At 49.7% G+C, this 60,948-nt stretch overlaps 2 protein-coding genes across 2 annotated transcripts; one reads left to right on the forward strand and one right to left on the reverse strand.

Moving 5' to 3' along the window:
• Positions 1–31,184: 31,184 nt before the first annotated feature.
• Positions 31,185–41,396, reverse strand: CMPK2 (cytidine/uridine monophosphate kinase 2). The gene is made up of 5 exons (XM_066236514.1): positions 40,449–41,396; positions 38,974–39,088; positions 37,861–38,062; positions 34,874–35,107; positions 31,185–32,856 (listed from the first exon to the last, which is right to left on the reverse strand). Exons 1-5 carry the CDS (start codon positions 41,118–41,120, stop codon positions 32,730–32,732), a joined length of 1,350 nt encoding a protein of 449 aa, XP_066092611.1. The 5' UTR covers positions 41,121–41,396; the 3' UTR covers positions 31,185–32,729.
• A 3,876-nt stretch (positions 41,397–45,272) lies between these two features.
• RSAD2 (radical S-adenosyl methionine domain containing 2) lies at positions 45,273–60,563 on the forward strand. Its single transcript, XM_066236805.1, has 6 exons — positions 45,273–45,697; positions 50,568–50,729; positions 52,225–52,454; positions 55,541–55,690; positions 56,252–56,284; positions 57,962–60,563. The coding sequence occupies exons 1-6, from the start codon at positions 45,331–45,333 to the stop codon at positions 58,124–58,126; spliced, it is 1,107 nt and encodes a 368-aa protein (XP_066092902.1). The 5' UTR covers positions 45,273–45,330; the 3' UTR covers positions 58,127–60,563.
• Positions 60,564–60,948: the final 385 nt, after the last annotated feature.

A 60,948-nucleotide genomic window follows, 5' to 3' on the forward strand; every position in this document is an offset into this window, starting at 1 on the left:
CCTGGTCTGTGGTCTCAGCGCTGTTCTCCATGTCCTGCCCATCCTTGGACCTGCTCCTCTGTCCCCTTCACAGAGAGAGAGCACGACATCAGTCCTGTCCACCGAGCCTCTGCCCAGCCCCTCGTGGTCCACGACTCACCATCGTTTGTTGAGAGGTGTGCATCCTACTGTGCGTTTTCCCTGTTTCCTATCTGCTTGGTTCCTTGGCCACACAGTAGGTGCTTACAAACCCTTATTCCTGAACGAGCTGGTTCTCCAATCAGAAAATTGTGCCTGTATACGGGGCAGAAAGCACCCTGGCAGAACCTTTGCATCCAGAAGTGGACGCCATCTCTGGCCTTTCCTGTTCGTGTCAGCGTGAGCAATCTCAGCTTCTGTGCTTGTCCTTTTCATCCATACAGTAAAACATAATGTTGGAGAAAATACAACATTTTTTTAAAAAAATGAAGAAGTTTTCAACTAATTACTTGTGAGTATTTAGTGAGTGCTGAAAAATTTTTTTATTAAATTTATTGGATTGACGTTGATTAATAGGATCCTATAGGTTTCAAGTGTCCATTTCTATGATACCTGATCTGTATACTGTATTGCAGGGGTCCCCAAACTGCGGCCCCCTGAGGCCATTTATCTGGCCCCCGACGCACTTCCGGGAGGGGCACCTCTTTCATTGGTGGTCAGTGAGAGGAGCATAGTTCCCATTGAAATACTGGTCAGTCTGTTGATTTAAATTTACTTGTTCTTTATTTTAAATATTGTATTTGTTCCAGTTTTGTTTTTTTACTTTAAAATAAGATATGTGCAGTGTGCATAGGGATTTGTTCATAGTTTTTTTTTATAGTCCGGCCCTCCAACAGTCTGAGGGACAGTGAACTGGCCCTCTGTGTAAAAAGTTTGGGGACCCCTGATGTATTGTGTGCCCACCACCCAAAGTCAAGCTGTCTCCGTCACTGTCTAGCTGTCTATTTGGTCCCTTTTACAGTCTACCACTCTTCCTTCTAACCCAGAAATTTTTTTAATAAATAAATTTTTATTAATTTTAATGGGGTAACATCAATAAATCAGGGTACATATATTCAAAGAAACATGTCCAGGTTATCTTGTCATTCAATTATGTTGCATACCCATCACCCAAAGAGAGATCGTTCTCTGTCACTTTCTATCTAGTTTTCTTTGTGCCCCTCCCCTCTCCCTCCCCCTCCCCTTCTCCCTCCTTCCCTCCCCCTGCTCCCCGTAACCACCACACTCTTGTCCATGTCTCTTAGTCTCATTTTTATGTCCCACCAATGTGTGAAATCCTGCAGTTCTTGTTTTTTTTCTGATTTACTTATTTCACTCTGTATAATGTTATCAAGATCCCACCATTTTGTTGTAAATGATCCGATGTCATCATTTCTTATGGTTAAATAGTATACCATGGTGTATATGTGCCACATCTTCTTTATCCAGTCTTCTGTGTGTTTTTTTACAGTGATTAAAGCCTTTAAGCAAACTCTTGGCCAATACAGCAAGAATCCATAAAAGAGTAATGTCCTTAACAAGTTCACCAAGTCCAAGTTGGCCCCAACACCATGCCAAGTCCCTGATAAATGCAACTCAACCCCAGTTCAGTCTGTTAGGAGCTGTCCCAAGAAGCAGGAGTCCAGGGAAAGTTCACATCCAGGAAAAGTCCACATGGCACTGGAATTGTTGTCACAATTCTATACTTTGCAGCTCACGTCCAAGTCCCAATGACTGCTGCTTCTAGCTGGTACTGCTTCAGGTAGACTGGAAAAGCCATCTGCAGCATGTGTGGAGATGGAGCTTCTGTTCTCCTCTGTCTGGAGAAATGAGACCAAGTTGCTTTTCCCTGGAGCTCTGCGATTGTGGCTTGGTAAAGAGAACCTTGGGATACACTAAGCTGGGTGGCAAAGGGAGATTCATAATAGAAGTTGGCAAAAGGGGGAAAGAGAGTTCTAATTTAGAAGTAGGTCCCAGCCTGAAATATGAGTGGGCATTGAGGTAGGAGGAATGAAGGAAACACTACATATTAAACAAAGCAGCCGAAAATAGGACTATCAACACCCACAACCTATGTTGTATGTTCTTCGAGGGAAGAATAAAAAACCTGACTATTCAGGCAAGACATAGTTAAATGGCCCTTGTGCAAATGAGATTAGTTTACCTGCTTCTTGGAAGAAATACCCTAGGCTCATCCACAGTGTCGTAGATGGGGCCGATGGCCCTGGGCACCTCCAGCCTTCAGTGGCAAACCCCAGCATTCTGGGCAAGGTTAGGTCATAGGTGGCTGGAGCAGGGCTGGAAGAGACTGAACCCTCCCTTAGAGGAGCGAGGGGGAAGCATACCTTCCAGTGTCCCTGTTTCCTCACAGCAGAGGCATGTAAGTCTGGCAGGCTTTAGCTCAATGACCTTCCTTTCCACTATTGAAGCAGTACCCAGATGGCATTCTACGAGACCCCTTTGGGGCATTGGAGCCTTTAAGGGTGTATCCTAAAAGCTGGTAGTTCCCCTGATCTCTATTGGGCTTTTTCTGCCTCTTGGTATCTTAAAAGCCATGCTCAGAAGATCTCGCTGAGGGGTTTGAGGATCCCCATCCACCTATATAAATCTTTTCCATATATCTGGGGCTATTTGGAAAAAGACAAAACAGTGTTATTAGCTAGATCAAATAAAGAAGGTAGTAGTTTGCAGGAGAAAAAGATTTGGTGTCTCCTGTTCATTAGCATTCAAAAGAAATTTAAAATTTTTTAAGTAAAAGGCATGGTATGGTAGACCAGTAGGAGTTACAGGATATGACTCCCCCCTTTTAAATGTTTTTTAAATTGACCTTAAAATATTTTCTGGGTACACTTTAATAATACCTTGACTTTAAAGATTGTAAGAAATACACATAATTCAAAAGGTTTGACAAAATACAGTAAATGCTTTTGCTCCTTATGCATAAGCATTGTCAGTTTAACCAGTTTAGGAAATCCAATAATAGAAAAATGCATACAGACAATGAGCTATAACCTTCTTAGCAGCCTCTCCTGTTCTGGCAGAGGTTACTGTAAATCCAGAATAGATATCCACTGTAACGTGGAAATAGGACTGTTGACCAAATGAAGGTATATGAGTAACATCCATTTGCCAAAGTTGTCCTGGTAGGGGTCCTTGAGGGTTAACTATAAATTAAGGGACAGATTGTAGTATAGGACTCCTTGGACAGGATTTCCCAATCTGCCGTGCTGCTTCCCGAGAAAGTTGAAACTGTTTACACAGGACTGCAGCATTCTGGTGATGAATAGTATGAGACTGAATTGCTCAATCTGTCATGGTTGCTCCAAAATAATTTTCTTTTGGGTAGCTTGATCAACAAGGGCATTCCCTTGTGCTAAAGCTCCAGGGAGCATGGAGTGAGCTCGAGTATGTCCTATAAAACATGGAGCTCTATGTTGACATACAAGTCTTTGAAGAAGGAGGAAGTGCTGAAATAGTTCATCAGCAGTTGTCCCTAAAACAGCAGTCTTTATAGTGGAAACACCATAAGTAAATATTTGCTGTCTGTATATAGATTAAAGGGGGAATATGGCAAATGCTGAAAAGCCATGATAATGGCATATAATTCTAGTCTTTGAGCTGATTTTAAGTTGACAGTTTCAGTATAAAGTTGTCCATTGATTTGCAAGAGCGATTTGCCATTTAGTGGAAGTTTCCCAGAGCCATTGTTGTTGATCCTTTGAAAAAAGGAAGAACATTAATTTTGAGGCTCAAAACCTATAAACTGTAAGGGTCGCCTATGCCCCTTGATAATCCAGGAGGCAACAAGATCAAAATATGGAAGTGTATTCCAAGGGCTATTAGATGGTTCAATGTACCCAAGCTGTAGTTGCTCTTGTCTACCCATACAGGATTATCTGGTTTCCAAGTAATTGAGTCTGCACAATGCATTATTGGGGTAGCAGGAGCTACCAAGGCCCCTATGCTAAATTTTCATATCCTAATCCACACCTTCTGGTATTGGGTGCCACTTCTATGGGGGTGAGAATTCCTCGCTGTTCTTTCCCTAGTCCTTTGGTGGGCAAAAATCCCCGATCAAGCATCTGAGTACTGACTAAACCATTAGGACTGACAAGCAATGCTCCCATATTTTTCAAAACATTTCTACCCCACAAATTAACTGGGCATCCAGGGAGCATGTAAGGCTTAAAAAATCCAGAATGACCTTCTTAATCTTCCCAATTTAGAAAACTAGAACTTTGTTGAGGGGATTTACTCTGCCCTATACCTTGTAATTCTGTGGCTGCTGCATGAGTGGGCCAGGAAGGAGGCCAATGTAGCTTAGCAATAACAGATACATTAGCTTCAGTATCTAAAAGTCCTTTAAATTTATGCTCATGTATTGTTAATTCTATTTCAGGGTGTCCCTAACCTATTTTTTTTAAAATCCAATTGGCAAAATCAGAGGAGCTAAATCACCAATTTGCTTGGGGCCCCTTTAGCAGGATGTGGCCTGAAAAGCAGAATTAGCATCCTTATACTATTCTTCTAACTGCCTGAATTAGCCGTGAGACAAATTCTTTTTTTTATTATTATTAATTTTAATGGGGTGACATTGATAAAATTGTCTTCTGTCACCTTCTAACTGGTTTTCTTTGTGCCCCTCCCCTCCCTCAACCCCCTCCCTCTCCTTCCCCCCCACCCTGTAACCCCAACACTGTTGTCCATGTCTCTGAGTCTCATTTTTATGTCCCACCTACGTATGGAATCATATAGTTCTTAGTTTTTTCTGATTTACTTATTTCGCTCAGTATAATGTTATCAAGGTCCATCCATGTTGTTGTAAAAGATCCGATGTCTTATTTCTTATGGCTGAGTAGTGTTCCATAGTATATATGTACCAAAGCTTTTTAATCCACTCGTCCTCTGACAGACACTTGGGCTGTTTCCAGATCTTTGCTATTGTGAACAATGCTGCCATAAACATGGGGGTGCATTTCTTCTTTTCAAACAGTGCTATGGTGTTCTTGGGGTATATTCCTAACAGTGGGATAGCTGGGTCAAAAGGCAGTTCGATTTTTAATTTCTTGAGGAATCTCCATACTGTTTTCCACAGTGGCTGCACCAGTCTGCATTCCCACCAGCAGTGCAGGAGGGTTCCCTTTTTTCCACATCCTCACCAGCACTTATTCTATGTTGTTTTATTGATGAGCGCCATTCTGACTAGTGTGAGGTGATATCTCATTGTGGTTTTAATTTGCATTTCTCTAATGATTAGTGATGTTGAGCATTTTTTTCATATGCCTATTAGCCATCTGTATGTCCTCTTTGGAGAAGTGTTTATTCATTTCTTTTGCCCATTTTTGGATTGGATTGTTTGTCTTCCTGGTATTAAGTTTTACAAGTTCTTTATAAATTTTGGTTTTTAACCCCTTATCAGACGCATTGTCAAATATATTTTCCCATTGTGTAGTTTGTCCTTTTATTCTGTTCTTATTGTCTTTAGCTGTGCAGAAGGTTTTTAGTTTGATAAAGTCCCATTTGTTTATCCTGTCTTTTGTCTCACTTGCCTGTGGAGACAAATCAGCAAATATATTGCTGCAAGAAATGTCAGAGAGCTTACTGTCTATGTTTTCTTTTAAGATGCTTATGGTTTTATGGCTTACATTTAAGTCTTTTATCCATTTTGAGTTTATTTTTGTGAATGGTGTAAGTTGGTGGTCTAGTTTCATTTTTTTGCAGGTAGCTGTCCAATTTTCCCAACATCATTTGTTGAAGAGACTGTCTTTACTCCAATGTATGCTCTTACCTCCTTTGTCAAATATCAGTTGTCCATAAAAGTGTGGGTTTATTTCTGGGTTCTCAGTTCTGTTCCATTGATCTATATGCCTGTTCTTATGCCAGTACCAGGCTGTTTTTAGTACAATGGCCTTGTAGTATAACTTGATATCCAGAAGTGTGATATCTCCCACTTTATTCTTTCTTTTCAAGATTGCTGAGGCTATTCGTGTTCTCTTTTGGTTCCATATAAATTTTTGGAATATGTGTTCTATATCTTTGAAGTAAGTCATTGGTATTTTAATTGGTATTGCATTGAATTTATAAATTGCTTTGAGTAATATAGACATTTTAATGATGTTTATTCTTCCTAACAAGGAGCACAGTATATGCCTCCACTTCTTTGTATCTTCCCTGATTTATCAATGTTTTATAATTTTCTGAGTACAAGTCTTTAATCTCCCTGGTTAAATTTATTCCTAGGTACTTTATTTTTTGGTTGCAATGGTAAAGGGGATTGATTCCTAATTTCTCTTTCTGACAGTTCATTGTTAGTGTATAAAAATGCCTCTGATTTCTGATTATTGATTTTATATCCTGCCACCTTGCTGAATTTATCAGGTCTAATTGTTTTTTGACTGCGACTTTAGGATTCTCTATATACAATATCATATCATCTGCAAATAATGATAGTTTTACTTCTTCTTTTCCAATTTGGATGCCTTTTATTTCTTCTTCTTGTCTGATTGCTGTGGCTAGGACTTCCAGAACTATGTTGAATAAGAGTGGTGAAAGGGGGCACCCCTGCCTTGTTCCTGATGTTAAGAGGGATGCTTTTTATTTTGCCCATTGAGTATGATGATGTTGGCTGTGGGTTTGTCATAGATGGCCTTTATCATGTTGAGGTATGTTTCCTGTATTCCCACTTTGCTGACAGTTTTGATCATGAATGGGTGCTGGATTTTATCAAATGCTTTTTCTGCATCTATTGAAATTATCATGCGGTTTTTCTCCTTCCTTTTGTTTATGTAATGAATCACATTAAATTTCTTGATTAAACCATGCAAAGTTGCTATTTTTATGGGCTGAAAAATGATCAAGTATGAGAAATATTATAAGCAATAACCCAAAATATCTCTCCTCAGAGAATTAGGTTATACTCACTGAATGCCCATTCTGTCAGGCATGTGAGGAGAGAGGTGACCAGTGTGAATGGCACTGTCATAGTCTCCGGGGTCTTCGATAATCAGGGTCTGTGACAGTTGAAAACTGTCACCTTACCTGGATGTGAAGTACACGCAGCACTGTTTTAACTCTAAAACATATTTATGATAAAAAGATAAGAATGATAAGGAACATTGTAAAGAATGCCAGAGTTCAACATTGGCACCATGCAGAGATTTTTCTCTTTTAATGCACGTAAAACTGACAGCTGACGTGTCACTCTCGTCACAGAGGTGTTCATATATTCTGACAATCAGGTTCATTAGGAGTAAGCATCTGATGTCCCTGAGGGATTTCCCTCCTCACTGGCTTTCGGCTGTCCATGCACCCCCACCCCTGATGTGGTTAGAGATTAGAGGTTTAAATGGCCATGTGCTCATACAGAATGATGATCTCCTGGTCTGTGTTCTCTGCTTGAGTGTCCAATCCAACAATCTCAGAACATTCAAAAAATATCGTGGTCCTGGTCGGTTGACTCAGCAGTAGAACATCGGCCCAGCATATGCAAGTGCCAGGTTCGATTCCCAGCCAGGGCACACAGAAGAAGTGCCCATCTGCTTCTCCACCCTTCCCCCTCTCCTTTCTCTCTATCTCTCTCTTCTCCTCCCACCGCCAAGGCTCCATTGGAGCAAAGTTGCCCCGGGCGCTGAGGATGGCTCCATGGCTTCTGCCTCAGGCACTAGAATGGCTCCAGTTGCAACAGAGCAACACCCTAGATGGGCAGAGCATAACCCCCTGGTGGGCGTGCAGGTGGATCCTAGTCGGGCACATGCGGGAGTCTGTCTCTTTGCCTCCCTGCTTCTCACTTTAGAAAAATACCCCACCCCAAAAAATTGTATGCATAGTTAGTACTCATCCATTATATACATTATTGCCAAAGACGTGTACATTATCAAACAAAGGAAAAATGAAACACCTTCAAGTATGAGATATGAGAAAATGGATCATGTTTTCAATAAAACTTATTTTTATTGACAAATGAAATACTTCCGTGCCATCATAAGCATTGTATTGCTATTTTAGTGAAAGGGATATGTTTAAGTAGATGTGTTATTCCTTTGCAGGGGTTCTATAGTATGTGATACAACACGTTGACGTTCTAGGTTGCGGTTTTATTTTTGGTGTTACTTGTCAGAGTTGAAAAATACATTTCATAAAAATAGATGAATTCAAACAGGAGTGAGTCATCGGCAGTGCTGTCTACATTTGGGTACCACCGTCTCCTCCAGCAACTGTATAAAGACTTGTATCATTATGTTAAAAAACCCAGCTTCTAAATGTCCTTTGTGCTCCATATCCATCAATTGTTCGTCAAGCTCATTAAAAATTGGGGGCACTTTTATCATTTTATCCAACAGGTTGTAAAACACTATACACCTCTTTTTAGGAAATTTTAAATAAAAACTATCTTTTTTTTAAAAGGTCCTATTGTGTATGGATTTGAGAGTGTTGTTGTTGTCTACTCACAGCAAACGCCTCAGCACCCACACCTGAGGGCAAACCTCAGGCCTTTCTCCAGGTTGGGTTACTATTGACGGCTGCCTCAGTCATTTAGCATGTTGATAACCATCTGACTGTGTTCATGAGGTCCTTTTTTATGTCATTGACAAAGGTTTCCAGGGTTAGGCCCTGGCCGCTTGGCTCAGCGGTAGAGCGTCGGCCTGGCGTGCGGGGCACTAGGGTTCGATTCCCGGCCAGGGCACATAGGAGAAGCACCCATTTGCTTCTCCACCCCCCCTCCTTCCTCTCTGTCTCTCTCTTCCCCACCTGCAGCCAAGGCTCCATTGGAGCAGGGATGGCCCAGGCGCTGGGGATGGCTCCTTGGCCTCTGCCCCAGGCGCTAGAGTGGCTCTGGTCGTGGCAGAACGACGCCCCGGAGGGGCAGAGCATCGCCCCCTGGTGGGCAGAGCATCGCCCCCTGGTGGGCAGAGCGTCGCCCCTGGTGGGCGTGCCAGGTGGATCCCAGTCGGGCGCATGTGGGAGTCTGTCTCTCCCCGTTTCCAGCTTCAGAAAAATACAAAAAAAAAAAAAAAGGTTTCCAGGGTTGTACCCCTGGACACATTTTCCCCACAACTGATTAGTTGACTGCTTCATTCTGCACCATGCGGTGATGTCTAGAAACACTGCTCGCATGCTGCTATAGCAGAAAAAAGCACCCCTCTCTTACATCTGCAAATGCCTACACAGGACACAAGCAGTAGAGGGGTCCGTCAGGGACAGTGGCATCCAAGCTGAAGGCAAGGGGCTAGGAGGGAAGAGGGCTCAGGCCAAGGACACAAAAACCCCATCCTCGCCAGCTCAGGTGCGGTACCTGCAGGATTTCAGTGAATCCCCACGGCAGTCCCGAGGGCAAGACACCAACCCTCTCCTTTGGACCCCGAAGGCAGAGGCTCTGCGTGACCCTGGCCCTTTGGAAGCTCACACAGCTTTGCAGCTACCAGCTGTCTATGCCCACCGTCTTTCCATCAAGGGTGGCTGGCACAGTCCTTCGAGCAGGGCCCTGGCCCTAACCCTGACCTCCTGGGTAACCAAGAGGAATCCAAGTTCTCGTCAGACACCCTGAAAAAGTGCAAATGCCATGGGAGGAAGGGCATCTTTGCAGAGAGCTCGGCAGGGCACTGCAGGTAGCAAGAGGCAGAAGGCCCCTCAGGGCCCCACGTCTCACCAGCCTCAGCGCCATCTTCCGGACCCCACAGAGCAGGGTCGCACCCTGGGGGCCGCAGCTCACACGCCACGTAGGCACACCCGTCCAACCGCCCTACATGTTAACTGGAGCCTGGAACTCCATGCTGAATTTCTCATGACATTAGCGGGGCACTCGGGCGCATCTCCGTGGAATTACAACCCCATTATGTACCATTGGGTGTACATAGCTCCTTATTTTCATGCCATTAGCTCGGGTGAGGCTATTCCTAAAGCACTGAAGTATGCAGGAGTTACCAGTACTTAAGGGCAGAAACAGCTCCACCCGGGAAGCAAAAGGCAAAGTTATGAGCACATCACTGCTGGATTTCTTTTTTAGCAATACATTTAAATGTCTGCTGGGTTAATTAAACAAAGATAAAAATTAGTGTGTTGTTTTATTTGTTGGCGTTCTCATTGCTGTCTAGTCAAGTTTGGACCAGACCCCACCAGCACAGACGCACCACAGTGACCCCATCATGGAGCCAGTGGAAATCCGCTTCTCCCTCCCACAGGAAGTTGTCACTTCGGTCCTTGGAAACTGTGCCTTTAAGCAAAAACAGTGTACAATGAAACCAATGTTTCCCCAGGCTAATTGAGAGAAGAGTTAAGTCCCTATGGTGTATTTCTGTCCAAGGAAATGTGACCAAACTTCTAAATAAAGACCCAAACACTTCTAGCATTAAACATAGAAATAAACATGAGATCTACATGCACAGTGAAGAAAGGTGGATAAAAATAAGAGGCATCTTTTCTAAAACACCAATTCCAGGTCATGGTCTCGGTGTCCGGAGCTTCAGGGCACCAGGCAGGACCGCGCTGGGACAGGGTGCCCTACCATCACTGGGCCACCCACAGGCACCCCACAGTCACTCAAGACACACCATACTCCACATGTGCACATCTTTGTGACGTGGGAGGAACCCAGAGTCCCAGGAGCTCTTACCAACTCCACACGACCAGTGTCCTTAGCCAGAATTCTTTTTTTTTTTCAGGACCTGCTGTATAACACAAAATTACAGAGATTTCTGAAAAATAAAGAACAAACCTTGCAGACAGGTGAAGAAGAAGATGGAGATTATCCCAACATGTATAATGCAATTTTTTTCAATGACCATAGCGGCCACTTACTGAACTATTTCAGCCTAATGCTTAAGAAAAAATTAAAGTATGATGCCACACAGGCAACCAAACTGTCGTCATTGAGTTTGAAATCTTGGCTCTGCCACCGTATGTTCCAGTCATCCCTTCTCCCTTGGCCTCGGTTTCCTCATCTGTGAAATGGGGCTAAAAGCTCTATCACTGGGGTGTTTTAGGCATTCAGTGAGATCATGTATATTAAGAATTAGCTCAATGTGTTTTTTATCCACAAATGGGTACGCTGATAACACCAATGTCACAGTGTCAGCACAAGGACAGAGAAGGGTATCGGTGGTCATTGCTATTGTTAAGCTCCGTCCGCTGAGATCTCGCGTCCGTTCTCAGAGTCTGTTTTCCTGGGGGAGGGAGGAGTCAGGCCTCGTCTTAAGGAACAGGCAGGATGATAACAGTTCCTCAGCAGGAGAGCAGAGAAGCACGAAGGACAATTTGACCTCATCCAACCACGACGCCATCACCTAGGAGCGGAGGGCGTGGAGGACCAAGGTCCCAACATGGGTGAGATCCGTGCTGGTCACCAGAGCCGCCTGGCAGGAGCCAGGGAATGGAGCTGGTTACTGAGAGCTTGACCCAAGCGGACCCCCAGGAAATAGCTAAGGTGGGCCCCTGGGCGGAAGGGGAGGGAAGGTCGTGTGCTGAAGGTCAAGTTGATGGAGAAGGAAGGCGTTGTAAGGAGTGAAGTCGGTCCATCAGCGACACTCGAAGTTTCCCCGCACAGAAGAGCAGGATGAGGTGGAGGGGGCGACTGCTCTTGTGAGAGTCACAGGTCCTCTACTGCCATGTCATTCTGCTGTTTCTCATGGTGGCACGGGGATGGTGCTTGCCCGTGGCACCACTGACCCAGGGGTGATCCACACACCTGCGTCCTTCAGGCTGGATAACAGCTCAAACCAAGGAGCTGCGTGGAACTGCCGCGGAGGCCCCCACAGCCTGAGGTCACCACTCTGGGCCCCGGCGGGGCCAGGTGTGCGGTGGGGGAGGAGCCAGTGCCAGCAGGGCCAGGCGTGCGGTGGGGGAGGAGCCAGCCCCCGAGGGGCCAGGCCTGCGGTTGGTCCAGGAGCACTGCCTGAGGTTCAGGTGGGCCAGGAAGGGAGGAGGGGTTCCTACGGTTTTCAGGGTGGAGGAGAGTGTGGTGCTTTTGCTTTCCAAGGTTCTGAAATCAACTCTTGAGTCTCCAGGCAGAATTTCTCAGGTACAGCCCAAAATAAAAGGTAAGGAATAAAGTTATCAAGGGTTTCCACCCTGGGTCAGAACTTCTGGAAGGTTAGCTACCAAACTGGACAGCTGCACATGGGACTGGTGACCTCTCTGGGGCCCCAGGGCACTGTGCCTCTTCTAGCTGGACAAACATTCGCCACTCTGAGTTCGGGCTGCCTGCAGACCGGCCGCTTTGAAAAGACAGAAGGGGAAAAAAGATGAAAAGAGAGATTCTGTTATAGTGACACAAGTTCCCACCAACCTTACCTGGTCATGTACCCTGGCAGTTAAAGAAACGCATCTGTTTCTGACTGGCCTATCAAAACGCCCCCCGAGATTTGTCAGTGTGATTTTCGGGACGTGAAAACAAGCATGTCCAGAGGCAGCCCCGTCGACTGTGGGTTCTGGGCTCACCTCACCTACTCTCATATCTCGTAATTAAGCCCGCGAGCCCTGCAGACGGGCTGTTTCCCAATGACACGGCATGAGCAGCGTCCCCTAGCAGTGCGCCCACATCCTCTGCGCTGTCACGGTCAGACTTGAGAAATGGTGAAATAAAAAGAAATCGAGTCCGTCTGGGAATTTCATTCAACCAAGGAACGGCAGCCGAGGTGGGCTGTGGGGAGCAATAAACAAGTTTTATACGCGGGCCCCCTTTCTGGTTGCCTGCCTCAGTGCGGACGAAGGCAGAAGGAGAGAGGATTTAGGGTCGGCCCTCGGAGCTCGCGTTGCTAAAGAACAGAGCCCTGCTTCATTTTCTGTGTGGCAGACATGTCATCCTCGGTAACAGACCAGGGCATTTGCATGAATTATTGAGCTTCCGGGCCAGAAAAGCCTACATAATGGCTTCAGTTTATCAATAGAGATGCAACGTGTGACAAGACCAAGGAAAAAACAAAAAAATCAAAGGAAAAGGGGAAGGCCATTGCTTAGTTCTAAATAATGACTCCATCCCCTGGTCCAAATGCGAAGGCTACCCCCAATGGATTCTGTCACCGTTAGCACACCACGTGACTGTGTCCTGGGGTGTGCCAGTCCCTTATCTGCAAAGTAGCATCACTGTAATCAGCGGGAGTGTGTGAACCCTCCCCTGTGAGAGCCCTCAGGGCCACGGTAGACCCAGTGCATGTGCACGGAAAGAACTCAGTATCTCATTATCTGTGATTAAAACCCAGTCACGTATTCTGTAGAATTGTGGGAAGGCTTTGGTTGGTGAGGAAGACCGTGCAGGATGTAAATGCCATTTATCCCACGTGGCCTTGGACATGCAGACGCTTCTGAGTCTAATGCTGGGGATAAAACCAGCCTCTAAGGAAGAGGTGTCGCAAGTAACCAGGCTGGGCACAACTCCCATGAGCGCCTGTGACGAGTGTCTTCCGCCCTTTTTTCTTCAGCAGGTTACATGGGGAGGAGCGAAAGCAGGTCGAAGGCTCTCAGTGGGGGAAGAAGAGAAGTTTAGGCGGGAACAGTTTGTTCATCACTCTTGAATGTCAATGAAGACGCAACAACCAGGCAGAACGGTGCCTGTCACAGGACACTTCCCAGTGTCAGCCACCCTCCTTTCCCTAGCAGCCAGCAGCCCGACCGGGCCGCTGCCGCCTAGCCTCTCGCAGGAGGGCCACACCACGTGTCTGTCCTCTCCTGCATGGATCGGAGGTCACACAGTACTCGGTGGACCAACCACGGTGGTCATGGACGCTCCACGAAGTTCCACAGGGGAGAAGAAACACGTGGTTAATCTGAACAACCTTTCTGGCAGCCATCCGCTTCCGAGTCATGTTCTGTTTGACTCTAACAGAGAGAGAGCTGCCCTTGAGCCCTGGGAGGTGATCCTGTCTGGTTCGTGTCACTCTGCCCAGGAAGGACCCCCGGTCTGGGACATAACAGGCTCATCGTAACTGTATATTTGGTTCCATAACTCTGCTATGGTCAATCATTTCTCTCCCTGGAGTAGCACACCATCTCTGGGATGGTGGGAAAGAAAGAACACCTCTTTCCTCCAAAACCAGCTGAGGCTTAATCCCATGTCTAAGGGCATCCGAAGGCCATCCCCTCTGAGCCAGGCTGGACCAGTGCTGGCCCTGCAGACCAGCGGGCCAGGCACAGGGGAAGATGTTTCTCTAGCAGGCTGGAAGAACACATTCATTCAAAGGTTATGGCAACACTGTGGATGACCTACAGCCCCCCACCCCACCCCGGGCTGACCTCCACTGACCTCAGGGGCCCGGAATGCTGCATTAAATGTCTGATAGCTTCACGATGAGGACAATGGACAGAGAACACTGACTTCTTCCTCTTCCCAGCTTTTGTCTAACAATGAATTGTGATCTTCCCAAAATGGCTTGCACACTGTAGAGAGGTTGATCAGCTGTCTGATGTCATACTAGGGAGAAAGAGACCCCATGACCCCATGCACAGGTGTATCCACCCTTGCTTCCCAGTGGAAGAAGAAAGAGGAGGACCTAATTGGGTTCCTGCAAAGCTACTGAGACAGGGAATCTGAGTGGGCACTCACAGCAGGGACATCTAGCATCACCTGTTACTTAGTGACATCAGGACACTTTATTAGAACAACCAAGTAGAGGCCCTGGCTGGTTGGCTCAGTGGTAGAGCACTGGCCTGGCCTGTGGATGTCCTGGGTGGGCTCAATTCCAAGTTGGGGTACACAGGAGAAGTGACCATCTGCTTCCTTACCCTGCTCTCTCTCTTTCATTCTCTCTCTCTCTCTCTCACCCCTTCCTTCCCACAGCGATGGCTCGAATGGTTTGAGCAATGGCTCTGGGTGCTGAGGACGGCTCCATGGCCTCTGCCTTAGGTACTGAAATAGCTGTTGCCGAGTAACAGAGCAGCTTCCCCAGATGGGCAGTGTCGCCCCACAGGAGGCTTGCTGGGTGGATCCCAGCTGGGGCACATGTAGGAGTCTGTCTCTCTGCCTCCCCGCCTCTCACTTAATTAAAAAAAAAAAAAAGAACAAAGTAGAATCTTTAATGAATCTCGGCATTTGTCAAACTTTAGCTTATTAATGCCAAAAGCTAGTTTTCTATTAAGAAGCCTTTAGACTTGTATAAGAACCTCTGTACAGTGGAGGGACACAAAATTTCCCATTAGGTGACATTTTCTAGTCCCTTAGTTTCTAATTATATTCTGGAATTTTTTTTCCTTTTTATTAACAAGGGACACAGAGACAGAGACAGAGACAGAAAGAGGGACAGGTAGGGACAGACAGGAAGGGAGAGAGATGAGAAGCATCAGTTTTTTGTTGTGGCACATTTGTTATTTATTGACTGCTTTTTCATATGTGCCTTGACCCAGAGGGCCTTAGTTGAGCCACTGACCCCTTGCTCAAGCCAGTGACCTTGGGCTCAAGCCAGAGACCTTGGGTGTCAAGCTAGCGACCTTGGGCTCAAGCCAATGCTTTGGTTTCAAGCCAGCAACTTTTGGGCTCAAGCCAGCAACTATGGGGTCATGTCTAGGCCAATGCTCTAACCACTGTGTCACTGCCTGGTCAAGCAGATTCTGAGATTTTAATTTCTCTCCTACAAGCACCTGTGAATCAATGCAACAAACTTCGCTCACACCCAGAAGTGATAGGCCAATGGATAGACATTCTGGTGAACGCAACATGGAACCAAAGAGCCGTAGCATCCTCCCAGCCAGTGTGGCTTGGGTTTCTCTTGTTCTTTCCACAAATCTACCATCGGCGTGCACGTGTGTTCATGCAACATGCAGAGGCACGCAATCATGCTTCCCAAGGTGGTTATGGGACACGCAGTCTTGTCTTGACCACAACACTGATCTCATCCCTGTCTCTGACACTGTGCTTTACACCCCGCCATCTGCAGGACGGTTCCCCACTGGTAAACATTTTGTGTGTTCCTTTCCTAAAGCCACTCCCCAGTGGACGCTTGTCAAGCTGGGATCAAGAGACCAAGTGGAAGATACAAAAAGGGGATGGATGCCTCACCAGGCAGTGGTGCAGTGGACACAGCATCTGACTGAGAAGCAGAGGACCCAGGCTCAAAACCCCAAGATCGCCAGCTTGAGTGCAGGCTCATCCGGCTTGAGTGTGGGGTGCCTGGCTTGAGCGTGGGATTATAGACATGACCTATGGTTGCTGGCTTGAATCCAAAGGTCGCTGGCTTGAAGCCCTTTGTCGCTGGCTTGAGCTCAAGGTTGCTGGCTTGAGCAAAGAGTCACTGCTGTAGCCCCCTGGGTCAAGGCACATATGAGAAAGCAATCAATGAACAACTAAGGCACCGCAACGAAGAATTCATGTTTTTCATCTCTCTCCCTTCCTGCCTGTCTGTCCCTATCTGTCTCTCTCTCTCTATCTCTCTGTCACACTTGTTAAAAGAAACAGAAAAAAAAAAGTAAGGGGGATGTTCTGTGATGTGGAAGCCAAGCCCACAGCCTCAGGACAAATGGACCCCATTGGAGGGTGCCACGCCTCAGCATGACGGTGGGCATCTCATTCTCCAAAGGGCACGATGTTGAGTTCAAATGCAATGAGTCCATAGACTATACCTGAACAAATAACAAATAAAAGCATACTGTGGATGTTAAGAATCATGGAAAATTACACACATTGAATTATCGCAAGATCGAGTCAAGAATCTTTGTGAAAGATAAAAACAACCACGTAGGAAGATTGGGAGATAAAATGCGACTTTCAACTCACAGGAAGGACAGGGAGTTCCTGTTGCCCCCTCTCTCTGTCTCTGAGACGTGCGTTGTTAAACTTCTGTTGTTTAGTAACCAGCAGGACAATGACGTATGTATTTCTGTGAGAACACTTAGAAGGTGGTGACAGTATGTGTCCCTCTGGTCTTTCTCTCTTCCACAAGAACTGGTTTTGCACCCGTGTAGCACCCTAAGAGGTGCGGAGTAGCCCAGGGCAGGATCACACACAACCTGAGCCCTCAAAAACAGTTCCTTTCAGGGACGCCAGGGGTCAAGGTGTGTGTGTGTGTGTGTGTGTGTGTGTAGGGGGTCTCATATGAGCCACTAAAAATATTTCTTTTCTAGATGCAATGGTGCTGAAGCAATTAGGGACCATAGACACTTTTGAGAAATGAATCAACACGCCAATCTTTGTCCTATAAAAAATAGCGTGCAGATACTCTTGCCAAAATTTATATATATATAATTTCAAGTGGTTTACCATCTCAGGCTTAACTGTGGCATCTCAGTTTATGAAAAAGCTCAGTAGACAACATAAGGCCAAAAAAATTTGCTTTTGATCAAGTGATATTTCTATAGATAAACAGATGTATGCACAACTCTGAGGGGACAATTTCATTATTGATAGGCATTTACTAATACCTGTTATCATTGATGTTAATATCACAGTGAGAAAAAGGATTGCTTTTAGTTATAATCTTCTGAAGACAAGCTCAAAAATCTTGACTTTTACTAAACTTTTTATATGTCATGATTACAACTGCAAAACAAAAACAAACCCACATACCCCGAAAAGTACGAGTTTTCTGTGAATAAAGGAAGGAAGATAGTTGTTATGTGAGCACGATGAGATCGGGAGTGATTTTTAAATTTCAGGTAGGATGTAAACATTAAATGTATAGTTTAAAATTGCTCAGAGTGGTCCTGCTTTCCAGATAAAAACTGTGAGAGGACAAAACAGAACCCACCTGCCGATACCTTGCCTTTCTTTCCTCCTCCCTTCTGCGGAATGTGCCTGAACAGCAACGATGCTATCTCAGCATTCCAAGTGTCCCTTGAAGTCAACTTAGGCAAACACAACAGCCCACAGTATATCACAAGGACATCTGACTTAGATGTCGCAGGGACAGGTTGTCCTCATCGCAACACAGAGCCCTCCCTGTGCTGAACAGAGCAGAGTGAGCTGGAATCTGTGCCGGAACGGTGCTGAACAGAGCAGAGTGAGCTGGAGTCTGTGCCGGAACGGTGCTGAACAGAGCAGAGTGAGCTGGAGTCTGTGCCGGAACGGCTCACAGACAGAACGTCGTTCTCCTCTTGGGGCCACAGAGAACACTGGCGTTGCCTGGATTGTTTGTAAAATAATGATCTGTTGCCCACTTACAAACACTTATCAACAGACTTCACTGTCTGGTCATCCAAGAGCCTTGGTTCCCACACACATGCTAAGGTTAATTCAAAGGGTGAGCCACCCACCCCTCATTGGTCAGCCCCTCAGTTTCCACCATATCATTTTGCCACACTGATGACCCAGGTGGGTCTATGGAGGCAGGTCTTCCCCGGGCAAAAAGGCCAATCTTACTTACAACTCAGTCTTCCAGGAGGATACTTCCAAGCACATTGCACAACCTGCGCGCTGTGCTGATATAAATCAGAACAGGCAGTGATTCCTTCCCCCCACGGGCAAGGTTACTGGCACTTTCTGAAATAGCTGCTTTTCTCTGCTCCTACTGGACAAATTACAGAGACTGGGAGTCAGCCGTTAAGAGGTCGGATTTGACGCAAGCCATTCATAACATCGCAGGCTCAGCCTGGCGGGGAACCCACGGGGCAGGAATATCACACAGCCTCTGACTGGGGCAGGGTGGCCACTTGTGATACACATGGGTCAAGCTGCCAACAAAGACAGGATGGCAGCCGGGATGCCTGAGGCTCCTCTCAGTAAGTGTGGCCCTGTCCTCACAGACAGCGCCCTTTCTGATGCGTCCGGGTGGACTGTGTGGCAGACCTCCCCGCCTCTCGCTCATGGTCAGGTGTGTCAGCTCGGTGCCTCCGAGTGTGGCTCTGGCTGCTTCGTGTCCATTTTCGTCCTCTTCTAGTCTAGGGGTTTCTTGGAGAATCCCACCTCCCACCCATCTACCTCTGGAGACAACAGGACCCTCTGTGGGAGATGATGGCACAGGAGGAGCTGGAGGTCAAGATGTCCGGGCACCAGCTAAGTCCCAGGACCCAGAGCTGGGTCAGCGGGAGCCGGTGATTAGAAAGCTTCAGATCAGAGAAGGCTACTTGTCTTCAGTGCGAGGGGACCAAGCACAAACCCAAAGCTGGGAAAATCTGGAACTCCAACATGAACCAGTGCTTCTTCTATCAACAGTCCTTTGATAACTTTTGCTGAAATATCTGAATCTCATTCTAATTGGGCGGCAAGCCACCTGGTCCCTGGAGGGGATGGGATGACCTGGACCAGGAGAGGGACTGAAATGAACTGGATACATCCCCAGCACGCGGCAGTGTGACAAGAGCCCGGTCTTCATTATCTATCTGCCCAAACCGGGTTAGAATGATGTCAGCCCCCCTCCCATGTGAGGTTCAGCGAATTACCTCACAGAATAATGGTGTTACTGGCTCCATGTAAAGAGGTCAAGTCTCCACTGAGGCTGTGACGACCAGTATCCACACACAGAAAGCCCCTCCTGCCGTGTCTCACATGTGTGCTCTGTGTCCCTGGTACGGTTGGGAGCTTGCATGCTCGTGCTTAGCCTATTCGCTAAGTATCCCTTAAGCTTCATCAACTAATACCTAGGATGCCTGATTATAAATACCGTGTCCCACTGTCCTTGGTTTTCTGATTCAGGTAATTCAGAGGACTGTCAATTTAGGGGCTTGGTGTGGTCGAGGTCTTCAGAGCCTCCAGGATGTGGCTAATATATAAACGGCACCGCACTGCTCAGGGCCATCTGTGTGTGCTGATGTAGACAGGAGCTGCGTGTGGGAATGGGAAGAAGACAGGCTGGGAGGAAGGAGAGGTAGCTGAGAGGGAGGGCGGGACATCTGCTCCCCAGGGCCAGGGAAAGATGTAGGCATTGCCAGAAGCTTTGTGAATCTGGAGACCAAAGCAATGCAGCTGGAGGACCAGTGAGTCACAGTTGGCCATGAGTTGAAACAGCGGTCATTCTTTTGCTCCATTGCTAAGACACGAAGGGCTAGCAAGAGATGGAGGCTGGGAAAGAAAAAGAGAGGAACCCAAGAAAGTCCAAGTGATGGGCACGCACAGTAGTCGGACAGTCACCCACCGCTGGTCTTCCAGGTCCTGGTCTCAGTTCCCCAAGGTCCTGGTCCTCCAGGTGTGCCCGGCTACACCCACTCCCTGTTGTTGGGGTTCAGTCTTATTATAGTTTCACCTTCTGAGAGCCCTGGGCTACGCTGACTCTCACACACAGAAAGTGACGGTTAGCAAGCATAGACACGGTCATGGCTCTAAGACTGTGATGGTGAAGCTATGACACGTGTGTCAGCACTGATACGTGTAACCGTTTTCGATGACACATGGCCGCATGCAGCTGCATACCATAGAAGTATGGGGCCACATGCCGAGAAGGACGTTTCATCCTCGGCTCCTGCACGGTCAGGTGCAGTAGCCGAGGATAAAACATTTGCTGTAGTGTAGACACTCTGTGCCGGAGGTCTTTAGGCCAAAACAACAGAACTCCCGACACAGAGCATCTAGTTCTGGGATTTCCGGTTAGGCCGTTAGGGGATCTTTGACCTCACTTCCGGCCAGTGGAGCAGGGAGCAGCGGAATGCCATGAGGGACGCATCTCTGGGGGCCCTGTGATCGCCATTACCAGCAACCACATAACCATAGCAATCATCATCCAATCTGCTGTTCTGAGGTGTCGTGGATTTCTAACTGACCATCATTACTGAGATAAGTGAGGGGGGAGGCTGGGAGAGGAGAAGGCCTGTGCTATGGGTGCTATTTCCCACCATTAGAAATAGTGGCAGCCATCTTAATTTACATAAGATGCAACTTGCAGAATTTCAAGACAGCATCTGGGCTCAGGTGTTTGTTGACTTGAGGTCAAAGCTTGAAAATCTGGAAAGGTGCCGCTTGGAGAATCAAGAGGAGTGCCACTATGAACAGGAAATTTGGAGTGCCTGGAACCAATTACCAGACACTTTTAGCACCCTGAAAAATATAGCAATGGCTTTACTCACAATTTTTCCCTCTATGTACTTTTGTGAGACCTTATTCTCAGCCTTAAATAATATCAAAACCAATAAAAGAAAACAGATTGACAGATGAAGTTAGTAGCGCTTGCTTAGGCTCGAAGTGTACAAACTACCAACCTTCAATTGAAGAATTAGCCAATGAATTTCAGCAACAAAAAAGTCACTAATAGGCAGGTTAGTTAAAGAATTCACCCTGCCCCTCACTTATCTTAGTTCACGGTACCCCACACAAGTTAAATAATATCAAGAACACAAAAGAAATCAACTGACAGATGAACAAAGAAGTCACTAAGCAAGTAAGTTAAATAGTTTTTGGTTTATTAAATAGTTATATATTACAATTATACATTTTTGTTAAACTATAAATATCGCAAAATTATGGTTTTTTTCTCAAAGTGACACACCACCTGAGTTATGCTCAGGTTTTTGGCGAATTTTGACACACCAAGCTCAAAAGATTGCCCATCACTGGTCTAAGATCTCTCCACACACGCATAATTCAGGCTGTAGCCACCGAAACGGACAGGGGTGTGCTGCCCAGTTGGCCCGAACCCAGAGCCAGGCCCCAGAGTCACACAGCCGACTCGCACAATCACAGAAGTAGAAGGTAAAGTGCAAATTGGAAGGAAAGTGCACGAGGAAAGATGAACACAGGCACACTCTCCGATGAACATGACCCGAATGTGAAGAACAAATAACACTCGTATTGAATCTTTAGTCATCAACAAACCTTAACCAAAAATCTGGCCTGTCTGATGAACCAGCAGATTGAACAGCATTCAAAAGGAGGGAAGGAATAAATAGATGGCAGGACAAGACTGGAGAGGGGCCGAGACGCAGCCCAAAGCTACGACCACAGGCGAAAATACGACAGATGTCGTCAAGATAACTGAAGGAGCCGGGTCCTCTCATTCCCAAACCACTGAGGATTTTACCCCAAAGTATAAGAAACATCATTGCCATTATCAGTTGACCTAAAACATCACACTGTAATGAGTGGACATGCCCAGCCATCAGGATAACCTACATTTCCCAGCAATGCTTCCACATCCGGCGAATCTAATTAACTCACACCCATTCTGCCTGGTCCCTCATGTTCTAAGTTGATGATATTTTCATGCAGTTTATTGGGTGACTGCCTCATGTATGCTTTTCATGTCGTTGGGTGGAGCCAAAAGAGGTTTCTGACTAGATCGCAAAATAGAAAATAGTCTTTATGTTTGCTAAAATGTTAGACCCACACGCCCCAATGTCAAAGATGAGGATGAAGTGTGGTATCAGCATGTGTGCCTTGCTTCAGTGGCAACATTTTTTAACACCCTCCCTGCCCTGGTGCCCTGGTGTCCACTGCACCTGTTTGTGAGGCCAACACCGCCTTCTGGACCCCGTGTGGGTACCTCTCTATGACCTCTCTGGTCTTCGCCCTCCCCACCCTGGGACCCGCTCACCCTGGGATCCAGGGTGCTCAGTGGGAGTGAGTGACCACTGAGATGGGCACCGCTTTAAGTCCTTCCTCGGGAGCGCGGAAAAGCTTCTGAGCCTGTTCTGCAGGGGTTTCCACACAACGGAACATCACTCAGGCTTCGAGAAGACGGGAGAGTGTTCTGACCCTCGAGGACGTTACAATGAGAGGAATCTGCCAGTCACAGGCAGAAAAACAACGTGTGATTCCACTCCAATCAGGCCAGAGGTCCCATCCATAAAACACAGAAAGTAGAAGGGCTAGAAGGGGGGGAGGGAGGGAGGGAAGGAGGGAAGAATGAAAAGCTCTTGTTTCATAGGGACAGAGTTTCAGTTTCGCAAGGTGAATATACTTAACACCTCTGCCCGGTATGCTTAAAGTTAACACGATGGTGAATTCTGTGTATTTTGCCACAATTTTTTAAATTAAATTTTATAGAAAGGAAGCCATTTGCAAAACGAAATGAAACTGTGCGTACTAAAAATAGAAGAGCTAGTTTTTAAACTGTGTAAGAAACTCCTAAGTTGCTTGTTTTTCTAGTTAGCAGAAGTCCCCAGAGCCCACGCTGTCAGCCGCGCAGTTCCTGTGGCCGGGCGGCTCCCACCGCCCGGAGAATAGTGTTTGGGAAATGGGAGGTGCAGGATCTCTGGGAGCAACACAGCAAATGCGAACTGGCGTGGAAGGTGGTTCCGTAAGCTTAAAAAGGAGGGCTGAAGTCGTCGGAAACATTCTCAGACAGGGCCCACCGCAGACCACCTCAAATCCGAATAGTTCTTCTGTTCCTCCACCATAAGCGTGGACGCATCAAACCAGGTCTCTGGATTCCACTGTAGAAACCGTGCTCCCAGGATGGGGAGAGAGAGAGTCACAGGGCTTACCGGACAGTGAGAGGACTTCACAGCCACGATGTCCAGTAGGCGGAGTCCCCAGGGAAGGAAATGCTAACCGGCCCCAAGTGGCTGTCCCCCCCAATATGGGTGAGCAATGAATGATAGGATGGAGCTTCCGGTCTGGGGCCAACATGTTATCTCTGCCTTCGGCTTCCTTTGGACAGGTTTCTGGGAAAGTCTGGAATTGGGTGGCCAAGGGTAGAAAACTATCTTTTGGGACTTAAACAAGTCTTCAAACATGTCCTCTGAACCTGGATTCTTTGACCTTTTCACAGGCCCGGCAAGATGACATGCTGTCCTAGCAGGTCAGGGGCGTGGTGGGTTCTGCCTGCCCACAGGGCTAGACTTAAAGGTAAAGTGGGCATCACAAGCCCCCATGGACAGGCAGGGCCGGCAGAGCTGCGGCCACTGCATGCAAACTCAGCCACTATCTACCGAGCACACCGGGGACATGTTACACTAGGTGGAAGCCAAGACTTCCCTGATAATCCTCCAAACAAACCTGGCAGGGACCTGTGAATGTTGCCTTCAGGAGTCCGAGCTCCAATCCACCCTCTCTCAGCAGGTGTGGAAGATGACATCCAGGCAGGTTACGTCATTTACGGAAGCCCCACCAGTGAGACAGGAGATTCCTTCCGGAGCCCTCTACATTCTTTTCCCTTTCTTCCCATTGTGATGTCCCTGCACAGTCTGGCCCCTTCAAGCTCGTGGGCTTCAGCCTGGCCCCCAGGCAGTGAGAACTCACACTGACATCCACACTTGTAACTTATGATTTTACTTACAATCTTACTGTAGTTGGCATGGAAACCTGAGACCCCTGGAGTACTGAAAATCACTGCTCCATAGAATATAGATGAGAGAGAGGGGGAGAGAGAGAGCTCAGTGATATTTTCTTGTTTTAGCTGAAAACAAGCAAAAGAGGCCTTTCCATCTGAACATGTCATGTCATCTCAATTGATCGATATGTCTTTCATGGGTTCCCCTGGAGGCTCCTGGCCTGCCCTTCCTGAAATCAGGTGCCCCCTACCCAGGGAAGCGGCCCCTGGTTCCAGGTGGCACTGCCCAAGGTTAGACAGCCGGGGTTAGCCTGGCACGCCACGTCCTCAGTCCCTCTCAGCCCTGGAACCACCACATGGGGACACAGATGCCCCAAGTCACCCTCTGCTCCGTTAGCTCCTCTCACAGGGGACACATTTGTTTACCAGCTCCTGTCAGGCGCCAAGCCCGGGTGCTCCCACGGGTTTTTCTTGACTTTGCCAGCTCCTCCGAACCTCCATGGTGCCGCCACCCCACCAGGGGTCCTGGCAGCCCCCCAGAGCTGTGAGCACTGTGCCTGTCCTGCGGGCCTTCCCCGAGCACCGTGCCTGTCCTGCGGACCTTCCCCGAGCACCATGCCCGTCCTGCGGACCTTCCCCGAGCACCGTGCCTGTCCTGCGGGCCTTCCCTGCGGACGTTCCCCGAGCACCGTGCCTGTCCTGCGGGCCTTCCCCGAGCACCGTGCCTGTCCTGCGGGCCTTCCCCGAGCACCGTGCCTGTCCTGCGGACCTTCCCCGAGCACCGTGCCTGTCCTGCGGGCCTTCCCTGCGGACGTTCCCCGAGCACCGTGCCCGTCCTGCGGGCCTTCCCCGAGCACCGTGCCCGTCCTGCGGGCCTTCCCCGAGCACCGTGCCTGTCCTGCTGCGGACCTTCCCCGAGCACCGTGCCTGTCCTGCGGACCTTCCCCGAGCACCGTGCCCGTCCTGCGGACCTTCCCCGAGCACTGTGCCTGTCCTGCGGACCTTCCCTGCGGACGTTCCCCGAGCACTCTGCCCGTCCTGCGGGCCTTCCCCGAGCACCGAGCCCGTCCTGCGGGCCTTCCCCGAGCACTGAGCCCGTCCTGCGGACCTTCCCTGCGGACCTTCCCTGCGGACGTTCCCCGAGAACCGTGCCTGTCCTGCGGACCTTCCCTGCGGACGTTCCCCGAGAACCGTGCCTGTCCTGTGGACCTTCCCTGCGGACGTTCCCCGAGCACTCTGCCCGTCCTGCGGGCCTTCCCCGAGCACCGAGCCCGTCCTGCGGGCCTTCCCCGAGCACTGAGCCCGTCCTGCGGGCCTTCCCTGCGGACGTTCCCCGAGCACTCTGCCCGTCCTGCGGACCTTCCCCGAGCACCGTGCCCATCCTGCGGGCCTTCCCCGAGCACCATGCCCGTCCTGCGGACCTTCCCTGCGGGCCTTCCCCGAGCACTCTGCCCGTCCTGCGGGCCTTCCCCGAGCACTCTGCAGTTAGCGCCACTGGAGATGGGATACAGGAGGAAGACCTTGAATGTCACAGCTGGGGGCTCCCTGGGGACCCTCACTTTCAGTGGTTTGAATATTGTTCTCCGCAGGCACCTGAGGTAGCAAATGGGCAAAGCAGAGAGCAATGAGCACAGGAGCAAAGGACACCACCCCCCCCCCCATTCTCCTTCCTCTCCGGGGCCCCCGGGGCTCCGCAGAGCAGGGTCAGACACTACAGACAGAACCGAGCCTTCCTCATGAGGAAATGGACTTCAAAGAAGAAAGACCCCACCTCCTGACATTGGGCAGAGGCTTGCCTCCCCTAGTCTCCCAATTGCCGAGTCTTGTTCTCTCTGCCATCCTCCCTCATCCAAAGGAGACTGAGCAGAAGGTGGCCTCTCCCAGGCCACCCACTGCCCACTCAGCCCCAGCCTTCGGGCCACCTCTTTCTTCTGGGTCCCACTTGCCACATGCCTCCCAGCCAGCTGCTCTTCGGAGTATGGGCATTTCCATTTAGATGGGGAACACGGTCCATTTGCTAAGGGACACTGCCTTAGCGACACATTCCAGAATGGCGGTGCTTTAGTTACAACCAATTAGGAGGAAGTTATCACCATGAAGTGCTTGTATGTGGGGCACAAGGGACAGAAACCCACGCAGAACATTTAGTAAGTCTCACCTCACCGGGCTCCATAGGCAGTGAAGAGGTTGAAATCCAATTCAGTAAGATCTCTGATGTAGAGACCAAACCTTTAATATTAAAAATTCCAGCCTGACCTCGGGTGGCGCAGTGGATAAAGCGTCGACCTGGAAATGCTGAGGTCGCCGGTTTGAAACCCTGGGCTGGCCTGGTCAAGGCACATACGGGAGTTGATGCTTCCAGCTCCTCTCCCCCCTTCCCTCTCTCTCTCTCTCTCTCTCTCTCTCTCCCCCTCTCCTCTCTGAAATAAATAAATTTAAAATAATAAAAAAATAAAAATAAATAAAAATAAATAAAAAAAATAAAAATTCCAGGTGACGGACTGGAAGGGGTGACTCTGCACCCTTATACATCATATACCTCCTCCCTCCACCATCACCAACAGCATCGGATATTAGAAAACTTTGTGTTTGTTTTGTTTTTGAAAACGCATCAACTTGTGTCCGAGTCCAAGCTCTGCCTCTTCACAAGGTGTGACCTCAAGACCACTCATTCTCTTATGTATAAAATAGAGACAATAATACATACCTGGCACATTGTGAGAGTTAAAACAAGTCCAGTTGTAGAGAGCCCAGCACATAGTAAGTGTTCAATAAAAGGAAGCTATGGTTGGTTACTACCTAAGCAGTTTCTACGTGTTAGTAGTCTGTTTTTTATTGAAACAAATTATACATATTGTTGCAACTCATCAGTAAGTGCTTATGCCATGTGTGTGCTGAACATTTTGCTACCTTTTAGGTAGATTCCAAAGAAAGGCTAACTGCATTTCTTGCCATTAGAATAACTCAGGAGAGAGGTGAAGACAAAAAATTAGTATGTAATTTCAAATGAATTAAAATAATAGAAGTGAGGCCCTGGCCAGTTGGCTCAGTGATAGAGCATTGGCCTGTCATGTGGATGTCCCAGACTCAATTCCTGGTCAGGGCACACAAGAAAGCACCCATCTGCTTCTCTACCCCTTCCCCTTTCTTGCTTCTCTCTCTCGGTAGCCATGGCTTGATTGGAGCAAGTTGGCCTTGGGCACTGAGGATGGCTCCATGGCCTTTGCCTCAGGCATTAATAAGAGCTCCATTGCTGAGCAACAGAGCAAGGGCCCCAGATGATCAGAGCATTGCCCCCTAGTGAGCTCACCAGGTGGATCCCAGTAGTGGTGCATGCGGGAGTCTGTCTCTGCCTCCCCTCCTCTCATTGAATAAATAAAAAAAAAAATGTGGCAGGTACATCTGTTTACAGCCAGGAGTTCTTTAGCATTAGGAAGGGAGTTGATGGGGGTTTGGGGGGGGACTGAAGAGCAAAGGGACAAGAACATATAGAAGCCCCAGAGAGTTTCCTGACGGCAGGTGTCAAATCCTAAACCTCCCAAGTCACCTTTCACATGCCGGGAAGAAAATATGTACACCCACATATACGTACATACATATATATATGTGTAGATGTGCGTGTCCAATGTGGATGGCATCAAGGAGCAGAAAAAGAACTGGAAAAATTTGTCAGCCTTGCATCTGCTGCTAACCAGTTATCTGACCCTGGGCAGGGCAAGCCTTTCCAGGGCCCCCGTTTTCCACAATTACTAAAGAAAGACACTGAGCCCTGGCCGGTTGGCTCAGCGGTAGAGCGTCAGCCTAGCATGTGGAGGACCCGGGTTCGATTCCCGGCCAGGGCACACAGGAGAAGCGCCCATTTTCTTCTCCACCCCTCCGCCGCGCTTTCCTCTCTGTCTCTCTCTTCCCCTCCCGAAGCTGAAGCTCCATTGGAGCAAAGATGGCCCGGGCGCTGGGGATGGCTCTGTGGCCTCTGCCTCAGGCACTAGAATGGCTCTGGTCGCAACATGGCGACGCCCAGGATGGGCAGAGTGTCGCCCCATGGTGGGCGTGCCGGGTGGATCCCGGTCGGGCGCATGCGGGAGTCTGTCTCTCCCTGTTTCCAGCTTCAGAAAAATGAAAACAAAAACAAAAACAAACAAACAAAAAAAAGAAAGACACTGAGTTCTAGGGTCCCAGGGTCTTTTCTTTGAATGTTTATTTTTCTGACCCCAGGGCTGTATTTAGAAAGTCTTGAAAGAAGACATTAGCCTACTTCGGAAGGCTTGCTCCTTGGACCTAGAAAGGTCCCGAGTTTCTCATCCTTTGTTCTACCATTAGAGCAGATGCTGCAATAGGAATGAAAGGACCCTCTGTTGTGACTCAGAGCAGAGTGTGTGCGCGGAAGGAGGGACGTGGTGATCTCAGCAGAAGGGAAGCCCTCTCCCCCTTGAGTGGTTTGGGCGAGTGTTTTTCCGCCCCCTAGAGGGCATGGGATGCACTGGCTCAGAGTTCCTTGACCTCCACGTTGTGCCCAGGGATGGACCCAGACAAAATCTGTTACTGGTTTGCCACACAAGCATCTTAAATATTCCACTTATTGGAAAGAAAAAAAAAAATACACACACACACACACACACACACACACACGTATGTATATACTCAAGTCCTGCAACAAAATGCAGCACGGTAGCGTTAAACCAGGGCACAGGCTCCACACGAAATGCACGGGCCAGAGTCAGAGGTTTTGCATTCAACGTACAAGAACCCTAAAATCAATTCATTCGTGATAATTGCTGAGCATAAGCATTGGACTGCATGGGGCAAGGGGCCTCTATATTCTTGGCTGTTGTCTCTGTCCCTTAACATTTGAATACACCCTGAAAGAACAAGGGCCCCCAGAGAGGACACTCCCGTGACCGTGGAGTTAAAGCTGGGTATGAAGGTGACCTGACCGGGCCAGACGGAGGTCAGAGACTTGGACCCAGACACCAAGGGGGCTGCCGCGGAGGCTGTGTGTGTGTCATAAGGGGCAACAGGAGACTCACTTCCGCTGCCTACACCAGCGGGGCTGTCGAGTCCAGGTAGCCAGAGGTAACGGGACCATAGACTAGTGGTTCTCAACCTGTGGGTCGCAACCCACAGGTTGAGAACCGCTGCCATAGACCCATTCTCCCTCTTCCTCCATGGCAGGCTGGGACCCCTCCTGCCAGGCCAGAGTGGGCCTTGGAGGTCTCAGAAATCCGAGACACTAGCATTTTCTCTAAAATAGCCCTCGTTCTAGGCAAAACCCTGTCTGAGTTTTTTGAGTTTTTTTTTTCCTCTACTGACCAGTTACGCTGCTCACAAGAAAGACTAGTTGACTCACAGGCAACGGAAAGGGATACATTCTCCTAGTTGTGGAGTGCAGTGCAGGCTGAATGAATGTCATGAAGTGACTGCACTTGGGAACTGAGAAATAAAAATACCTATGTGGCAAAAGAAAGGCCAGCACATCCCTCCTCTCCCCACTCCTCCCGAGAACATGTCCAAGCTCGTGAACAAAGCAGCACTTACGGGAGACGACAATGTGAACTTGCTGGTAGACTGACTTGTCAATGGGAAGCAGAGCTCAGTGTTCTGGCCCCAGTGTGAAGGGTTCAGAGGGGAGAGGTGCCGCGGACCAGCACGGCTCCTAATACTGGTGCAGAATTAAGGAAACACACTTATCAAAACAAAAATGATGGGACCGGGAGGACTCTTCAACATGCCTAGCAGTACCCGAGTGCCTCATAGCCCCAGTTCGCTTTATTATATAGTCATATGCAAATCAAGGACCCTGATACAAAGTAGCACATCCAAGGCTAAGACAGGAACTCTCCCAATGGAAAAACAGGATGCATTAGTGAAATCTACCAACATCCGAAAACAAACAAAGAGTCAGAGGAAGGGCATGTATATTGCTTCCAGCAACCCAAGGAAGCAAGTGGAATGGGTGCAAACACTCAGCATCAAAGCCAAATATGGAGATGGAGGGGGGAGAACTTAGCCTTTTGCTAAGCCTCGAATCTATAATGGCTTTTTGCCTTATGGTTCACAACAGAGAGGGTCTCCCTCCTCTGACTTTCTGTGGTTTGGGTCTGCTCACGGGTTACTAGAAGAAGCTGGGAATGGTCAGTGGGCCACGCTAGCTGTCACGGGCATTAGAAATGAACCCATAATCCTCAGCAGCCACGTGTGGGGCTAAAACATACATGATGGTGGCTGAACAGGAGGATAAATATCTGGGGCAGCTTTTAAAGTGCTCTCACAGGAAGAGCAGTGAACCTCACCTTGTAATAAGACAGAGCCAAGCACACAGTCCCTGTCACTATTGTCTGGGTGAGAGGCACTGTCTTATCCAGATTCCCACATCGTATCCTCTACCAGTGAATAAGGAGCTCCAAGTTTCAGTGGATTAGAAGACAATTCCATTAGTATGTGCAATGAAGAAGGGATCGTACATTCTTAAAGTTTTTTTGTTTGTTTGTTTATTATTAAGTGAGAAGCGGGGAGGCAGAGACAGACTCCAACATGCGCCCAAACCAGGATCTACCTGGCAAGCCCCCTACCAGGTGATGCTCTGCCCATCTGGGACCGCTGCTCCATTGCTCAGGAACTGAGCTATTTTAGAGCCTGAGGCGAAGCCATGAAGCCATCCTCAGTGCCTAGGGCCAACTTACTCAAACCATTCGAGCCATGGCTACAGGAGAGGAAGTGAGAGAAAGAGAGAGAAGGGGAAGAAGGAAGGGTGGAGAAGCAGATGGGTGCTTCTCCTGTGTGCCCTCACTGGGATTCGAACATGGGACTTCTACACTCCAGGCCAATGCTCTACTGCTGAGCCAATGGCCCAGGGCCTTGAAGTGGTGTTTAAATAAAATAAAATAAAATGCCCTCCCTTCCTCCCAAAGCACTTTGATGCAAATTGCACTTGAGCCAGGAGCTCACACCTCCATTGACCTTCTTGTCATCCCCTCAACAGGGGATGATAAACTCTGGTGATGTTTTAGATGTCCCCAAGTAAAAACACCGTGTGAGCTAAAGACCTCTTCCTTGACCAAAATTTTCCTCCTACTCAAGAGCTACTCTGGAGGGGTACCCGCAGAAAACCAACACACGCTTGTGAGAACAGCATAAATTAGGAAAAGAAACACAGCGGGTTTATTCATCTGCAAGGTACACAGCATCAAATGCTTGCTTTCCTAGGCAGCCAGAGTCAGCTTCTCAGAAGGTTTAAAGTGATTAACACCAAGAACGTAGTTAGCGATCACATCATAATGATTACCCTAACACTCTTATCAGCTTTAACAATTTTTCGACTGAAATCAATGACCTATGTATATACAGAGATAGATTATGTACAAATTACCTACAGTTTTGGAAAAATAGTGTGCTACAGTGAATACTAAACTTTAATATCATCTAAGATTCCATGTTACAAACCTGGTAAGGCCTTGAATATAATTATTGAGAGAGTGTGTGTGTGTGTTGATGGTGGGGCGAATGTCTCCTTGAATTTACAGAATCATCTATCTTAGAGCTGGAGGAAATTATAGGTAATCACCTGGTTCGGCCAACCCCACGGACCCCTGATGTTACGTAACCCACCCAAGGTCACCAAGCTATTACGTTTCCTCTTGTCTCAGCTACTGTTTCCAAGCCAAAGTGATTGCTAAGCTGATTTTATGTGCAGTCCTGAGACGTTCGCGTGCAAGATGATTTACTAAGGGATCCCATGCCAGGATCCACTGTGCTCATTCAGAAAGAATTACATCCACATAACAAAAACACACAGCCAGCATGGCCATGGCTTCCTGGCTTCCATTTTAATTAGCGAGGCACTGTCCGGACGCCATGGAAAATCTGAGGTGAACGTCAACATCAATGCATGGCTGCTCTGGCAAGGTTGAATGCACCCCATTCAAGGCAGAGCCCTCATTCTAGCCAAAGCCCTGTCTGCAGAGGGAGGGACAGGACTCTGAGTGAAGAGACTACCACTCAAGGAAGGTTGGTGCATCTGCCCTGAGAGCCTGATGGGTGGGCGGTCTCCCTGTCTGACTCAGACGTGCTGAGGGGAGGACCCTGTCAGGGCTGCAAGCGCAGACACAGGTCGGACGCCTCCAGGGTGAGCGCCCCCTCCCCACAAGACAGCTCCACGGGAGCTGGGACACAGAGGCACGTGTTGCAAGAGCGCTCAGTGCTCAGATCTGGGGCCCAGTCAGAAGGATGGGGTGTGGCTGGCCGGGCTGGGAAGACATCAACGCTGCCCATGTTCCCATCTCCTCAGTGAGCCAGGTGTAGACATGGCAGAGGCCGGGGGCAGGATGGCTGTTGAGTCAGAAGATCCTGCTGGTTGTGTCTGCACACCTCACACCTTCTGGATGAGACAAACCTTAGAGGCCTTTGGTAGGGATGGAGTTAAAAATACATTCCAAGAAAACAATGTGCTATACTAGGTAGGAAGCCATCACCAGCCTCTCATGGACGTGAGCAGTCTCAACCCTGATGGGTCCATCCGTCATAAGCAAGTATAATAATTGAGGTAAAACTGTAACGCTGGGTCCCCAGTTTCTACTACACAAGATGCTTACATAACAGGAACCCGGGAAAATGCGTAACCAGTCATGGGCTGTGTAACAAACAGCATCACGTGGTGCAGAGTGTGTCACGGGGCCTGAGTTACGATGGCCCAATACACTTCTCCTGGATAAGGCTCAACACCATCCGGAGGACCTCTTCTCTTGAGGGGCTAGCATCCACCACCTGGCAGCTGGGGTCCTCCATCCGCTGGTAGGACACTTCTACCCTGGAGGTGGGCAGAATGAACAGGGTTGGCACACTTGGCAACATAGCTTTTCCTGCGGATGGCATTTTCCCATCATTATAGACACTGCTGGACACAAGGCCCCCTTAGCAACGAGCTTTGCCCACAGGACCTGTGGGAGACACCATGTTTAATACATAAGTTAGTCGCAATGTCTAATGGCTAGCAGGTAGGAGTACCTGCCGTCGCCAGGCATTAGGATTCTGCACGATGCTTACATTCAAAGTGACCTAGAGGAGGAGCCATGGGCACCCCCATTTTGCCAACAAAGGGAGTAGAGGCCCAAAGTGATTCAGTCATTTGCGCAATGACAAATATCTCCACAGTCTGCACACAGAAGTATTTCAAAGGACCCAAGTGTTGAACAAGCCCGAGGCCCTTAGGTCAGTGGTCCCCAACCCCTGGGCCACAGACCAGTACCGGTCCGCGGGCCATTTGGTACCAGTCCGCAAAGAAAGAATAAATAACTTACATTATTTCTGTTTTATTTATATTTAAATCTGAATGATGTTTTATTTTTTAAAAAATGACCAGATTCCCTGTTACATCTGTCTAAGACTCACTCTTAACACTTGTCTTGGTCACGTGATACATTTATCCGTCCCACCCTAAAGGCCGGTCCGTGAAAATATTTTCTGACATTAAACCGGTCCGTGGCCCAGAAAGGTTGGGGACCACTTCCTTAGCCCACATGGTGTTTCCACTTGGGGACATCTGAAATGTCACCAGAGTCCCTCGTCCCCTCTCGGAGTCAGCTGCCGCAATGCCCACGCACTCCTGAGGCGTGATGGCCTTGTGGGTTAGAGCTGTGTTCCTCATCAGTAAGATGAGGACTGACATCATGCCTTCTCGGCCTAGTTTGTCATGAGGCTTAATGGAATTGTTACTAGTCAAGGGCTTGACCTGGTTTCTTGGCCCACAGCGAGACTGTCGCTTAATGACCACAGCTCTGTGCTCAGATGGCAGGGCCATCACTGTGTTTTTACACAAGCTCATCCGACACAGCCTGCTCGCAGAACGAACTGCTGCTTAGCCAGGGGCTGGGAAAGAAGGGGTCCAGACCCCCACTACTGTGGTCATACTTCCTCACAAATCTGACAGCAGCGCCTTACCCTCAAATGACTTTGAATTTAATCCCCGTTTTCCTAGTTGGGACCTGTGCAAATTTAGACAAATCACTTCCTTCCTCAGGCTTCAGCTCCATAAACCATAAAACACAGCTCATGACCTCCTTCCTCGCAAGGAAGACGGAGCCTGAGTGGCAGCGTGCCTGTCACAGAGCCGCACCGCGTGGTGGAGGGTCCCCAGTCCTCGGACAGTGCTCTGTGCCCATTATGTCACGGTGGGGAAAACCGAGCCCCTGACACGCATCTTTCTGTGCTCGGGTCCGTGCTGTTCCTGGCACAGCAGGCACAAGGAAACTCTGTACCCGTCAGACATCGCACGGCTTTAAATTGACAGGGCGGTGGCCCCAGGAGACCGTCCCACTGGACGAAGCTGCGCTAACCTGGAGAATATCGCCTCTCGTTCGGGTTTGAGAAGTGGGAACAAGGTCACATCAGCATCCCTGGCTCTCTCCGCGGGCAGGGTGGGGAGCCCTGCCACCCACATCGCATGGAGACACATATTTTTTTTTTTTCTGAAGTGAAAAGCAGGGAGGCAGACAGACAGACTCCCGCGCCTGACCGGGATCCACCTGGCACACCCACCAGGGGGCGGTGCTCTGCCCACCTGGGGTGTTGCTCTGTTGTGGTGGGAACCACTCTAGCGCCTGAGGCAGAGGCCAAGGAGCCATCCCCAGTGCCCGGGCCATCTTTGCTCCAATGGAGCCTTGGCTGTGGGAGGGGAAGAGAGAGACAGAGAGGAAGGAGAGGGGGGAGGGGTGGAGAAGCAGATGGGTGCTTCTCCTGTGTGCCCTGGCCGGGAATCGAACCCGGGACTTCCACATGCTGGGCCTATGCTCTAGCACTGAACCAACCGGCCAGGGCAAGACACTTACTTTTGACGAAACACGCTGTTGGCCTCCAGCTCCGCCTCCTCTCTGGTCCTCTCCATGCCCCGGCCCTGCATCCTCCTGCTCCTCTCCTCGGGGCTCACGGTCAGCAGCAAGACCAGGTCGGGCTTCAGCAGGTCCTGTGGCCACTGGTATATGGAGTGGTGGGCCGGGGGCAGGTGTTGGACAGCCCCGCTCACCTCGGTGGCGATGGCGTAGGTGGCTGTGCTGTGCCAGTACCTGAGAAGGAAGCAGGTGGTGAGCACGCCATCCACACAGGAAGTCAAGGTGGCCCGCAAAAACCAGCTGCGGAGGGTGCTGAAAGGGATAGCTCTGCTTGGGCCTTCCTAGCTTTGTGTCAATTAAAAATGTATAAAACTACATCCTTTTTTTTTTTTTTAGTATTTATCAAATGGAAAGGGTAAAACCCACAACTGTGGGAAGATTGCAGCGGGCCCTTCACACGGCCTGTCACCCTGCTGAAACTGCACTTGGGGTGAGATGACACTGTCGCATTTGTGGCCTTGCACTGTGCTGCCCTCTATGAGGACAGGTGACAGGGGACGAGGGACTTGGCGGTCAGCAGGGAGGGTTTGATGCACACCCCATCCCCAGACAGCAAACAGGACGCGAGGCACCCGCCCACACACAGAAGCTGGTGCTGTTCCGGGCTGTCCAGACCTCTTAGGGACCACGGTGCCTCCACTGGGCATTCTGAAATAGAGGGCCAGCCAATTTGATTTTCCGGTTATAGTTGTAATGTTCTGTTTCTCCCCAAAAACACAATCTTAAAACCAGCCAGTCAAGGCCCTGGCCGGTTGGCTCAGTAGTAGAGCGTCGGCCTGGCATGCAAGAGTCCTGGGTTCAATTCCCGGCCAGGGCACGCAGGAGAAGCGCCCATCTGCTTCTCCACCCCTCCCCCTCTCCTTCCTCTCTGTCTCTCTCTTCCCCTCCTGCAGCCAAGGCTCCACTGGAGCAAAGTTTGCCCGGGCGCTGAGGATGGCTCTGTGGCCTCTGCCTCAGGTGCTAGAATGGCTCTGGTTGCAACAGAGCGATGCCCCAAGATGGGCAGAGCATCGCCCCCTGGTGGGCATGCGAGGTGGATCCTGGTCGGGCGCATGCGGGAGTCTGTCTGACTGCCTCCCCGCTTCCACCTTCAGAAAAATACAAAAATAATAATAATAATAATAATAATAATAATAATAAAACCAGCCAGTCAAGAATGGCCAACGTGGCTCAGGGACAACATTGCTGGAATATCGTAGGTCCCTTTGGACTGACGGTGTGACGCTCTGTTAGGAAAAGGGGAGGCTCTCTCCCGGAAATAAAGAAGATGATAAAAATAAATAAATAAATGAACAAACGAATGAATAAAAGATATCAGGTACAGTAGCATCAGGTACTTAACAATGGGGGTAAAGGTATCATGCAAGCCAAGAAGTCTCAGAAAGGAATGCAGCATCTCACCCTTCCCTAGGATCCCAAGACTTGCAAACCTCGACATAGCTGTCTTGCCATCCCCGAAGTGACCACCACCTCTGTGCCCTGTGCTCTGTGGCCCGGGGACCCCTCTCTTCTGCCCCCTTGCTTATTCTCCTTTGAAACTAAGGCTCTGTCACTTCCTGCTGTGAAGTTGACACCGCTGTCTGGCTGCCCCATGTGTACATGGGAGCCTGTCTCCTCTCCGGTGGGCTTTAGGCTTCTCAAAGTTTTCAGTAGTGTAACTGAAACAACTCTCATGAGTGATTCTTCTGGAGTAGAAGCGCCTTCCCATCTGCTACGTGGTCTCAAATTCCTCCCAGGTCCCCGTAGCAGGATGCATTCCCACCAGCCCCGTCAGAGTTCTCACTGCCCCGCAGTAGTGCCAGCTCCGGGCACCAGCATGTGTGTAGCTAGTTCCCGCCAGTCTGATGAGAGTGAAATTGGGTCACATCTCACCTGCCATTTCCTTGTCACCAAGCCATGGGGCATAAGCCCATATGACCTGTCCCTGACCCTTTTTGTAGCATTGGGGAGCTACTGCTTAGGTAAAAAATCTCAAAAGTATCTTTCAGGTTATGTGACTGCTTTATCCAAAAGCTTCTGATGGCTCTCACAGCCCTCATGATCAATTCTTGACCACCTTCCACTCCTGACTGCCACTGTCCACCCCGGGCCCCGTTCCCTGCCTTTCTCTCCTCATTCATCCAGAAAGAAACCCCCTCATCCACCTAGTCTTCCAATATGTGAACTTCTCCCCATACCTGGGTGTTGTTCCGCCGGTCACCTCTCTCCACCATGCCTTACCTCACTCCCGAATTCCACCCCCATCTCTCTCTGGACTTTCAGAACTCAGGTCAACAGTATCTGGTGACATGGACCCACCTACAGCATATCTAGGGGTGGGTGTCGCCGTTCCTTCTCGCATGGTCTTGATTTATCTTCTTTGTAGCACCGATCTTCTGTATTCACGCCCCTGGTCACCATCCTCTCCGTCCAGCATGTGTCTGTGCCAGGAAGGCAGGGCACTGACCGGCTCACTCACCTCTGATGTCTCTAAACTGACAATGGTCTTTGGCATAACACAGGTGGCCGAGAAAGGTTTGTCCACTGAGCCAATGGACAAACCAGCCACCGAGAGCACTGCTCTGTGAAGCAGAGACTTCGATTACTACCTCTCAAATGTTATTTCTAGCTCCCTCACTTAGGGAAGCTACGTCATCTTTCCCAGACCTGTGTTCCTCATCGGTAAAACGGGGGTGAGGTGAAGTATCCACCTCCCCAAGTCATTGTTCTAGCCATTAGTACAATGGATGTTGTGTTCTTAGCAAAAATGCCCTGCAGTGGTATAGGTGGTTAATAAATCTTCGACATTACTCATAGTATCACGATGCAGTTCCACTTAACAAACACAATTGTGTGCATGCATTGATATACACACACACATGCACACATACACATGCATACGTACTTCTATGTCAGGAAGACAATCCCAAATCCATCTTTCTACCCACCTGTCTACAACCACAGGGGATTTGGTGGATTCTTTCGCTATTTCCGAAGCCACGATATAATTGCCCAAAGAGTAGAAGGCTCTTCGGATGATGGTCGGTTCATTGTCAAAGATTTTCCGCCACTGGCTGATGCAGGCAGGTGGTGACTTCAGGAGGACAGCCTGCAGGGACTCCACAACGGACTGGGTCACCGTGGTTTTCCCTGTAGGTCAGAGAAAACACAGCACAGCTGACCCCTTGCCACCAGGCCGCGCCCGAAAGTGACCACCAAACCAGTGAAGACATTCATTCCTTCCCCCCTGCAGGTCAAAGGCGTTGACTAAATAATTTGATTCTCTACAGAAAGGTGCAGGCCCTTGGAAACTCTGGATTCCTCTCTTTGGTGTCAGAGCAGTTGGCACGGAAACCAAGGGGGACCTCTCGTGGACTAATGCACAGTGGCCTCTGGTCCCCAGGCCCATTATCAGCTCTGCCTCACATCTCGTGACTCTCTGCAGCTGACCTGGGAAAGAGTCACCCTTGCCTCCAAACCAGGTGACACTATTGTTTCCCTAGATCAGCTTTGTCCTGGGTTCTCTCCTGCTGCCCTTGGGTCACACATTTGCTTCGATGTTCGGAGCTAAGGGCAGGCCCCTCCACTGTACATTGACATCCAGTTGGCCTCCACTTCCTACCTCTTCCACCTTCTGCTACAAAAACGGCCTCGGTTCGGCCTGAGGTTACCGGCTGCACAATGCTGGCTCGGGTCTCACACCTTCTTCTGTCGGGAGGACCAACCCTGCCTTCCTCAGCTAACCAGCCCTTCTCTGGACTGAACACACAATCCAGCTTCCAAGTTCTCCCTGACCCTGTCTCCGGCCCCTGGCCTCTACACCCGGGTGGCCCCCAAGTTCAGGTGAGGCTCAGTGCTCCGGGCCCTCCACAGCCTCACCTGGAAGGACTTGTGCATCTCAGCATCTCCAGCCTGCCTAGCTCCCTGCCAGCCCCTGCAAGAGGCTCCCATGAGGCATATCTGAGCTCTGTGTACCATTCTGTATGTCGAGGCCCATCTGTGCCCACCTGCCACTGACTAATGAATCCCATTACCATAACTACAAGGGAACACTCTCTTACCTGTGGCATCCAGTCCTTCGATGACAATGACAGGGAACGTGCCTTTCTGCACCTGTCCTGGGCACCGGTCGACCAGCGCCAGCATGGCTCGCGCTTCAGGGATGAAGGGTGTGCACTGTGAAGCAAGGTCCATGCGTCAGCCGAGAAGCAACCTGGCCGCCACAGTAGCCAGATCCAATAGCTGAGAGCAAGCCTGCCCCACACTGGGAAGGCCCAGGTGAGGTCTGTGGAACCTGAGAACAGCTGGCCGGCTGTACATATACTACATGGCTGCCACTCAAAGAGGTGGTCACCATTAGGGTCCCTCCATCTGCAGCCCTCCTGACCCACTTTCCGCAGAGCAGAAAGGACAGGAGTGACACACCAACGACGGAGCAGCATCTCACCGACAGTGGGACTCTAGGCCTTGCCAGGAACAGCGTGTCAAATTTGGAACATCAGCCACACTATGGGCTCCAAAGATGGCCGGCCATCATCACCCGGCCTGAGTGCCTCAGCAGCACAGTCAGGGAGCGAGCAGCCTGCACCCGGGGACTCGGAGTTCTTACCCTGCATCACACCAACCACACACCCCTGGCATCTCTACGCAGATGCCCGGACACTGATTTATCTGTGGGCTTGACTCTGAGCCAAGGGTTATTCTATGGGCTAGCATGACCAGTCTTCGTGACCACTCTGTGAGGGGTGACTGGTTATTCCCTTTTTTGAAATAAGGAATCTAATGCAAAGAATGTATAAGAAACTCACTGAATAGGTAACATGGGTAATACATGCCAGGCTTTGGATTTCAACCCAAGCAGCTGGCCCTGCACTCCTAGACAGTCCCCAACGCTATCCCAGACGCTTGTAAAATAAATCCAAGATCTACAGTGCAGCCTCCTGCGGAGTGTCAGGCCGTTCCCACCCTGCGTGAGCTGTGGTCACAGAGAACCCTACGCCCAAGAACTGAGCATCCTCTCTCTGTGTGGCCCATGTTTCCTTAATTGTTGCAACACTGCAAGATAGGCATTTTACATATGACAGGAAGATTAAGTGAGGGGAGCTCAGTGACTCTGGTCTAAGTCCCATAAGCAGGCAGGCTTTGGTTAAGTCCAAGCTTCTTAAGCCCCCACAGGCATGCCCTTTCTCTACTCCTGGGAGATGGAACAGGGAGATTCCTTGAGAGATGACATCATCTCCTCCATACCTAGGGAACTCTGTCCTTAGGCAGCAACCTGTCATCACTGCTCTGTGCTAAGGTACCACTTTCCCACATCAATGTGGGTTGTCCTGGCCAGCCTGAATTGCAAAAGTGCCACCACATCTAGCAAGAGCCTGGCACGCAGGCTGCCTTCAGGACCCAATGTGCACACTGGGGTAAACCAACGCCCCGGAGCAATAGGTATTTTTATCTGCAACCCCCTGCTCCACGCTTTGTCTACTTGGCGGACATGGGGGGTCCACCTTGAGTGATGGGAAGGGAGGAGAACTCTTACTGCCTCCAAAACGGCGCGGGCAGCGTCCCGGTGGGGGAAGACCCCGGAGCTGGGTAGGTCGGGTACCACCGGATGCAGCATGGGCTCGGGGGCCGTCACGACGGGCTCGGGGTCCACCTGCTGCCATCCGTGGCCGTCCCGCAGCTCCCACGGGTGCTGCCACAGCTGCTGGAGTGAGTCGCTCAGGAACTCGACCAGGCGCGGGCGCGGGTCGTCCAGGCACGAATCCAGCAGCGCGAACAGCGCGCGCCGGGTGTCCGGGCTGTCGTGGGGGTCGTGCAGCAGGACGCCATGCTGCAGGTCGCCCGTGCCGCCGCCCGGGCTGTAGCACAGCAGCCGGCGCCGCTCACAGCGCTGTAGGGGTTCGCCGTGCAGCTGCTGCAGGAGGCGCTGGTGCAGCCGCGCCGCCCGCACCCGGGCCGCGCAGTCCCCGCCCGGCGCCACCGGCACGCACAGCGAGTAGCTGCGGCCCGGCGGGCCCAGGAGCTCGGCCACACGCGGGTCGGGGCGCGCGCCGGGGGCGTGGGTGCCCACGGCGAAGTGCGCCAGGGTGCAGCCGGGGAGCTCGAGCGCGAAGCGACGCGGCCGCGGCATGGTCCGCGCGCAGGCCTCGCGCACAGGCCCGGACCGGAGCGCGAGCAGCGGGGCGCGCGGGTGGCGGGCGAAGGCCATGGGCGTCTCTGCGGCGCGCGCCCGGGAAATCCGGGCGGGGCCGGGCGGTGCGAAGGGGAAACGAAAGCGAAGTGGCTGAGGTGGGAGGAAGGAAGTGGGTGGGAGGCGGGCTCCGCCGAGGTCTGCGCCCGCAGGCGGAGGCTAGGAGGAAATGCCGGCAGGTGCGCGTCGCCGCCGAGGGCTGCCTCCCCTGAGCAAGACCCAGGAGGGCAGGTGGCACCGGGGCCCCGTGAGTTGTCCTTGGTCTGCACCGAAGTGAGCTGCAGGGCCCTGCAGTCTCTTGCCAACCTCAGCTCCCTTACTCGGACCTCCCATCTGTGCTCTCTAGGACCCAAGTCCGACCAGGAGCTGCTTTTGTGGCCTGAACATAGTCCTTTTCACTGCCCTTTACACGTGTCTTTCCCTCTTAATTGCACTCACCCTCTTCTTTTGCTGACTCTCTCAGACTGGGAAGTGTCACCAGTTCTGTGCCTGTGAAGGAAAGGACCTTGCCAATTTAAAAATGCAGAAAACCCTATACAACAGTGGGCAGGAGAGTTGAGCAGGTACTGTGCAAAAGAGAAAATCCAAATAACTAGCACATGTGTCGAAAGATGTTCAATGTGATTAGTCAGCAGACTACCAGAAAGTACTCTGCTGAGAAAAGACAAGGAGACACCACAACACACCCACCCGGGTGGTCAAGAAGTAACAAACACAACCCTGCCATGACAGTATCAAGCTAGAAGGAAGACATGCAGCCAGGGCCCCCTTACATTACCCTGGTAGGAGAGCCCGTTGGCTTGAGCACTTTAGGAACTCTTTGGAGCCAAGGGAAACGCTGGCATGTTCTTTAGGAACCGCTGACCACTCCCAGTTCGTAAAGGCATATATGTATGTTGACCAAAGGACAGGCACAAGGAATTTCCCAACATAATAACAAAGCATTACAAAGGCTCTCCATAAAAGGACAGGAAGTAATTGTGGTATAGTCAAACTTTGGAATCCCAGTGAGCTATGAACATGAACAAACTGTGGCTAAACTCAACATAATGGACACATCTGCAGCCTAGTGCCTGGCAAGGGGGATGTGGGGTGGACAGAGTCCATCCACAATTTGGAGCAGGCCAGCCTATAGTGTGGTTGTAGGGAACAGGACAGGACTGCCTGTGGGGCAGAGGCAGGTGTTAGGGCCTGGGGGAGGGTATTGGAGGGGTCCAAGTCTTGGTAAAGGATTTTTTTCTTTTTTTTCAAACACTTACATGCAAGTGTTCATTCTATGAGAAAAAAAAAAACCCGGTTGTGCTGTATATTTATAAATTAATGTACACTCATGATATCAGGTACTTTTCGTTAGAGATAGTGGGCTTCTGTAAAAGGTTTGCCAAAGAAAAAATAAGATGATTACAAAGAACTAAACTGATGCCACAATCCACTGCTACATTGCAGCCAGTGTTCGAGGTTGCTGCAGGGGACCGTCCACGTCAGAGAGCCTGGAATGTGTTAGGAATGTTGATAAGTTTAGAGAAGAATGTCCTGGGCTGAGGAAAACTGGTGGTGACCTGTGGCCGCTCCCCACTTGTATTGGATTCCTTTAGACATGGCCGGCCAGCTCTGAGGAGCGGAGAGTTGGGGGGTACTGCCCCGACCTCCCTCCAGCTCACTTCCCCTCAGCAGTGAGAAGAAATCCTGTTCTGGCCTTTAAACAGCAGGATGTTGAAGAAGATAGGCTCCCTCCCTCTCCTGAACCTCCTTCTTCCGTGGGTGGAGAAAGACAAGGTAGGAAGACGTAAATACATGTTCCAAGAAGACCTTCGTGAACTTGGGTTTCTGTGTTCCTCTCTACCAAGAGGGGACTGGAACTTATTTATTTATGTTTCTCATATACATTACCATTTTATCTGATACCTAGGAGGCTATGGATGATGAACACTTGTTGAAGGAAAGAAGGAAGGAAAGGGTGACAGAATGAGGGAATGAATGAAGAAAAGAAACTGGGCTGCACTGAGCAGACTTACGAAGGAACAACAGAATCATGTGATAATGACAATCGGTTCCTGAGCAGTATTCCAAGTGTCTAAATCCTAGTTCATTCAATCCCTTACACCCATGGGCACAGGTTTCTCCAGGTGTAAAATGAATGAGTGCCTAAGAAGAGCAGCCCAGGGCCCGGCAGACAATGCTACCTGGGAACAGAGAGTTCTAATTGCTGATGGCCACCTCTATTCTCAGTGCGTGCTGTATACGTTAGGTCATATCATCCTTGAAAGGCCCTGTGCAAGTACCCGCTAAGACTTGTACTTCCTAGCTGGGTTGTTATCAAGAACAAGCAGGTAAAGGAATTCACCCCAAAGTAAACGTTAGTGAAACAAGGATATATACCTTAAAATGTTTGGCTTCAAAACCTTGCATGGGTTCGCCACTGTGTCACCCATGGTGCTTGACCTTAAAATATAAACTGATTTCTCTTTCCTTTCTTCATACACATGTGAGCTAGCAAATTAATAAATAAATAAATAAATAAATAAATAAATAAATAAATGAAATAAAAAAGTGTGTCTGGTTTGAGCCAGAACTTGGTGGGAAGTTTCGACATTTTTGGCTGCAATCGCGGGTACTTGGCAGGCCTCCCGTGTTGCACAATGGGTCATCGATCAGCACACACTGGCTATCTGTTCTGTTATCTTCCTGATGCCTTTCCTGATAACTTTCAGTTCCCCTTCTCAGTGAAACACCATTAGTATCTGTTTCCTTTCAGACGAGAACCCCGCTACAACAATAGCCAACCCTCGCGGACTGTGGACAGTTGTCCAGACCCTGTCCTAAGCGCTTCCCCTACAGGAGAAAACCTCATGAGGTATCTGGTCTTAATGGATGAGGAAAGGGCAATAACTTCCCCCAAAGCCCCAGGGCCAGTTGGTGACAAGCTCGGATTGTTGAAGAGCGGGTTGGTGGCTCCAGAAGCTATAAAACACTCAGACTATTTCAGTTTCCACCACGAGCCTCACCAGAGGGCCACAGGCTCCAGCACCAATCTGATGAAAGAGAGCAAAGAGAAAGAGAACTTCAGTCTGCCAGTCCACAGTGCTTTTTAAGAACACTGCAAACAAGGCCCTGGCCGGTTGGCTCAGCGGTAGAGCGTTGGCCTAGCGTGCGGAGGACCCGGGTTCGATTCCCGGCCAGGGCACACAGGAGAAGCGCCCATTTGCTTCTCCACCCCTCCGCCGCGCTTTCCTCTCTGTCTCTCTCTTCCCCTCCCGCAGCCAAGGCTCCATTGGAGCAGAGATGGCCCGGGCGCTGGGGATGGCTCTGTGGCCTCTGCCTCAGGCACTAGAGTGGCTCTGGTCGCAATATGGCGACGCCCAGGATGGGCAGAGCATCGCCCCCTGGTGGGCAGAGCTTCGCCCCTGGTGGGCGTGCCGGGTGGATCCCGGTCGGGCGCATGCGGGAGTCTGTCTGACTGTCTCTCCCCGTTTCCAGCTTCAGAAAAATGAAAAAATGAAAGAAAAAAAAAAAAAAAAGAACACTGCAAACATAAACAGAAAACCCATAAACAGCAAGCCACATTCTTGCAGATAAAGACCCACTGTGGGAAAGCCCTGGGTTTCCCGGGGTGTGCTCAAGACAGGCGGACACCACAGGAAAATAAAAACATCTGTGTTTTTACACTAGGAGCATGCATGCATGTATTCAGATGCGTAGCTCAGGAAGGATGGAGGCACGCATGTCATCGTGTGCCTGTGCGTCTTGACTGTGGTCTAAAAGGGTCCTGAGGCTTGTGGGATCTGCTGTCATTCTTCACGGACAGGTGGGTAGGTCAGTCTTTGCATTGCTTAGCTTTCGTAACAAATATTCACCCCGGGTCCATCATGTGGAGGGTGATGGGGTAGAAGCCTCTAGGTGTCCTGTCATGCAGGAGTAATAGAACCTCCCCCAGACGTGGCTGTCTGTCTAGTTTTGTGTGCCAGTGGTACAGGGTGATTGATCTAGGGCAGGGAGAGGGCTACAGGCCCTGTGTACCGAGGCCGAGAAAGGCAGTGGTAGCCCGAATCCTCGGCCTTCAGTCTTGGCCCTCCTCCAACTTTCGTTTTCAAGAAGAGGGAAAATCGAAACCCAAACTCAGCTGAGCCTTAGTCAAAGGGGGTGTGTCTACTCTCCCCGGTGACAGTTTGCTTGCACAGATATAAAGTGAGTCTCCGAGCCGGCTGGTCAGCTACAGGCGCCTGACACCATGGGGGTCCTCGTGCCCCTGGCTTCTGCTGGCAGGCTGCTCAGTGCCTTCAGGAAGCCGCTGACCTTCCTATGGGGCAGCCTGTGGCCCCTACTCCTCTGGCTCCGGGCCACCTTCTGGCTGGTGGGGACCAACTGGAGACAGAAGCAGCAAAACAGGGAAGAACCCAAGGAGACGAGGGAGGAGGAGGAGGACAACGAGGAGGAGGGTGGTGGCTGCGATGGTCCCCTGGTCCCCACCAGTGTCAACTACCACTTCACCCGTCAGTGTAACTACAAGTGCGGCTTCTGCTTCCACACGGCCAAGACGTCTTTCGTGCTGCCTCTTGAGGAGGCCAAGAGGGGGCTGCTCATGCTGAAGGAGGCCGGTGAGTGCCCCATCCCCCGGGGAAATCAGGGTGCTTGGCCTCTGTGCGGTGGGTAGGCCGAGGTGGGTGAGGCCCAGGGATCCACACAAGTTGGGGGACCCCAGTCGTTTGCCAAGGGAAGGGGAGGTCACCATCCTGGGAGACGGTGGTGGCTGACTTTGGGGATGGGCGTCAAGGTTTTCCTAAAACCGCAGCTGGCTGGTGGGCAGCCTGCCCAGCCTTGGGGCAGAGGCAGGCGGGGAAGGTTGTGGCACCTTAGGTGTTTGTGCAAAGCACCGAGGGATCCGGGATTTTCAGAAACAGTGGAAGAAGCAAGCGAGTCTAAAACAAAACAAAAAAAGACTTTTGAGTCCTTCCTTTCGTATTGTGTGCGTGCCCTTGAGCATGAGACTGGACAGAAACTCTAACTCAAATATGTCAGTGAGTTGGCCCTCCAGGCTGGGTTGCTGAACTCCCTGAGATTAGTGAGGGGAAGGCATCTCAGAGGTAACTCAGCCTGTCTGTCCCCTCCTAATCTGTCTTCCTATCACCTCGTTGTCCTGTCTTGCCCAGAGCATCTCTGAACTGGCCATCTCCACACTCTCACCCACTTTTTTTTTCTCTTCTCCACTGGTTTAAATTTTTCGGAGTAGATAAAGGCTTGCCTACGCATTTTGAGCCCTCAGAGGGCCGGCTCCAGTTCAGCCACTGCCCTTCTCTCCCCACCCCTCCACCCCAGAGGCGACTGTTAGCCTATTTCTAGCACACACGGAGGTGGCCTGCCTTTGCACTTTCTGTAATCAGATTGCACAGTGTCCGTTTTCCCCGGATCTGGCTTTTATTCTGCTTCCCATGTTGTTGGCTCCATCACCCCTCGCTGCCTCAAGTACAGAACTACCTTGCCCTCTGTGGGGGACCGGCCTAGGGTCTCCCCAGTTCTGAGCAGGATGGTTGCATTTTATCTCATGGTGTCCGCTGTCCCTGCAGGAAAGCACATGATCTTGCCAAAAAAAAGTGTATTTTTGGTGCTCTAACTCCTCTCCCACACTTAACTCTCTTGCATGGCCTCTGACCCCACGTTGGTTAGCACTGACTTCAGGGCCCAGGGCCAGCTCAGCACCCTGCACCCCAATGCCCTCTGTCCCCTGTGCTGCGGACACATCCCGTCATACACCTGCTCCCCAACACCACATCACCACACCTGTTGTGATCATACTGTTCTGACTTCCTGGGGTCCCGACCACCCAGTCTCTGCTGGTGAACATGTAAAGCTCCCTACAACTGTTCCTGGTCCTCTTCCAGCAGAGTTAAATTAAGGTCCTGTCCTCTGCAACTGTGTGACCCCAGGGTACTTGGTACACAAACATATCATAGCATTTCTTAAATTGCAAGGTTGTGTGCTGTTTTGTTTTGAATACCCGAGTCCCCAAAGAGTTTGAGTTCCAAGGTTGAGTCTTAGCGTCTCTGGATCTTTAAGGCCTAGCCAAGGAGTGAGAATGTTTTGGGAGCAATGAATTCATGGTGCACAAATGAATGAGAAGCCATGTTGCCTCGTGGAAAGACCTTCAACTCCTGATTCACAAAGGCCTGGGTTTGAGTCTCTCCATGACAAGGTTTCTCCAGACATCTAACTTTTCTGAATATCAGTTTAATAATCTCTAAAATGTAGCTAGCGATAATAACTCATATACAACCTCAGACTATTTTACAAGGCACCCACAAGAGAACGCTTCCGTGTTTTTATAGATTACAATTAATGCTTTCATAGAAGGAAACTTTCCATTTTAAGTCAATAAAAGTGAAGTTAGGTAAAATGGTTAAGGTTTCATATGGGTGATGCATCCTTCAAAAGAGATTTCTGGCTAATAGAAGAAAATTATTTCGATGATGATTAAAAATTTGAATTCACATTATAATTTAAATTCACTTTTGTTTGAATGTATGCTAGGTTTAGAATTAAAATGCACCCCTCTGGCTGAAGACGCTTCTATGTTATTCACATCTCTGGCTTGTGAACAGAGAAGGCTGACAGAATGCATTCGTTGTAGCCCCACTTGTTCATCTGCGGGACAATTGTGGTCACTTTTCTCATTCTTTCCTCCCCCCACACACACCTGCTCCTCAGACTCCTCAAGAGTGTCCTCATGGGCCCGCATGCCCTATTTCTGTGAAAATACAGTTTCTCCTCCCCCAGGTTACCTGCCCCTATTGAACCAAGCCTGTATGGCAGTGGTTTTCAAAGTGTGCGCCAGGGTGCACTGGTACACCCTAGAAGATTTCCAGGTGCGCCCTATGGTATTCCAGAGAAATGTGTGCCTGTTGGGGACCAAAAAACCAACAGGGTTTTTGGAGTTTAGATTTTGGGGGGTCAGAGGTGTGGGGAATTGGCTGTAAGCTGACAGTCTGCCCAAACCCCCACTTCACTTGCCTGATTAGGCTGCAAAAAGCTGTTAAGCTGTGGTGCTGGATTGTTTACACTACCCCCCATGTTCCCCGGAAAGACTGGAGGCAAGTTTCTTCTATCCTTTGTTTGGTGTCAAGTTAAGATAATATGTATGGTGAGGGTTTTCTGCACCCAACACAATTAAGGGTAAAAAGAGAGGAATTCTTCAATGTATTGATGAGGAAATGAGAGTTTGCCTTTCAAATACATGCCCAAACATTGAAGAAATCGCTAGCACACATCAGGCTCATGTTTCTCATAAACACAAGAATGAAAAAACTTAACACATTCATGCCAGGACCTGCCGAATTTACTAAATCTTACTAAGAATGTATCTATATATATATAAAAAAAGATAACTTTTTTGTCATTTTTTAACCCTTTTTTTACGAATTCTAAAAAGCATCACTCAAAAATGTAACATAAAAATGTTTTTAATGTCAGAATAAATTTCATTTTATCATATTTATTTTGTGTAATTACCATAAAAGCACGCTTGGACTTTATATTTTTTCTTTAATATTTGACTTAATTATTATAATATTTCTCAGAAATTTGTATATAGTGTACCTACAATTATTTGTAGGATTTTAAATGCACCCTGACTTCAAAAGTTTGAGAACCACTGGCTTATACGATGATGCCAGTCGCCCCTGTCCCCTCACAGACACAGCGAGGAGCGGATGGGGGAACCGTAGAAGGGACTGACAGCAGTGACTCGGTGGGCAGGGTAGGAGGAAGGTCAACTCTCCTTATATAGTGTCTCAGGGAGCACACAACTTGTCACACAGGGCCCAGAGGAAGTGCTGGGGTTGGTCACCAGGCAGGGATGGGAACAATGGGCAAAGGCTTTTGTTGTGGTTTCTGTGGAACAAGCAGACAGGGAGAGTAGGGCCAGCTGGCTGAGCATGGGCTGCTAGTTCAAGTCCTTCCCATGGCTCAGGGCTCCGGGGCTGCCCAGCGTGTGCAGGGCAGGGTACAGTGTCCCAGCATGTGAGCCCAGGACAGGAAATGCTGGGGTGTCCAATTACTCAGCTACTGAAAGAGAGGAATCGACCAGCCTGTAGCCAGGACCTGGAAACTGGGTCCAGATGGCATCTTTAAAAGCTGTGTTACATACAGTACAACTGTACACATTAAATTGCCAAGCGCAGGGTTCAGGCCTGTGCAGGGGCAACGTTTATTGAAAGGATGGATTAACAGAGAACACACTCAAGGAACTTGGTGGCCTACTGTGCTGTTTCCACTAAGGTGCATCGCCTGGAAATTTCAGAGCACTAGCAAGAAAGCTTCTGGAAGAGAAAAAATAAAAGCCACGGACTTAAACGGGATTGTTTATAAGCACGTTGCCAGACTTCTGAACGCGACTATGAAAAAATACAAGACAATAGCCAGGTTCTTGCAACTCAGAGGGCAAAGTGATTTCACCCAGAGTATTTCCTACCCATGGCCAAAATACAGGTCCCAACTCTATTTTAAACCATCCAAGTCCTCACTTTAATTCAGAATTGACTTTTTTTCTTCAGGAATGTCTTAAAAGAATTTTTCCCACTAAGGGAAACCAGGAGAGGTCAAGGATTCCAATAAGAGGCTTCAGCACATGGGTAGGAGCGGAGGGGGGAGGGAGAGGAACCCAAGAACAATGGAGAATGCTTCCCCAGGCCTGACCATAACCATTGTAGATTGTTCTAGATGGGGGGGCGAGGTGTTCTGCTTTGCAAATCCCTGGGTGGCCCCATTGCACCCTTGAACTTCTGAGCAGTTCCACCATCTGTGTAGCTAATTTCCTGCATGACAGTGCGTCTGTTTTCATCTAAGGAAGAAAGAAAAAGTAACACTCTGGCTGTTTTTTTTTGTTTTGTTTTGTTTTTTGTATTTTTCCGAAGCTGGAAACGGAGAGACAGTCAGACAGACTCCCGCATGCGCCCGACCGGAATCCACCCGGCACGCCCACCAGGGGCGATGCTCTGCCCATCTGGGGCGTCACTCTGTCGCCACCAGAGCCACTCTAGTGCCTGGGGCAGAGGCCAAGGAGCCATTCCCAGTGCCCAGGCCATCTTTTGCTCCAATGGAGCCTCGGCTGCAGGAGGGGAAGAGAGAGACAGAGAGGAAGGAGAGGGGGAGGGGTGGAGAAGCAGATGGGCGCTTCTCCTGTGTGCCCTGGCCGAGAATCGAACCCGGGACCTCTGCACACCAGGCCGACGCTCTACCACTGAGCCAACCGGCCAGGGCCCACTCTGGCTGATTTTATTCCCTGGTGAGATCCTGGTGACACTCATGGTGGTTTCCATGAGAGGCGGTGGTTGGGGAGCTGGGATCTGAGACGGCAAAGTAGGTCTATGTCATGTTGGTGATGTTGAGACCCCATGACCGTCATCATGGATAAAAGAGCAGGCGCTGGTGGCGTGGAGGGCGAGAAGGAACGTGTGTGCACTTTGTGTCTCCCAGGTATGGAGAAGATAAACTTCTCGGGTGGGGAGCCCTTCCTCCACGCCCGGGGCCAGTACCTGGGCAAGCTGGTGCAGTTCTGCAAGGAGGAGCTGTGCCTGCCCAGTGTCAGCATCGTCAGCAACGGCAGCCTGATCCAGGAGCGCTGGTTCGCGAGCTACGGTAGGCTGGGCTCTCTCCCCTGGGTGGGGGGCACTGTGGCCGGCTGCCCTGCTGGCGGTGGTTAGCACGGAGGAGGCCCTGTTTCCTCCCAGCCCAGGCCTCGTGCCAGGATGGCTGGGGCCCAGGGCAGGGACACCAGACGTGCTTTAATCTCTTCTCATGCGGCGTGTTAAGTTAAGGGCATTCCAGTTCTGCAGGCTCCGCGTAAACAGGTGGGGACGGGCTGATAAGAGAATGTGCTAGAAAGCACAAGTCCTCTCCGTGCCGTCCCTGGAGGCAGGTGGTAAGAGGCTAAGGCTTTGGCTGAACACCCGGCAGGGAACATGAACGCAGCTCACCATTCGCAAACCTTGACCTTTACTGTTCATTCCAGTTATTTTTTTAAACAGAGAACCCTTTTTTTATTATTATTAGTCTCCTGCAAAGTAAGCGATTGGACTGAAGCTGTCATTTTCGCTGTTCCTGGAACTCCAGGTTTTTATCATTTGAGAGGGGGTTTTGAGAACTAACTTTGCATCAGCCCTGAGAACGAGGGACACTCAGACTGGGCCAGTGGCGAGGACGCGGCCAGGGCGGTAGAGCCATCCCGTGTCTAAGAGACAGGTGCGTGGGACCACCCTGTGAGGGACGGGGTGTTCCAGCCACTTCACTGTCCATCTGAAACTGATACGGAATAACCTTGAAGGTGAATAGTAATTAAAAAGACACTTTAAAGAGGGACAGGTAGGTGTTGCAGGGCCATAGGACATGACAGCGGTCATGGGAAACACGGGGTTGGGGGCGTGGAGTTTCAGAAAGAGCTGGGAGAGACCCAAACACAGGTGGTGCCCACCAGCACCTGCTGCGCCCGTGAGGGCCGCAATCACAGCTCCTCACATGTTGTGCCGCCGGAGGCGAGGGGGCTGCTGTTTGCGTGCTGACTCCCCCCCCAACTCTCCTGTTATCTCGGCTTCTCCAGCATCCAATGCAGTCGTGCCTGCTTATATATGAAGGGTACCCATCAATATTTAGATGATGAATCAAATATAGAAAGGAGGTTTAAAAGAAGCCAAAGAACTTGGCAAAAAAAATATTAGGGTTCTTACGCAGAGCAATGATATCTAAGTGATGAGAAAAGACACGTAGGTCTGCAGGTGCTGATAGATCCACAATATCGAACCATCACAGAAGTTACCCGATCCAGGCGCAGCCATTGATGAACCACCTCGTTTAACTATGCTGACAAGCGTTCATATACATCCACACAGGCAGAGTCTCAGAGCCAAAGGGTATCTGCCTCACTTCCCTAAAATTACGTTCCACAAGAACCAAGTATAATGCACATTTCAGTGAGCTTGGTGGGTATGATGGAAAATGTGTGTGTGTGTGTGTGCGCGCGTGCGTTTAATTAAAGTGTCCACAGAAACCAGGTATGTTTTACCACAAGGGGATAAACACGCCCGAACAGGCCGGGTTCTGGGATGGGAGCTCTTAACACTCAGTCCTCCTCCCGCAGGCCAGTACCTGGACATTCTGGCCATCTCCTGCGACAGCTTTGACGAGGAGGTCAATATCCTCATCGGCCGTGGTCAGGGCAAGATCAACCACGTGGAGAACCTAAGGAGGTTGAGGGGGTGGTGCCGGGACTACAGGGTGGCGTTCAAGATCAACTCTGTCATCAACCGGTTCAACGTGGGCGAGGACATGAGGGAGCACATCCAGGAGCTGAGGCCCGTCCGCTGGAAGGTGAGCACGGGGTCACCCCTACTGACGGCCCCTGTGGGACGAGCACACCTGTGGGGGAGCACAGCTGCGGGACAGCACACCTGTGGGGGAGCACAGCTGCGGGACAGCACACCTGTGGGGGAGCACAGCTGCGGGACAGCACACCTGTGGGGGAGCACAGCTGCGGGACAGCACACCTGTGGGGGAGCACAGCTGCGGGACAGCACACCTGTGGGGGGAGCACAGCTGCTTGGAGAAAAGGCCCCGGGGCAGTCGGAAATGTTGAGGGGTCCCTGGTCATTGAGCGTGGAGAGCCAGCCAGCTGGGAAGCTGGTCCTCGCTCTTCTAGCCACTCGACTTGAAACTCCTTCACCTCCTCTTGCCTCAGTTTCCCCTCCTGAAAACGGGGGCCGAGTCTCTTCTGGAATGGTGTGAGGATAAAGGCCGGAAGATAGACTAGATGTTGGGCGATGTGGTGAGGAATACGTCCACAGGAAGCCTCACCTCTCTTGATTTAGGACATGTAACCAGACTGGGCTTCCATCTGACAACTCTTGGCTTATGAATGAATGGGTATTTTCCTTCATAAATTCTGATCTGTAGATGTGTTATGGAATTATGAGGAAAATGTTAAAGGCAAAGCCATTTCCATGTTGTAGCAAAATTTACTCGCCAAGGTGTGTGCTTTAGGATCGGTCCCTCTCTCAGTCACTAAAGCACCTCACGTTCAAAGGCACGCAAGCCTGTTCAGGGTAGACCAGCCACAGGGTGCGGGCTTGCAAATAAGTATAAGTGAAACTTTTCTGCCTCAGGCTGTTCTTCAGAATCAACTCAGGGAACTGTGTAGGAAACAGTTTCCTTGACCTCACCCACCGCATACCCGCAGTCCTGACCCAGGACCCAGGTGAAGGGGTCAGGAATGGGCCGACACGAGCAGGGCCCGTCCACGGATTCGGATGCCTCCCAAACTGTCCTGGCGACTGTTACATAAGTCAACCAGACTCAGCGCCTGGACCTGTGAGCCCATGTGACTGAGAATTAAATTAGATGCATGTGGGACTCCATTCTAGTAAAGAGGAGAGGCAGGGGACTCTGTGATGTCAGGCTGTGGGTACCAGGATAACAAGGGAAGGAGGAGCAGGCCAAATTTAGTTTCGCCAGAGCGCCTGGAAGGCTTCATGCTGGAGGCGGTATTTGGCTGGGCACTGAGAAATGGACAGAATTTCCATGTCCGGAGGCAGTCTGGGGGAGAAAGCTGTGACCAGGCCATAGGATGTGCTGCACAAGGCAACTGTCCCTTCCAAAGCTGCCTGGGGTGTGTTTAAACCCGCATCCATGTTCTGCATTGAGTTGGTGAGGTGGGAAAGAGAGTGATTGGAAATGGATCAAGGGAAGATGGAAACAAGGTTTAACTTTTTGAATTCTCAAATGGATGCTTGGAACTTACCCTTTGGTTATGTAGAGAGGTAAGCAGAGTATCGGCCGCTCTCCCAGGTCAAAGAGTAACAAGGGTGGGGGAGTGAGAAAAAAAAAAAGTGTGACAGGAGGAGCAGAGCCTAGGAGCTCATGAGGAGGGACAGATGAGGACCGGAGGGCTCAGCCCCAAGTCCTTAGAGTTTCCTTCTAGTCCTCCTTCTGCTCTGACTGTCATCCTCATTGTGCTTTGTTAAGTTCCTTCAGTGCCTTGGTCTGCCCAAGGTGCCCATCTCTTCTTCTCCATCACATAGCTAAGGAAAAGCCTTTTCCAGGCCCTGGCCAGTTGGCTCAGTGGTAGAGCATCAGCCCAGTGTGTGGAAGTCCTGGGTTTGATTCCAGCCAGGGTACAGAGGAGAATCGCCCATCTGCTTCTCCACCCCTCCTCCTCTCCTTCCTCTCTGTCTCTCTCTTCCCCTCCTGCAGCCAAGGCTCCATTGGAGCAAAGTTGGCCGAGGTCCTCAGGATGGCTCCATGGCCTGCACCTCAGGTGCTAGAATGGCTCCAATTTAAATGGAGCAATGCCCCAGATGGGTAGAGCATCGCCCCCTAGTGGGCATGCCGGGTGGATCCCTGTCAGGTGTATGCGGCAGTCTGTCTCTCTGCCTCCCTGCTTCTGACTTCAGAAAAATACAAAAAAAAAAAAAAGCCTTTTCCTCCCATCTTCCGGCTCTTCCTCTGGTCCTGCCTTCTCGGATTCCCTCTAGAATGGCTTCTCCCAACTCCAGATTTCTTTGGAGGCAGAGGATTAGCTGTTACTTGTCTGCAAAGCAATTTCCTCACCTGACCGTTGGCATCCACAGGCTGCCTGCTGACATCAATCAATGGCCCCGGGTTGGGACCAGGTGCCTCTTCCTGTGCAATCAATCACTCATGGGTTGCAGAACCAAGCTTTTCAAAAACGCTGCCTCCTCCAGGGAAGTCCTGGGCTTGCAAGCTCCATCAACAAAATACCAGCACTGAGCTCTCCTGGGAGTTAGCTAAAGACCCTTGTGGTATTTATCTATGGGGAGGGGGGATGCTGTCCCCTGGAGGTGTCCCCATTAGGCGTGCTCCAGAAACACCAGGTGGGCCCCCCCCTAGCCCCCACCCCCTTCCATCCTACTGCCCTCCCACTGTTCTTCAAGACTCTGTGACCTGGCCTTTCCCTCCCCCCGCCCCCAGACCTTCTTGGTCTAGCTAGTGGATTCGAGAAACCAATTGGCCAGGGAAGACACCCATGTGCGTCCTTCCTAGTCTGGGCCTCAGGTCTGCTTGGGGATTCCAAGCCTGCTGGAATGTCCCACCCTCCCTGCCAGGCCTGATGTTCTTGTTTGGTCCCTCAGTCCTTCAGTGAGCCCTTGTTATTGTGTAGTCAGAAGAAAAAAGACGTAGATTGGAAAACGAGATCCAATCTAATCGAAACCAGTTTTCTTGTTTACATTTTAAGAATTTCTGTGCTTCTTGAATTTCAGGGCAAACTCTCCATTTCCCCAGAGCGAACTATCTTCCTGGACAGGTCCCTCGGTTTGAGGAGCCTCCCCTGCTGAGGGGGATGAGGCTTGGGTCAGGGTGGAGGGGCGGACCCGGGGTTTGGGGAGAAACCTGGTGGAGAGCTAGCTCTCTGCCAAGCGGGCTCCACACTGGTTTTTCAGGTCTTCCAGTGCCTCCTGATCGAGGGGGAAAACTCTGGCGAGGGGGCCCTGAAGGAGGCCGAGAGGTTCCTCATCAGCAAGGAGGAATTTGAAGACTTCTTGGACCGCCACAAGGAAGTGTCCTGTCTGGTGCCCGAGTGTAACGACAAGGTTTGTCCACGGCAAACGCGGCTCTGTGCGCCATTACAGCTTTGACCTGATGCCAGAGGGCTCCACAGGGCCAGGGGTCCTCGTGGAGAGAGTGGGGGAGGGGATGGTCTCAGGGTGGAGGCCACCACTGGCCCTGCTGTGGGGTCTTTGAGCTCCAGGGCACACCTCCCCACCAGTGGGTGAAATACTACCGCGGAGGTGGGTGTGAGATAGGTGATGACCTCCCTCCTTGTAACGCCCACCTGGAAAAGGGGGAACTTATGTGCCTGCTGGAATCAGCCCCCGGGAACACTGCTGAACACTGAGGAGCAAGGCTCCCCTGCCCGGAGCAGTTGGGAGATGACCCTGGGTCTGCACGGACACAACCAGATGTCCCTGGCGGTGTGTTTGGTGGGGCGGCTCCCCTGTGAGGGACATACCCACAAACACTCAAGCGATAGAGGCACGGCGAACCCCAAAGTAATGAAACACAAACACATAAACCCCGTGAGATGGGCCCTGGGGCACACCTATTGCAAAGTACATGTGAGACTGAATTTGGGTTTGATTTCTCCTTTGCAGATGAAAGACTCCTACCTTATTCTGGATGAATATGTGAGTATCCCTGATGAATTACACAAGGATTATTGATTAAAAGTTAATTGAGCAGTGATGCTGGGGTTGAGTCACAAGCACACGCATTTAGCCCACATCCTTTCTTGGCCAGCATCTCAGATTTCCGTTGTCACAGAGCAGTGTTAGTGTCGCCGAGTCCTGACTACACTGTGTCAGGCTCTGAGCGGAGCAGTGTGCAGGCTTCCCCTCGAGCCTCGTCCCTGTACTTGCCCCGTGAAGGTTTCTCCTGTGTGGCTACGGGTCCTCAGAAGTCACTGTGAAGCTGATGTGACACAGGGCTGTCCTCTCTTATGCCATCTTCGGCTAGGGGTTCTGTGGTGGCAGGGCCCCTGGGGCACCTTGGGGTGAAGTCCTATCGCATGCTTTAGTTTAATACCTCTTATCTCTCAGGTCCTGCCAACTCAGCCTGGCTTTGGTGACAAGAGGTGACCGTCCTTTGCCAAAGCCACTGACACTATCCTTACCCTCACTGCCTTCCCAAGAAAATGGAAAATCTACCCTTCTCAAAATTCTATTACTTTCTCTTTCCTTTGTCTTTTTTTTGTTTGTTTGTTTGGATTCATAAAACTTTGCTGGTATTTCTAGACTAAAACAAACAATTCCATTCAAAGATCTGTTTTGTTGTGGTTTTTCTTTGTTTTGTTTTGTTTTAATAACAAGTTCCAACAAGAACCATGACTTTACAATTTAAATTGGATGGATTGGATGTTTTGAGAAATGCTTATTGTGACTCTTAGTGATTTTATTGTTTTCAAGTTAATCAAAGATACTTCACAGCAATTTTTTTTTTCCTTTTTGGGGCATAAGGGGAAGGAAAGGAGACAGCACAATGATCAGTCTGTGGACTCAGGGAGAGAGGTGAATTCAGACAGAGTTAATTTGTGGAATCCAAACTGCCATCCTTGGCTGGAGATTTTGATAAAGTTTCTCAACAGAGTCTCTGTCTCCAAGCAACTGGGATAACACACAGCGGAACCAGAACTCTGGGCCATTTCAGAGCCTTCTGATTCCGCAAGTATTCCTACAAGATGCCGAGGGCTCAGGCAGGTCATAGGAGTGGGGAGACCTCGCTCTGGTCCACAAGGCAATGAGTGAGACTCCCCGGGAGCTGGTGCCCCTGCCCAGGGAGCGCCTTTCTCGCTTCCCCTCCCCCATTCTCCACAGAAGCTTCTGTCAGTGTTTACACTTAGCCATTCCTGCACACACAGTTTTTATTCCAGCAACACCATCTACCTGAGGCTGCCCAAACACCTGGTCCTGCTCTGTGCTTCTGGGCTCTCACAACACAGTCCCCTCCAGCTAACAATTTCAAAGCATGATGTAGATAGATGTTGCCATTTTTCTGAAGCCCTACCTGAGCACCACCCCCACGCACCTAACACAGGGACTACATGCCCCTGGGGTAGCATGTCTACAGCTCTGTCTGTCTTGCACTGAGCCGATGTAATGTGTTTACATGGGTTAACGTGAGCTGGTTGTCTGGAGACATGATGTCCAACGGGTTCAGCATTCTCAGTATAGCATCTGGTCCACGGTTCTCGGGAAACCTTTGTTGGGATGATCAGAAGACCATGAAACACGAATTAAGTTCCAAAATTAAGTTTCCTAGGATAAATGATATGGAAACATCCCCAATCCTGTCATCCATCTTTCTAGATGCGCTTCCTGAACTGTCAAAAGGGGCGGAAGGACCCTTCTAAGTCGATCCTGGATGTCGGAGTGGAAGCAGCTATAAAGTTCAGCGGGTTTGATGAGCAGGCGTTTCTAAAGCGAGGAGGCAAGTACGTCTGGAGCAAGGCCGACCTGAAGCTGGACTGGTAGAGCTGACCGTGGGACGGCCGTCTCTGTGCTTGGGACTCTAATTCAGACTCAGGGTGGCTGCCACCATCTGCGATGCTTCCTGCTGGCACTGGTCAGTGGCCCCAGGTCTGATTTTCTGCTGCACATGATGACCTGTAGTCACTGAACACATGACTCAGATAACCGAGCTCCATAGGAAGTGCTCAACCATGAACTTCTGTTAATCAGCTTGTTTTGGAGTGGGTTTTTTGAGCTCTGTTTTCGGGGATTCCTATGTTTTCATTTCAAAGTCATTATTATCTTTTTTTTCTAGTTGGTTCATTTGACAGTCTATCCTTTTCTGCTCCACACTGAGACGCCAACATTCACGTCTGAGAAAAGTTGGAAACTGTCCGTCTCGGCCGTTTCTGCTTGTTGTGCGCCCATTCCTTTTCTGCTCGTATAGCGTTGCTACCCCAGACTGCCTACCCAGGCCTTCAGAAAGAGCCAAGAGGGGGTTCAAAGGCCAGGAAGTGATCATCTTATCAGTGTTCAGTGATTACCCAGAAGGAGGTAGTCCCCTCCCCCCGCAGGTGATGCTCTGACCCAGCCCACGGTCAGCTGACTTTCCACAACTGTGAGCTCTCTCTCTCTCTCACGCGCTCGCTCTCTCTCTCTCTCTCTCTCTCTCTCTTCTTTTCCTTCCAAGATTCTTAACAAAACCAAGCACACTGTTCATTGCATGATGAAGTTGACACAGGGTGAAGGCCTGGGTTGGTGTGTGAACCTGTTGCTCAAGCCACACGCGTCTGCCAGGCAGAAACCTGCGAGTGTGTCTGAGTAGATGGCCTCTCTCATCCTAAAGCAGGTGAGAGCGGGGCTTCCAAAGCCCCAGACCTGGCGTGCAGGAAAGAGTGTGTTGATGACACAGACTGCACCTGCATCTTATGTACATGAAGCTGTGACCCATGACCATCTTTCCTGATGAACTGGGAGTGACTTGAAATGAAATGTGATGTAGGTCAGAATGGCAAGGACCAGTGCCTTCCCTCCATCTCTGGTCCTAAGAAAGAGCTGGAGGGAAATGGTCACTTACATGGCGGGGTCAGGGGCCTGAATTTTCTCCTGGTGGAAGTATCCTGTGAAGATAGTTTATGTGACCTAGACAGTATCCCCTGGCCTGTAAAATAATGATTTCCTATCATTTGTTTCCAAACAAAGCAAAATCATGGAAAATTATTACTGCCCAAGCAAAGCAAGAGCTGTTTTAATCCAGCTGCCACTCCACCATCCTTCACTAGGTGGCGGTAAAGGGCACCTGGTGACATAAACCACCATGCAAGAAATTCCGCTTCCTAAGCTGTTTTCAAGATGTGCTGATCTTGAATAGTTTGTTCTTGGCGACTTTTTTTTTCCCTCGGAGAAAATAGTTTAAGTTTTTAAGTAACTATAATTCAACCGAAATATGTGTGTGTCCCCATTGAGTTGTCATACAGTTTCCATTTTATAAATTGCTTGGATATGATTGTCTAATCACACACACACACGAAAGAAAACCCAAATAAATAAAACAGCTGCTGAATTAGAAGCCCTAAATGAACACCAGGGTTTTAGTGAAAAAGAGGGGAAAAAATTAATTAGAAATTCCCCCCCTTCTTATGGATTTTAATAGTATCAAAGCTATGATGATGTTACTATTGTCAGTACAAACAAAAAAAAACAGGTCTCTTGCTTCACAAGAGTACGTTATTCCACAAGAGTAATATCAACAAGAAAGAGCAGGTTATGTGGAGGCACAGAAGACCCTGTCTGGTGGACAGCAGGTGCTCAGTCAGTGTCACTGGAAACAAAACTCTGGGTCTGAGGCCCAAGGCTCTGAGTTAGAGTGAGTGTCCCTCAGGCTGAGGGAGGGTGTATTTTTCTTTCCCCAAAGGGAAAGACAAAAAAAAACTGCACTCCAGAAATAAGCTACAGAATGTTAAATCCATTTTCCAGCTGCTTTATTGTACATTATACACTCACAGGGTTTGCAAAGCCTCATGTTTAATATAGTCAAGTGTTTTTTGTTTGTTTGTTTGTTTTCGTTTTTCTTAAAGAGGAGAAAGAAGGACTTTTAGCATTTGGATTATACAACATTTGGCTTCATTTAAATGTGGCTCCAAAAATTTATGGACTATGCTCCTTTTTATGGGGAGAAAAAAATACAAAGCGGTCATTTAACAGAGGCCTCTTGGTCTAGGTGTGAAGGACGGGTATCTTGTGCACCCTGAATTATTGCTTGAGCCTACACTGTCATGATATGACTGGAATTTTGTCTTAAGAAAACCTAGATCCATCAAAGATGAGGCATAGCATGTTGGTTTTAAAAGTGTGAACTGTCTCTGCTGCTTCGTGCAAGATGATGGGAAGATGAGTGAAGGCCTTTGGCTGAAGTATCCAAAGCATAGGCCCGTGTCCTACTTCTGTTTGGAGTTCGGAATCGAGCGTGGCCCCAGTGGGGCTCTGTCATCAATGACTGATCATGCAGGTTACCCCCTTGTTGAAAAGACTGTTTCATCAGCTGTGATGAGAGGGAGGTCGAATCACACCCGAAGATGTTAAGACTGATTTGAATGTCTGAGTTTTTAGGAAATGCATGTATGTATTTTTTTCTCCATCTCTGATGCTCTTGAGCATTGGTCTGGTGTGTTACAAAAATACTGTCATATATTAAAATGATTTTTTGAACATGCCTCCTCTTCAGCAGGTCGGTGTGATGGAATGTGTTCAAAGTCATTGCAGGCTTTGCAAGCTGCCATCGCTGAAGACAAACACACTTTAAAAACCAGCTGGGTCACCGGTCATGAACAGGCACATCTCAGAGA

This window comes from Saccopteryx bilineata, chromosome 6, assembly GCF_036850765.1.
Source record: "Saccopteryx bilineata isolate mSacBil1 chromosome 6, mSacBil1_pri_phased_curated, whole genome shotgun sequence".
NCBI classification, from domain to species: Eukaryota; Metazoa; Chordata; class Mammalia; order Chiroptera; family Emballonuridae; genus Saccopteryx; species Saccopteryx bilineata.

Bases quoted from the DNA above. Each gene is read 5' to 3' on its own strand.
- CMPK2 (XM_066236514.1), bottom strand. From the start codon at position 41,120: ATGGCCTTCGCCCGCCACCCGCGCGCCCCGCTGCTCGCGCTCCGGTCC. The intron at 39,089-40,448 runs GTAAGAGTTCTC...CTTGCTTCACAG, and splicing joins CCCGCGCCGTTTTGGAGGCA to TGCACACCCTTCATCCCTGA. The intron at 38,063-38,973 runs GTAAGAGAGTGT...TCTGACCTACAG, and splicing joins CGAAGGACTGGATGCCACAG to GGAAAACCACGGTGACCCAG.
- RSAD2 (XM_066236805.1), top strand. From the start codon at position 45,331: ATGGGGGTCCTCGTGCCCCTGGCTTCTGCTGGCAGGCTGCTCAGTGCC. The intron at 55,691-56,251 runs GTTTGTCCACGG...TCTCCTTTGCAG, and splicing joins TGCCCGAGTGTAACGACAAG to ATGAAAGACTCCTACCTTAT. The intron at 56,285-57,961 runs GTGAGTATCCCT...CCATCTTTCTAG, and splicing joins ACCTTATTCTGGATGAATAT to ATGCGCTTCCTGAACTGTCA.